We start from the raw sequence: 72,089 nt of genomic DNA, 5'->3' as shown, positions 1-72,089 counted from the left end.
TCCATATTAAATGCAAATCTAGGTCCAATGTTTGGGTAGTTCTAATTTAAATATAAATCTAATTTAAATTTGCATACAACCCCATCGTCTATTAATTTGAAGGGCCCATAAAATCTAGGTGCTAACTTAACAACGGGGCATTTCTCAACACTTTGCAATCTTCTCTTTTCAATGCGTAACCAAACATAATCACCAACATTGAAACTCGTGGCTTTATTAGCTTTTTTAGTGTATGATTGCTAGGCTTTCACAATCATATCTTTAACTTTAGAAAAAATAGTAGCATGCATATTGGCAATATCATTAGTAGCTTTAACTTTGTTCAATAATGATGTAATAGGTGTAGGCAATCTATGTCCATAAATGATTTCAAAACATGCTTATTGTGTAGTTGTGTGTGGTGTGTTGTTGTATACAAATTGAAGTAGATGCAAATGTGTATCCCATATTTGTGGTTTTGAAATTGTGAATGCACATAAGAGATCTAGAATTGTACTATTAGTAGCTTATGTTTGCCCATTGGTTTCATGATGGAATGCATATAAGAAATCAATCTTAATACCCAAATTAGCAAACAAAGTACTCCAAAAATTATTGCAAAATCTAGAATCATGATCAGAAATAATAACTTTTTGCCAAACCATGGTTAGTGAAAACAGTCTTCAAATCAATTGTACAATTGAGATTTAGTTAAAGTTTCCTTACATGGTAGAAAATATGTTTGTTTGCTAAATCGATCTACTATAGTCCAAATCATATCATGATTAGCTTGTGGCTTAGTCAAACCCGTTATAAAATCCATTGAAAAATGTTCCCATGGATTATTAAGAATTTGTAAAGGCATTAACAAACCATATTGCTTACCATGGTGTCTCTTGACTCTTTGAAAAATTAAACACTTAAAAACAAAGTTAAAAATATCAGATTCCATTTGTGGCCAGTAAAAAATATTCAACCCATGTTCTTAAAGTGGAAATAATACCTCCATGGCCTTGATATGGAAGACAATGAATTTCTGCAACACAAATGATCTAAATTGAACACGAACACACAATCTTTTCTCATAAAACATAAATCCATCATAATAATACAAAGAATCAATTGAAACCCAGTTATTAGCAACTAATTTCTTCCAATCAACTTGAAAACTGGGGTCATGGTCATAGATATCCTTCATAGGAATAAGGGAATCAAAAGATAGAACAGAAATATTATGGATACTTGGTCTTCTACTCAATGCATCGGCAACAACATTCTCTCTTCCGAGTTGATATCGCATAAGTGGATGGAAACTTTAAATGAAAGCAGTCCATTTGATATGACGGTTAGAGATTTGTGGCTGACTAAGAAGATGTTTGATACTTTGTTAGTCAGTTTTGATCATAAATTTGGATCCCATTAGATAGTGTTTCCATTTATGTAAGGCTTGAACTATGACTAACAATTCCTTATCATAGATAGAATACTTCAGTTTTAGAGGGTTTAAGTTTACAAACTAGAATAGGCTATGGGATGTGAATCATGCATCATGATAGCTCCTATTCTTGAGATCTGCTAGTGTCAGTGGACTACTAGAAAGAATGTCGATTAAAATCAAGTAATTGCAAAACAAGTGCATGTGTTAAAGCATGTTTTAGCAAATCAAAAGACTTTTGTTGATTGTCAGACCAATGATATACAACACCTTTCTTTAACAATTTCGTCAAAGACAATGCAAGCAATGAAAATTTTCTCACAAATTTTCTATAAAAGCTAGAAAGATCTAAGAAAGAACATAATTCATGCACATTTTTAGGGATTGGCCAATTCAAAATTGTCTTTATCTTTTTAGGATCAACACGAATACCATCAGAAGAAACAATGTGACCTAAGTATTCAATTTGGGTTTGGAGAAATTCACTCTGTTCAGGGTTAGCATACAATTGATTTTCTTTCAACAATTTGAAAACCAAAGGTAGATGTTCACAATGCTCATTCTCATTCTTACGAAAAACCAATATATCATCAAAGAAAACAATCACACAATTCTGATACTTCAAATATACGATTCATCATACGAGTGAATGTGGCTGGTGCATTGGTCAAATTGAAAGGCATAACAAGAAATTGAAAATGATCAAACTGAGTTCTAAATGCAGTCTTGAAAATGTCAGGTGTATCCAATCATGCTTGATGATATCCAAATTTGAGATCTATTTTGCTAAAACTACTGGCCCTTGTAGTTTATCCATTAGCTCGTCTACCCTAGGGATTGGATATCTATTCGTAACAGTGATTTTGTTTAGGGCACGATAGTCAACACACATCCTATAGGTATTATTTTTCTTCTTAACTAATAGGATAGGTGTACCAAAATGAGAACTACTGGGCCTAATGAGTCCTCATTTCAATAGTTCTTCAACTTGTGCTTGGATTTCTTTTTGCTCAATCTGATTGTGTCTATAAGGTGCTTTACATGGTGGTTGAGAACCTGAGATTAAATCTATTTATGGTCTTTAGGACATGCAAGTGGTAAACCAAGGGGTAAATCAATAGTAGTAGAACAATCTTGAAATTGTCAAAGAAATTGTGCATGCCTAGGATGCATTTGATTTTTCTTACCTTCAATTTCATTCACCCGTACTAAATATGATTTACTACATTTTCTCAATGCACGTTTAGCCTATGTGTGACTAAGTAGGGAAAATTTATCAAAGGTGTGCATTCCATGTAATGTGATTTGTTTTCTGTTAAGATGAATTTTCATGGAATGTATGGAATAATCTGTCGAGATTATATTTGTGATGCCAAGGCATTCCTAAAATAATGTCACTAGCTTGCAAAGGCATAACCAAGAAATTTCTGCGCTCGACATAATCACCAATTTTAATCTCTAAGTCATGAACTTCTTGTGTACCATTGTATCAAGTGCCAAAAAATGTAGCCTTTATGCGATAATGAGTTGAAACGGTAAGTAAATTCAATTCTTTTATCATCATGCAAAAAAATCTTTTCTTTATCATGCAGAAAATATTTCATTGTTAATAACAAATGAGGATTTGGCATATTAGTCGATATCATCATCATTTTCAGTGAAGTTTGGCATATCTTCATGGTCTTCGTCTTCAATCGCTCCCAAGTAATTGATTTGAACAGCTGGCTTCTTGGATTGATAATTCACTGCGAAGTGTCTAAGTTGTTGACACTTGTAGCAAACTATAGACTTTGCTTTGGAAACATTGTTTATAATTGCTGGAAATTTGGGTATGTTGGGATTTAGCTAGAGAGAAGGCTTAGGGTTTGAATTTGTGTTTGATGGTAAAGTAAGAGGTCAAGTCCAGGGTTTATGGAAAGAAGAAGGAACAAAGCGATTTTGATTGAATCTTCAGAAGTTTGAATTGAATTTCTTTGAACCAAAGTTACCATTAATCGAAAATCGTTGCGGTCGCTTTTCTTGTCCACGAATTTTATATTCCGCATCATGTGCTAAAAAAATCGTATCCTCGAAAGTCTTTGGCTTAAATATATTTACTTCTGCATAGAAGTGACCAAGCAAACCACCGGACATATACTTGCACTTGTGGATCGCCTCAGGAACATCTTAAAGCATTTGAAGTTGAAGTAAGGCACTCCAAAAATGCTTAGTGTATTGCGTGATGGATTCATGATCTCTTTGTTATAGGAGATCCCACTGTTTGATAGTTTTTTCATGGAATTGAGGTGGAATGAAATTTTGTAAAAATTTCTTTTGAAAGGCTTCCTAAGTAGTGGGACAATCAACACTCTTGCGGGCAACAGTCCACTATAATGATACTATGTCTGCTAGATGATTAGTGATTCATTTAATTTTATCTTTTTCAGCATATTGCTCTTCATGAAAATAGTCGTCAAACTTCTTGATGAAAGGAAGGATAAATTTTCCGTCATGTTACCCATTAAAAGTACAAAATTTGAAATTTGTTTTACTTAGCTTGGCATATTTCCTGAGAGATTGTGCATCGAGCGTCGCGTCAATTGTATATCGAATAACATTTTCAGGTTACGCTCTGTCTTGATCAATAGTGGATTGTTGAAGTATAGCCAGTTGTGCTTGCAAATTTTAATGTGCTCTTCACTCTTCTTGAAGTTGCATCATGATTAGATCCAATTTTTGCTCCATAGTCGGCTCTTGTAAATCAGCTTTGCCCATAAAATCTTTCATGTCTTGATCAAACATCCTGCAAAAATCTCAAACAACCTCACACTCCAAATCTCATTAGAAGGATGAGTGTAGCTCAGATTTGGATTTACAAGGCTTTTTTTTTTTTAATGGCTTTTGCTTTTACAATCTTGCTTTTCTCAAGTATGAAAATTGATAACGATCTTCTTCCAAGTGAAAAAGTCTTCCACATAGACTGCATGTGACAACTTGCTTGTTGTGAATCAACTCTACCAAGTTGCAAGTGGGAACTGAGGCTTGCTGGGCCTTGAAGACCGATTCGAGAATATCATGGTGTGAACACCCACTATGGAGGAGTTTGAAGATTAAATTTGAAGCCTTAATAAAGCTTAAGAACTTTAAGCTTTAAAGAAAAATCTTAACCAATTCGTTTTCTTAGCGACAGGACGACGGCATATTCTGGCCAAAATCGATGGGCGATCAATACGTCCTCCCGCTGCAAATCGTTGAATTTGGGAGTCTTAGCTTCTTTTAATCTTATTAAGCTTATTAATTATAAACTTCATAATCTTCCTTATCTGCTTCTCTGTTACAAAATGACTTACAAAGGATCTTGAGAAGTGGTCCTCTGCCTCTTGGGACAGGTCCTTTGCAATCTGAGAGTGCAATATGGGATTCTTCACCGCTAGGAACACGCCTATATTGACGATTTGTAGCGAGTCTATAGATCCTGTTCACTCCAGGAGCTTCGTCTTTGCGTGAGATGGTAAGCTATTGGAAGCCCTTGATCTCGGCTTTGCTCTGATACCACTGGTGCACAGATTGGGTGATGTATGCACACATAATGAACGGCGCAAGGTCCCCAAGAACAAAGAACTCCACAAAAGCTTCATAAAAGCAAGAAGAAGTTTGCACGACATGAGATAAAAATACCAATTGGGTGCAATCTCTCCCCATGCCTTCTGTGAGCGCTTCACTAGGTATGTTTTTATAAAATTTATTTATCTCCAAGCTCAAAAATAGCCCACTTTACAATTAGCATGCTTTTGGCTTTTGTGTTTGCTTTTGCCCAAATGAAGAGTAAACTGTTTGGGCATCGTCGGGCTGTGCCCAAATACAATGTCAAGTAGTGAAATATTAAACCAAGCATCTATGCACATACAGAATAATAAATGTTTTATCAAGTGCTTTAATAAATAAGCGTACCTAAATAAATATTGACGTCACATCTTTAGTGATAAGATGCATATCCATCAAAAATAATAATTCTTCTAGGTATTTTGAATTCACTCCATCATGCAATGCTTTCCAACGCCTCATTGCCTACTCTACACATCAACTAAAGCATTCACAATTGTTAGAAAATAATAAGATAAAACCCACAAAAGTGAATACCTAGCAGTCTTCAGCCACAAAATAGTTAAATAGTTTGAAACTCTGTCCTAACCTTAATTTAATTCGAGTGCGCACTCTAAACTCATAAACATCCATTAACTTGATATGTATTTTGCGAAATCACCCATCGTGGAATCACCCACGTGCACATTAAATTAATTTGATGCCCGAAAAGGACAAGCGTTCCCATCAACTTTCCGCATAAGGAACCCACCTTATACTGTACGAGCCCCAAAAAATAAATATAGTTTAATGGAATTCACTAAAAAACCTCACAAAATCCAGCATGAAATAAAAACCTCACAGAATCCACCGTGAAATATGGCTCCTAAAATCAAAATGACTCCATTATTCTTGCTAGAATGAGGTATAATATACCAAAATGTATTTTTACTACTCACTATATTTTTCTAGCAATAGACTTTCATGCTGATACTTACTATCTTCATTCCTTTGCTAGGTGTGTAATGTATGAGCTCCCCTTTGATATACAACAAAAAATTGAGGTTCTTGATCTATCTATCTCATACTATTTGAGAAGTAAGCTTGATGCAAGTGCATTTGATCATTGGTTCAATTCAATTGACTTTGAAACTTTGGAGATTCTTCTAATTTCATACATTGAAAAGTAAACAATTTGATATTTTGTTAGATTTTATGAGATCTTGTTTTGCTAGATTATTGAAATATGATTGTTTTCAGTTCTCATTGGAGCCTAATTAGAATAGATTATATGGAGAGACAATGTTTCCTCATCAATTCTATGAAAGAAAGCCATGGAAATGCCAAGTTATAAGTTATATAATCTAGGGTCTCCTTGATATTTTGATCTTTTTTTTGCAAGTTCTCTAAATATTTTGATCTTTTTTTGTAATTACTCGAAATTTTATTACCTTTTTTATATAGAGTTGTAAAAAGATTGATTGAAGTGCTAGAGAAAAAGCCTCCCATGCCTTCTAACGTACTTACAACAATGCAAATAGACAATTTACAGTAAGGTCTTAATTAGTATGGTTGGAACATAATAAGAAAATTTATTCTATAAACTACCATAAACAAGTTTCATAGTTTTACTTTATATTATTGATTACAGTGTCCTCATCAGGATGATATTCACTCTTGTGGCTAGAGAGTAATTGTAAATGCTAGAAGATTGGTTAAGTTTATTTATCTCAATGATGAAAAACTTATAAAGGTAATGTGAAAGATACTAAACTTTAAGATAGAGGTTTATTGCAAAATAGTCCATTGATAATAATAATATAGTCCATTGTAAAAAATAACAATGAACTAAAAATATTTTCTTACAAATGTATGATAGTTTAAAATGGATTGCTATACAAGTGAGTGCATTTGGTATATAAGCCCAAAGGTCATAAAGTACATAATGGTTAGTTGTATACCAACAAGAATGGACAATAGTGGCGGCTTGGACATTGAAGGAGAGGAGGTGCATGTAACTACAACAGGTGAAGGTATTCCTTCAATACCCAAGGTAACCAAAGCATCAAAGATAAGGCAAAAGGACTCCTAGAAAGGATGTCCCTTCTCCTAAGAAAAGTTCTCAAGAAAAGAAGCAGCTTTGCCTCATTGCTTGTAAGCCCTTGTTGTGTATAAGTCATGGAGATGGCTGTCAAAAATTTGCCACAAAATTTGTACACGTATTTTATATTGATAGTAAATAGATCTTTTCTTCAATATCCTTGCACTGTATATTATTATCTCTCCTCGTTGATATCTATAAAAATATATATACTACAAATGTTTATTAATCAAGAAGTGAAATCATATATACACTTAAGTGGATATAAAATGATATATAAACTTACTCATTTGTTATTAAGTTGAAACACAAATAAATATGGTAGTTCAATATATTCAATCTGTAGATCCATCCTCACTTGATGTAGCATACATAATGATCTAATATTTAGGATTGCAATAATGTCCTCATTGTACCAAACATCAAGATCCACTATAGGATCTTGCTAAAATTATAAAGATTTTGGTCTAAAGCAACCAGACTACCACCAACATAATGCCATCTACTAGAATAAAAGCTAAGAATGAAATTTTGAGTAGAAATCATATATTTACAAGGTATAGAGTTTTGATCTATCTTATATATAATTTTTCCTTCTGTCCTAGTGTTCCATCCCTCATCAACAAATTGTATAACATAATCATATGTTAGTCTCTTCATTGAAATCATGGCCTTTGATCTTCTTATCTCAGCATTAGAAAATAACTCAATAAATATAATAATAGGCATGAACAAAGTAACTTTTGCTTAGCCTACTTGAGATACTAGGTTTTAATGCTCTCTCTATCTCAAAAAATATTTTACATCTATAGCCCTCACTAGTAGCTGGACTTGGCAAAGGCTACTCAAAGCTTGAAAATTTGGACAAAGGAAGGGGGGATATTAATCCCCATTGGCTACTCCGCATGGGGACAAAATATAGGAATGGTCACAGAAGAATATTTCATTCTCTACAAGCTCTGTCTTCTTTCTACCTTTGTACAACTCTTCTCCAATCAAGCCATGAATCACATCAATAACATCAACAATAGACTTGACCAATTGTCATTTCTCAACATTAGAGGGATAACCATTTACAAGACAAATGAAAAAATGTTATAATGAAAAACCTTAAAGCAAGTTCAAGAAAAGAAAGACTTTAAGAATCAAATCCTTACAATTTGGTTTATGCATCGGAAGATTTGAAGTTCCAGTTTCCAAATATGGCTCTCTATGTATAAACACATGTTGCACCAATACCTCTTTTATGCTATTCTTATTTACTCCGATCTTGAAATCTTGGATTCTACCCTTCCAAGCAGAGATGAATGAGCTCTCATATCTTCGCATTTTCCCACGTTTTGGCTATTGCATGGTGATCCAACTATCTTTGCTAATGATTGTAGGAATCCTTCGTCCATCTTTTTGGAATGCGTTAAATACTAATATGGATGTGATTTGGGAGCTTGGACGCCTTGTTGAAGGTCGAATTTTTGTATCCGTGAGAGAGAGAGAGAGAGAGAGAGAGAGAGAGAGAGAGAGAGAGAGAGAGAGAGAGAGAGAGAGAGAGAGAGAGAGAGAGAGAGAGAGAGAGAGAGAGAGAGGACTAAGCGACTACAAAGAAGGGAAAAAACGAGAGGGATAAAAGAAAGGAGGAAAGAAAATAAGTGCCAAGCCCTTTATTAATTTGAATTTAGATTAAACATGTCATTATCATTAATCTAGACATATCACTAAATAAAATTAGTCGGGTTTGTATTCATTAATAAAAGAATGTCATAATCATGAATATAAGAGACTAAAAATAGATATTGATAACACAAAGTCGTAATATTATTATATATATGTCTTTTTGTAAAATGATTTTTTGTGTTTTTTTAAATAGAACTTCCATTGCGGAGGCTCTACTCCTATTGGTCTAGAGCACTCTCTCTCTCTATCTCCTAAATGTCATTTTCGAGACCTTAAAACTGGCCTAATGCTACTGTATGAAAAAATATTTTTGTAATTTCTCAGCTAAGAGTAAAAATTAACACTAACACAAAGCTTTGGCTTGGAATCAGGTGTCTCAGGCCCACCAAATCAAGGGATTGAGTGGTATCCCAACAATGGAACCATGAAACCAACCTTCATCCTCCGATAGGGTGGTAAATAACCTGATTAAGCACTATTTATAGCAATTAAAAATTTCAAAAAATTAAAATGTACACTTTACCATATAATCTTGGACATTGGACACCTCGTTGGCCCTAAAACTAGTGCCCCTTTCAATATTTACTTAACTTAATTGAAGAAGAAATTGATGTATAATGGGATTGTCCCAATCCCCTTCAGTATTCCAACTTCCCTTGCTATCCAAAATGACTAGCAAGTCTTCAATCTGATTTGCCCCTTGATTTGAGTAGTCAATTTGCATTCACCCACTTTGATGGAGATGGAAAATCCCCAAATTCATTTATTTTCTGGTCTCTCCACTTGAATTTGACTAAAAATAACTTCAGTCCTGTTGAATCCATCTTGGAGCTTCCAATCGTTGGCACGCTTCTTGAGGTTGCTGTTAAACGTTAATTTCTACTTGCAAATTAGGGTCTATAGTAGAGAATCTGAAATTTCTTAGCCTCTGGTAATCTCAATGCTATAATCTTTGGAGCAAGGATGTAGAAAGGCTGGGAGATGAGAGACAATGCTAAGGAGATAGAAAATTCAAACTTTCTTCGCAAAGAACTGAAAAAAATCTATCATGTACTGCTGTTATACTATCTCAACAGCTTGCAGATACAAAGAACTAAAGAAAATCAATCATTTACCACTAGTGCCCTGTCTCAACACAGCTTATAGATGTTGTCATGTGCTATTGATTTGTCTTCTCTTGCCCCTAACTGCTTCAAAAGGTCCTCCAATGGCTATAAATCAAACCAACAGCATCTCCTTCCTCTCTCTTGCAAAAGTTGAATGCACTCAAATACCTCTCTTCAACCTCTAAAGACGTTTTTCAATCTTGCATGGGCATTTTTGACAAGTGATAACCTTCCTAGATCATTTTTTCAACATTATCCATAATTAAATATTAATTTTAAGTCTTTAAATATTGAAAATTAATCTCATAAATATGTTAGTGCCCTGAAAAATAACCTAACTTTCTCTTAATTAAATTTGCTAGGTGACTTCCATTCTTGAGTGTCTTTGTGCCATATCTTTGACCATCAAATTGGCATTAGGTACCATTAAACACCACTTCTCTAGTGTCACCAAACAACTGACACTTATGGCCAAATGAATGACCTAGGCCAACAAATTGGCACCAAATACCACCAAGTACCTATGCGGCATAACTTGTAGCAACTTTTACCTTTGATATCCCATGAATTCCTTAGGTCCTAGGCTAGTAAATTTACTCTTACCCTAGTTACACCTCACATGTGCAACATTTACTTAACCATGTGGTTAAAAATTAATCTACATGTTAAGTGAGATTTCAGAAATACATGTCCTCATGATAGAACCTCCTACTTGGTAATAAGTCCTAATCCCTCTAGGTTCGAAGATATATGTACAACTCTCTGAACTCATCACCATACCATACATTCTTGGGCATAGTCCCATGTCATGCAAAGCCACTAGTGCATGTGGAGTGTGCAAAGAATATAGAATGAAGATAAGATTAAAGGTAAGTGTACCTAAAGTGGCATTATGCTTGAGATTATGAAAGCTTGGTACATACATGGTGGTTATAGATATTGGATAGCTCATACATGAAGTAGAAAGTAGTAGAATGGATAGAGGTAGTGGTGGCTAGAGCTTGTGTAAGTGGGGAGGAGAATAGTATGAGGGGCAAGTAGGTTTTGTTGAGCTAAAAATGCATTCCTTGACCTAAACAGTCCCAAAACACGCTTAATTAATGAAGAAATATTCCTATTTTAAAAAGAAATGCAATCCTAGAGGGTTACTATGTTCCACATGCAAAACCCTAATTTGGATGTCCCAAACATTCTATAAATAGACATGTAGCCCACCACTCTCTTAATCTCATTTTTGCAAGTTTCAAGTGTTGTACCTTTGCTGCCCATACCCTGTTTGCAAAGGACATCACGATCAGAGTCTTCCATCGTTGTTTGCTACCATATAGCACCTAATTCCAACCCCCATCACCCACATCCAACTGCCACCTATTGCTCCATCACTATGAAACTTGCTTTTGCTGCCAAGCATCCATTCTCAACTGCTACTGAGGTCATCATCCGGGCTACATTTACAATCATAAGGGATCTATAAACCTATCGCCATCATCCAAGTGTTGTTGCCTTGCACTAACTGCTTGCATTTGATCTTCTCTCTCCTCCACAAGGTTATCTATACTGTCACCCACCTCTACACTATTGTGTTTTCCATCTCTAGCTATCACCCAATTTTCTCTCACCTCTGATACCTGTGTTTTTTGTCTTTCTCTCTCCTGCACTACTATAGTCTGCATCAAATCCAACCTTCCTTCCCTGCATTTTCTAGTGGTCGACACAGGAAGGCTGATTTGATGCGTTTCAAGATCCGTTCGGAGTATGACATACTCTCTAACTCATAACCTCTATCTTGATCCCAAAGGTACGAGAGTTCGAGGTTCAATATTCACTACATACTACATGTGTTTGCCACATGAGCATCATATATTCATTATTCATTGTGTTCATTGTCTTTGAGTTAACCTAACACCCTAACCCTAACTAGGTTCTCTGTTTTTCAATCTATGCTTTGCCGTAGGATTGGTTTTGTGTTTTCTACGTTTAGAGCATTTCTTCATGTCATGGTATCAAAGCTAAGTACTCTCTAAGAAACCTTGGCCTTTGATCAAAAAGCTCATCCAAAAAATTAGAAACAACAAAAGGGTCAGATGACTTCAAACATATTCACAACACCACTCTAGTCTCCATAGAATATGGATAGAAACAATCAGGAATGGACCTCCCAACTTACTTCTACCGATCTAACATGGATGAAGAACTATCAGATTACCATGGAATCTATAGACCATATCAGATTTCTGATGTTGAGTATGATCTCATCCTTATGCATAGGGCCTAACAAGCGGTAAAATATAAACTTGAGTTTTCTCCTTTAGATTCAGTGCACAAAACTAATGATCTTGCAGGACCTTCAGAATCTCCACTACAAATTGGCCATCCGCAACTGGAACCTGTCTCGGATTACACATCACTTCTGTACTATATCTTTTCTCCAGTGCCAAGTACAAGCCCTAATATTTCAAATTCTATGCCAACTAATTTTGTATTTTCTATTGGATCTCAAGAAGAGACTCTTCAAAGCAACCTTTGCTCTTGACCAATGTAATCTCACTATATGAGAGTATACAAATAAATTTATGAATTTGACCACGTATGTGGAGAGCATTAGTGATGATGTCGAATTGCATAAGTACATCTATGGGTTAAAACCAAGCCTATTAGTGGATGTCCTAGTCCAAAAGCCTACCACACTATTTGATGCAATTGAACTGACTAAAAGATATACAAGAAAGTACCATAAGAATGAGAGAGTTTTCAACAAGGTTGTAGAGACCCCCCCACCCTATTGAGGTCAACTCCATATGCGGGTGGTTTTAGAGGCAAACCCATGCCTAATAGCCATCCCAAAATACCCACTTACCCCCCCCCCCCCCCAAATCCATGCTGAAAGAAAACAAGGAACTTTTGGGACATTACTTGGCTCTAATGCTAAGAGTAAATATGTTGAAAATAGACACTTCACTGCATCACCCTCCAATGGGTCAAGTGGCCAAAGGTTCATTTTTTCAGATATTGTGAAGGAACGGAAGGAAAAAGGCCTATGTTTTAAATGTGGGAATAAGTATACTCCCGACCATGCCTCCAAGTGCCCTTACAAGATAGCTAAGATTAAGGTTCATAACATGTATATAATGGACGATTGACATAATGATGAGGATGACCTACTTATTGACAATAAGAAGCATGCTACGGATGTGGAACACGAGCAGTTCTATGGCCTAGAGGATGGGCTCCCCTTTGACCCAAGTGGTTGTCCATCCCATGCACTTGATTTGACATTCCACTTGACTACCACCTCCCTTTGCTCCATCTCCTTGGATGCTTCGATGGGTTCTAGGAGCCCCAACACCTTATGCATTCAAGGCAGTATTCATGGGAAGCATATATTTATCATTGTGGATAGTAGTAGTACTCAAAGTTTTGTCAATAGATCAGCCATTGATTGGTTGAAATGCATCCCTACAGAATTACAGCACCCCCCTTGAAAGTTCAAGTAGCAAATGGCAAGGAAGAAATCACCACATATGTATGTCATACAATCCCCCTATGCTTGGTTGAAAATTTTGTGGCATTGATTGACCTAATTGCATTAGACATGGGACCCATTGATGCTATATTTGGTTATGATTGGTTAAAACTGTTGGGAAAAATTGTTGTGGACTTCTCTCAGCTCTACTTGGAGTGTATGATGCATGGACAACTCATCCATTTAGAGGAAGTTCATGATAATGCTAATTTTCAGCTCATTACAGCAAAGCAACTCAAACGAGAGTTCAAGAAGTGCTCACAGATCTTTATCTTGCACTTGAATAAGGAAAATTCAAATAATCCTTTCAAAGTATTTAAGGATTCAGCCCTGCAAGCCTTACTAGAGGAGTATAGTGATTTATTTTAGATGCCTACAGTCCTTCCCCCTAAGAAGCAAGTGGACCATCCACTTAATTTAGAGCCCCATTCCAAGCCACTGAACAAGCCACCTTATAGACTCTCCAAGTGTGAACATGAAGAGATTATGAAAAAAAGTCAAGGAGTTGCTTGAGATAGGTTTCATTGAGCCAAGTTCCTCCCCTTATGCATCCCATGTCCTATTAGTCAAGAAGAAAGATGGCTCTTTTTACATGTGTATCGACTACAAAGACTTGACTAAAATCACAATGAAGAACTGCTATCAAATCCCATGGATTGATGACTTGTTGGATGAGTTGAAAGGGGCATGTTTTTTCACTAAGATTGATCTACACTCTAGCTACCATATCAAATCTGTATGAGGGAGGGTGATGAGATCAAAACAGCTTTCAGGACTGATCATGGGCTTTATCATTTTCTAGTGATGCCTTTTGGATTGACTAATATCCCCGCTACACTTTAAAGCCTCACTACTAAAATTCTTCACTCATTCATGTTCAAGTTTGTGCTCATTTTCTTTGATAACATCCTCATTTCTAGCAAGTCACAAGAGGAGCACTTGGCACATTTCAAAAGGGTGTTTCATATCTTATGAGAGCATTGACTTTTTGCTAAGGAGAGTAAGTGTATCTTTATACGGACATCTGTGGACTACTTGGGATACACTGTTAGCATAAATGGAATATAGGCTGACCCAAGAAGGTGCAATGTGTTAATAAGGACTAGACTACTCATCCCCCACTACTTCCTTTACATGGTTTCCTTGGTCTCTCTTCATTCTATAGTTGCTTCACTAAGCATTATGCCACCATCGCAATACCTTAGACTGATTGATTAAAAAATAAATCATTCTTTTGGGATGCCACTACTGATCATAGCTTTAAACAATTGAAGAATTACTTCTATGCCCATCCTCATATTCTTGATGAAAAGGAGATGCCAATGAATTTGTATGACCAAGAGATGTTGGTTATACTCCATGCTATTAAGAAATATCACCACTATTTGCATGGCAACTAAAGAGTGACCATAGAGTCCTCCAATACTTCCTGACTTAGTCTACTTTGACTCCTAAGCAAAGGTGATGGGTGGTGACATTGCGAAACTATGATTTTGACCTTTCTCACACTTAGAGCAAAGATAATATCGGTTGATTCACTCTCTTGGATGTTGGTATGCAGAGTATTCTCCATTTCAGAGTTACATACTGATTGGATTGTGGATCTTCAAGAAGCGTATTTTTTAGATAATGACTTTAACTACATATTTGAGAAATTACAGCATGGGGTAATGGCTAAAAACTCCTAATATCAGCTCAAGCATGGCCTTATTTAGTCCCATGGAAAGATTGTCATCCCCACACTTCTCATTTCACATAGAAGATTGTGGAAGAGATGCAATCTTGCCCCACTGCTGATCACTTGGATATTTTCAAAACATATGATAGAATTGCCAAGAGCTTTCAATGGAAAGTCTTATGAAGGGATGCCAAGGAATTTGTGACCAAATATGCTCCATGCCAATAGAACAAGGATAGCAAGCTTAGGCCGACTGTCCACTTGTAGCCCCTTTCTATTCTTGAAGGGAAATGGACACATATCAAACATGGATTTCATCACAGGCCTCCCCATTACAAAGAAATGATGGAATAGTATATACGTGGTAGTTGATCACCTCACCAAAGCTACCCACTTTATCCCTACTAAGACACAATACACTACCTCTTAGGTGGCCACTCAATTTATAGAGTATGCCTTTAAGTTGCATGGATTACCACAAGTCATAGTGCACGATCAGGATGCCAAGTTTATGAGCAACTTTTGCCATGCAGTTTTCATAGCTATGGGCACCAAGATTGCTCCATCCACTGCATACCACCTCAAGATAGATATCCAGACTGAAAGAGTAAATAAATGGCTTGAGACGTACTTATTGTACTTTTACCAATGATGTACAACACAATTGGGATATGTGGCTCCACTTGGTTGAATTTTCATATAACAATTCCACCCAGTCTAACATTGGGGTTTCCCTTTTTGAGGCATTATACATGTATAAGGTTTCCCTTCCTATGATCTTATTCAATGATAAGATCAACCCTCACAGCAAAGCCGAGTTGGATCGCATATGGGCTCTCCTTTAGCAATGAAAGGTGAACATTCAAAGGGTACAAACTCACATGAAACTCTATCTTGATGAGAAAAAAAGACATTTGGAATTCCAAGAGAAGGAGCTAGTCCTCTTGAAAGTGTCCAAGTCATGTTACTTCACTCTCAAAGAGGACATCAGTAAGAAGTTGGCCCACCATTTCTATGGCCCCTACTAGATTCTTAAGAGAATTGGTGATTTGGCCTACCAATTAGAGCTTCCCTCCACCACACCAAGATTCACAATGTGTTTCGTGGCACATTGAAGTCTGTCATTGGCACCTTAGTGGACTATGTGGAAGAACTTCCCCCCATCGACAAACAAGGTATCATTCAATATATCCCTCAAGCAATCATTGAGCAATGAGATAGACACTTAAGATATCAATCCATCAAGGAGTACCTCATGAAATGGCAAGCCCTACCCTTGGAAGAAGCCTCCTCGTTTCTAGCCACTATTGTCAACGAATTTCCTCACCTCAAGATGCCCAATGGGCTAAAGACTAGCAAGTTATGTCCCCTTTTGACTACATCCTGCTTGCAGACTACACACTATTTTAGAATAGTTTTGTACTTGCCCAAATCTCAGCTATGTGCTTCCTACATGGGCTAAACATACACATCACAAGCTCCGTTTCAACGTGGCATGCACCATTTGAAGAAACCTATCAAAAGTTATGGCAATGTTACCTCAAAACGGATATAATGGATAGCATGTTGTCCTTAGTCTTTACTCACCCATTTTCATTGTAATGTGGCTCAAACTAGTACACTTTCAAGGTGGGGATGGATTGTAAAGAGTGGGATACATGGGAACTAGGGGTAAGACACCCAGCCACACTAACTGGGGTATATAAGGTAAAAAAGTGCAATTTAGGACATTTAGTTATTATCAAGAATATAATCTTGACCTTCATCTTCAACTTCCATGGCTTCCTCCTCCTTTCTCCCCTCTTTTTTTATCTTTCTCTCTCCTCTTCTGGTCTTTCTTTCTCTTCTTCATTCTCTCTTTTCTCTCTCTTTAGCTCCCTCTTTCTCCTCTCAGCTTCATTCATTATACTAGGAGAGATCATGTAAGAGCTCGATGTGAATGGAATACTATGGTGCAAGGTTCTATATAAATTGATCAATGAGCACGTTCTACAAAGATATGGGGGGATGAGACTTTGTGATAATGTTCCACTTCCAAGTTCTTAATCATTGCAACACATGAGAGAGAGAGAGAGAGAGAGAGAGAGAGAGAGAGAGAGAGAGAGAGAGAGAGAGAGAGAGAGAGAGAGAGAGAGAGAGAGAGAGAGAGAGCCTCCTTATTAGTTTTCATAATTTATTTGCAAGGGGATGGGGACACTGAGATACATTTGATATTTGTCATTGCAAAACTTGGTGTCTATTGTTTGTGTATTTGTGCATGCGCATATGTGTATACCATCCATGCATATGTGTGTATGAGGAAAGAAGAAGAAGAAGAAGAAGAGAGAGCATTGCCTTTCATTGAGAATGGAAGGTATTTTCTAAGAAAAGCTTTTTTTCTCAGTAAAATCAAGGGTCCCCTTTTTCTATTTGAAGGTAGCATGTATCTAAGCAAGAAATCCACAACTCTTTTTATTTCACTTTCCTAAAAGTGGGCCACTTAACTCAAGTTAACTCAGGATAACTTTTAGAGAGATGTAGAACCTTCTCACCACACCCTTATAATAGCATATATCCTAATGGGCAATGCTAACAAATATTCTATACTAAGAGCTAGTCCATAACAAATATATAATTAATTTTAATGCCCATAATAATCAACTCACTGAGGAAATAACCTTCTCGCACGCTTAACAAATGTAGTATCCATGATCAATACATGCACATTTACACACATCATTGATGTGTGCACAAGCATGATGTGAACACCACATTGTGCATCACTAAAAATGCCAAGTCCACAAAGTACACACTTGGATAAATGCAAGAATGGAGTTTAGAGTCAATGGTCACCAAAGGATTGTTGGCATGCGTTCAATGTTATAAGGGAGTAGGGATGATAACCTACAACCCACATATTGTTAGCACCTCTATCAAGTATTGCATTTGATTATGGCCTCAAATTTTAGCCTTGAGTAGCTCAACCACCAAAGCACAATCCTAACTAGCCAAATCCAACATTTTTGTGGTGGATTCCATCTCATTCTAGCTTTGCCATATCCTTTCAATCTCCTATTATAGTATCACACTACTAGGGTTATTGTTGAGATTATTTCCGTATCCCTTTTTGCTCCTATTGTAGTATTACTAGGGCTATTGTTGAGTTTTGGCAATATCCTTTTCTACTTCTCTTATTGTAGTAACACACACACACACACACACACACACACACACACACACACACACACACACACACACACACACACACACACACACACACACACACACACACACACACACACACACACACAGAGGGGGGGAGGGAGGGAGGGAAAAAAATCAAAATCTACTCAACATGTAAAGTTGTTGGGCTACATGGAAAAAGGAAGGGTGGCCAAATTATTATTTGGTAAAATACTCTCATCAATTAGAGAAAACGCATACATATATATTTTTCTTTGTTTGATTTGATGATTTCTTTAACTTCCATTGTTGTGATAGATTTGTTAATTTCTTGCATTCTTAGAGCAAAAATTATCATTGTAGATTATACCTATATGTCCTTCTTTTAACAACTTATTCTCACCTCCATCAAGTTGAGTGATAAAAGTAGATATATGGGAGGATTGTGTAAGTTCCTCGTTGATTTATCTTCTATACTATATTTACAGTATTATTTTTGTTGTGGCTTTGGTAATAACCACTAGAACTTCTCCCGAACCTTCCATCTTGGCTATTTCAATTTTGAATTTACAGTCACTCCATTTATCACAATTAATGATAAAGGCCTACTCTCTCTCTCTCTCTCTCTCTCTCTCTCTCTCTCTCTCTCTCTCTCTCTCTCTCTCTCTCAACATCAAAGTAACTCTAGTAAAAGGGCATGCCTCACAAGTATAGGCCACTAGAGCAATGGTGTAGGAGGCCAATTCCTCTCTCTCTCTCTCTCTCTCAACACCAAAGTAGCCCTAGCAAAAGGGCATGCCTCACTAGTATAGGCCAGTAGAATAGTGGTGTAGGAGGCCAATTCCCTCTCTCTGTCTCTCTCTAACACACACCCACACTCTCTCATTAATGTCCGATCTTTTCTTTTTTTTCTCCCTCTCTCTCTCTCTCTCTCCATTGATAGCCTTTGATTTTGTCACCAAAAAGGCTAAAATATTGGGTCTCTTCACCAATAAATCATTTAATTTATCCAAACTCTTTGTGCTATGTATACATTCATTGTAATTCATTGATATATGTTTTGGTGTATTTGTAAATGCTTGGCTTGGAGCTATAAAAGCCATTGCATATGTCTTTATTTTTACAACCTTGGGGAACTTGCCTTAAATGCATGCAATACCTAAAAGGCTCATACCTTAGTTTTGACTCAAGAAAAGATACAAAGAGGTGTGAAGGGAGTCTCAAGAAAACGTGGTTCAAGAGGTTGAAACACGGTTGATGCTTGTGGCTCTTTATCTTCCTTCTTTCTCAAACTCTCTTTCTTCATTTTCTCTTAAATTCTCTAATATTTGTGCAACAATTATGGTTTCTTGGCATGTGAATCTAAAGGTGGAGCTGCCCTATCTTGTCTCTTGGTTGTGCAAATATCTTGATTCTTTTGTGTGTGTGTATTTTTTTGCAAGAGAGGTGTACGTGTAGGTTTCATGGTGAGGAGTAAAGCTCCATGCATATACTTTGTTGCTCCATACCTTGGTTTTGTGCTTCTTTGTGTGTTATTTGAGAGCCAATCATTTTTGGTTCCATTGTTAGGACTAGGCTAGCCATGGATTCTACAACCTAAAGAGGAGGAGATAACCAAGCTTCTTGTGGATCACTTTCATGAGGCAAATGGTTCACTAGTAAAAACAAAGGAAGAAGAAGGACATTGCAAGAGAAGGAGAGAACGAGAATGCACTGAAAAGAGATTCTATTGAAACTCCATATCCAAGAGCCAAACTTAAGTTTTGCCATCCTCCTTGACTTCTTCTTTTATGCTTGATCCTCATCTCTCCAAACCCTCGCATAGCATTTCAATGGTGCATAGGCTAAGTTTAAGAGATCTGTAAAAAGAAAGTATATCCATCTATGATAATCTTGTGGAATGATATCAAGAAGTAGAGACAGGGATCAAGAGAGGGGCATTACAGTTTGTGAGATGATCCCAAATGCAATAGAAGCCAAGTGTGAAGAGAACATGAAGTGACCAAAAAGATGATGGTGTACCAGTCTAGATGTAAGGGACGAGAAGCGAAAGGATGTGGCATTGGTGTACAATGTTAGCAATCAATCAATAAAAGAAAGAAGTTATGAAGGCATTCTCTTGTGCATCAAGATCCGGTCGTGCCACATCTTTCTTCAAATCTCCTACACAACGTCCCTTTTCATTAGGTGCATCAATATTAACATTCCTCCTCCCTAGCTTGCAACTTGCCCAACTGAGAGATTTAAAAAAGAGAGAGAGAAGATAAGGCAAGGACTATGTTATGGCTTTTGGTTGGAAGAAGAGGAAGAACAATGAGGAGTTGCTGCCATGCCTTCATCATTCTCACCAGTCATCGACCTACAGTGCCTATTGCAACAATTGGCCAATGCCTTCCATGGCACCAACATCACCAACCTTCACTCACAACAAATCTCTTTACATTGTTCTTCCTCCTCATGCTTTCTTTCATGGCAACTTGCATGATGAGAAGAGAAAGAAGCAAAAGATAGCCTCTTTTAGAGAAAGCAACATAAGTTAAGGTTTTAAAAAAACAAAAATGAAAAGATCCCTAAGGTTCACTTATCCTTTTCAATATGCCATTCTATATGCAATGTTTTGCAAAGCTTTCATACTATTAATTCTTTTGTCTAAGTACTCCAAGTATTTAAATCACACATATGGGAACACTCCAACAAATAAATCTCACAAGCAGGAGTGCCAATCGAAAGATCATTTGAGGGTTTTTATACCTTTTTGGTGTTGAAGTTGTGGGATTTTACTATTTCTACCTCATGATGATGGTGTGTTTTGGGAACAAAGTGGCATGGTATTTCTTCCCTATTATTCATTATTTATTGAAGTAAATTGTGTATAGTGAAAGAAAGAAGCGAAAAACAAGAGATAGTGGGTGAGGAAGTGGACAGATGATGCATGGAAGTGTGCAAGGATGGAAGCTAAACAAGAGTAGAAGAGTTTTGTGAAGCTCACAATGGAAGTTCATCATGGTTCTTTGGTTCATGGGGGCTCACCATTCAGTCATGATGCGAATGATGTACTTATGCGTGTTAATTGTTACCGCGAGGGGGTTCCTAACTTTTGCATGGTTGCATACTTTCTAGTCTAAACTGGCTAACTAGAAATTCACTAGAGTATACCTCCCATGGACTTGTTTCATTTCTACTAGGATTTACTAGGCAACAAGGCATCTCTCCATGAAATTTTAACTAGTTTGTTTGTGGTCGAGTACTTCTATTGAGTCTTGTGAGATTAGCTTGGATGTTAGCTAATTGACTAGTATAGCTCTTCTGATCAACTTTCTTAAGGAGGATTGCTAAGCTAAAATGTTTGTGGGTTTAATGCTGACTAGTGACCGTATAAGTATTGTATGTATTTTATAAAAAAAACATAAATGCACACAAAATCAACATACAAGCTATCCTCAAATAACTCAAGACCTGAAAAGAGAAAACCACAAGCCATGAAAAGAAAGATTTTTTTTAAAAAAAAGACTCTCAAAAGAAGATATCCATTATCTTTCATGTCTTGGTAGGTTGAAGGGATTTCCTTAGTTGGTGCCCTGTGTTTGATACCTTGCATTTCTTTGGGATGGGACTTTTTTTCATTATATATCATAATCAATTAGTAGCTAGACACATTGTTCCTTGTTTCATGGAGGATTAATAGTTCTGACCTAAAGACTCTATCTTGTGGTGCATCCTAGCTTGGTTTTGTTGAGATCTAGTGCTAGTCTTGCAAGCATAAGTAAAGTTCTTGTCATGGATGTCTGAAAGAAGAGTAGCATAACATTTCTTTTCTTTGAGAGGTATTTTTTTACCTAGTAACTCTTATGGTTTTCTTTTTGGTTGGACTCTTACTTAGGATTTGCAATGCATGCACATTAGTGGACACAGTGGTTCATGACCTAGTTTAATTGCCACATTAAGTTAGTTTTCACAATAAAAAGAAAAGACTGTTATTTGTTAGGATATATTAGTATTCTTTGTGTTCCTTACGGGCTGGATGCAGATGTTGCTATACTGGCAAGGAGGCTCATGGCTTTGGAGGGGGAGAATATTTATTTTTTCACATTTCACAGTTATTGGCTCTGAATCCTTCATGATGTTGCAAGCATTGAAGCAATTCTTGTAGCCAGGAGTAGTTCCCTATTTGCTAGTTTGCAGGAGCTCACTAGAGCTAGTGAGAAAGGAATGATAATCCCTTATTTTGAGCCATTTTTAAGCTATTTTTCATGCAATATGGATGGTTGTCTTTGTATTATGCAATATTTTTATGAAATGTAAATAAAAAATTAGATCATAAAGCAGTATTTGATAATACTAAGATGAAGTTAGAAGTAGAGATTCTCGAGTTGGGATATTTTAGACAAAACATTTTAGGGTGCAAAAAAGTTGTAAGTAGTAGTAGGAGCATATAGAGAGAGATTTCAAGTGGAAGTGGTAAACATTTTGGCCATGAAATAAAATGAATGTATAATTTAGCACGTATGCATTGAATTTGGTCAAGAAGCCATGGGTGAGATTAGAAATACGCTAAAGATGTAGAAGGATGAAAATAAAAACTAGTTTAAGTGTGAAACTTATAAAATTTAAAAGAGAGATAATCAAGAAGTTGAGTAAGAATGTCTTATGAATGCGGAGGTTGAGAGAGAGAGAGAGAGAGAGAGAGAGAGAGAGAGAGAGCACAAAAAATGGGTGTCATCATTGTTTGAGTATGTTGATGAGTTGATGTAGTAAATGATAGAGATTTTCTCATCTATAAGCAACAAATAAGCACTTCTTCTCTTCTCTTTCATCTCATCCTGTTCTTGAAGACTTTCATAGTGTATAGAGAGAGAAAGAGAGAGAGTGTGTGTGATTTTCTGCAAGATTAAGAGTAAATTAGAATATATTAGTGAAGAAAAACAGAGATTAAGGAGTTTTGAGATCGTTGAGTCTAAAGGAAAAGAAAAAGCAAGCACTAGCAAACATTGTCAAATATAGCCAACGGTATTTTTTTCTTCTATCAATAGTGTACTTTGATTTCTAATAAAAAATGAAATGAACAGTTTGAATGAAATTGGTATTAAAAGCATTATTTTTTTATCTTTGAGTTTTAAATTAATTAGGTAGAGTTCATTTAATATCTCATATGAATCAAAATGATGAAAAAATGATAGAAAATAGATCAAAGACTGTATTTTTAAGCTCTAATTAGTGGATATCAAGAATTTTTTAAAAAATTATATAAAAAATATTAGTGTTTTAGTAGTTAAAATGGTAAATTTTTAACATAGTAATAATTAAGAAAATTAGAAAGAGATTAATGATGAACTATTAAAATAAAATTGAAACATGATTAGGGGGGCTTTCTTAAAAATTCTTAAACAATATGGATCTTAAGGGTTGAAATGGCATTGACACTTTTTTAGTGTTTTTACCTAAGAAAGTTAGTCGTAAATATATGTATCACGTGGATTCAATATAAAAGATTTTTAAAATACCATTTTTATATATTTTTTACACGCAAAAAGATCCCATATAAATACTAAAGGAGGGGGTTTAATTGAGAAATGGAGGTTTGGAGAAGGGGGTAGGTTCAAAAGGCCCTCTAAAAATTCGAGGCTTTTCGATCCTACAACCAAAATAATATAATAGTTAAAATGAAAGTTTAGAGAAGAGGATAGATTCCAAAGGGCAAAAAAAGGAAGTTTAAAAAAAGGGACAGGTTCGAAAGACCCTGTGAATTCGAGACTTTCCAAACCTACAACCAAAATAAAATAATAATAAAATTGAGATAGGGAAAAGGAGGGGGTTTTAATTGAAAAATAAAAGTTTGAAAAAAAAAACCCTCTCAAAGTTCGAGGCTTTTGAAATCTACAACCAAAATAATATAATAATAAGATGATTGTAACTCTAATCTTAACGTGGTTAGACACAACCTCGGACTGCTGGGGCTGTGTGCAATTTGTCCAGCTATCTGCTTACTCGCTAACCTGCGTGCGCACATATCTTTCAACAAAAGAGGCTTGGCCTACCAGTACGGCGATATCGTTCTGCCGCCCGCCACCCCTGCTTTCCTCCAGTTTGCCGCCCCTTTGCTTCCTGTCTCCTGCTACTTGCCACTTGTCTCCCGCCTCTCGCCAACCTTTTAGATCCTGCTGTCTTCCGCTTGTCCTTCCGCCACCTTTTCTGTTGCCTAGCGCCCCTCGCAATGTAGTATTTGTTATAGCCCTAATGACATGTTCGCCTACCGCATAGCCAGCCCACCACCATGCCACTGTTGCTCCCTGCTGTCAATTTGCTTGAGCACACAGAGAGAGAGAGGGAGAGAGAAGAAGAGGAAGAAGAAGAAGCAGCAACTGTCACCTACCCCTCCACTTCCCTACCCACCGTTGCTCCATGCTATCCATTAGCTTGAGCAGAGAGAGAGAGAGAGAGAGTGAGAAAGAAGAAGCAGCAGCAACAGCAGCAGCAGCAGTAACTGTCACCTACCCCTCCGCTTCCCTACCGCCTTGCCATTAGCACGGTTCGCCTCCATCGGTTCGCCTCCATCAGTTCCCCCGCCGGCCCACCGCCATGCCATTCGCTGCCCCATGCTATCCACTGGCTTGGGCAGGAAGAGAGAGAGAGAGAGACCCTTCGTCCAATCACTCGCCCTCAGGTCGCTCCATTCTCAGCTTCCCGCTACTCTATTCCCACCTCGGGTTACCACTTTCTACTTGACTTGCTGTCTGCACCAATTGTTTCTACCATCCCACTGTCTACACAGGTGATAGCTTGTTCCCTCTTGCCGGCTGGTTTGCCCAACCATTTATGCATGGGGTGTGTGTGTGTGTGTGAGAGAGAGAGAGAGAGAGAGAGAGAGAGAGAGAGAGAGAGAGAGAGAGAAGGAAGAAGTTGAGAGACATGGGAAATATAAGAGGGGGAGAGATGGAGTGGGAGTTGAGAGGAACAAACATAAGAGAGAGAGAGAACTCAAGCACACGAGTGCCACCAGCAAACTGGCGAAAATGGAGATGCCTCTCAACCTCCGCCAACAGAAAATCAGTGCTGTGAGCCCATGCCTATGCCTCTTAAAGATCAATACGATGTCATTATAATAATGAGATATTCCCCATTGAAGCTGATGTGTTGACTGATGATTTGCTACGGCACAAAATTGGAGCGCCGATAGGCAGAAACCAGCTTGGATTTGACGGCAGCAGGAATCACCGCATGGCAGACTGCAACACCTCCATTTCAGCACACGCTCCTGTGCTCGTGCCGCTGCAGCAACCACCAGCCCTCATGTGCTTGAGCTAAGAGAAGCCTAAGATTGGAAACTCTAATGCATGTGGAATGGATGTTGCTTCCTGGCAGAAACTGTAGACCTAATGTCCTTCGCACCAAGGAGCGCTGGTCTTCGTTATCCCAATATAATCAATATTGAGTATATACTACTATAAACTTTAAAGCTTCAAATTATAAGATTCATTCCATTATTATCTTGCTTTCGAACTATTCATTGCCAATATTTTGATCACCTAGTAGTACAAATTGTTTTCTTATGCCTACTTCAGTTTCAAATTTCTTAAGGCAGGCCCCTGTGATTACATTATCTCTTTTTTGGGTTTCTTTTTGAAGTAAAATATTGAGAGAGCGCCCTTGCTTTTTGAAATTATTAGTGAAACAGAGGGCAATGCTCTAATGCACACCAGTGCGTACTTCTTTTACTTTCTCACTCAAGCACTGCAGCGAGCTCTTTGTTGCTCATGGTTTCTTGTGAGTAAGAAGATTCCATTGGCTTATATATATGCCCACCCTCAAATGGAAAAAACTGAACATCGTATGGGAATTTAACCCCCTACATAGAATAGCTAGCAAAAGACATACAGAAAATGTTGAGACAGAAGAAAGAAGATTAATGAGCGCTAGGAGGGATACTCCTATGATAGGTGTGTTTTTTCCATTCAAGCAAGATGAGAAGAAAGGGGAGGATTAAAATTTTGCCTCTTGTGGCTCACAGGAGCTCCAGCATACTGTTTCAGAAGTTTCATAGCGTACAGCAGAACCTGCAAAAAAATGAGTCAATGTGTAAACTTCTGAAGCTTACAAGAGTCTTTCCAATGAGCTTTAAAGAACAGCACAGACATACCAATCAGCAGTCTTGCTTCTCCCAAGCTTAGAAATACATCTGGTGGGTTTTCCTAGGATCTCACATAATGGATTCTTGGATGCTACCATTGGTTTAGTTTTTTTATCAGTTTAACATCAGCCTTTGTCGAACTGCCAATATGGCACACTCGATGCTTTGCTTACTCTATAACTGTAACATCCGTGACATTGTTTGACCTCGTTGTGTACTCTGACACAAGCTTGGCAAACAAAGATGTTTTATCCTCAAGAAGTCGTGATGGCATGTCATACTCTGCAACTCTTCCTGCAGATCATGACACAGTATTCCAAAGTTAATCTTACTTTCATCCATTTGTTTAGCAGTAAAAGCAGGAGTTTACTATGACTTTATGGGGAGATTCAGGGTCTCCATAACAGCAGACCGTCTTCTATTACGAAGCCCTAGGAAACATAAAGAAATACGGGGAGGAACATTTACTGCAGTGCAGTTGTACCTTCACTCAGAAGTAAAACCTGATCACTATCAATGATTGTCGGAATACGGTGAGCAATTGTGATAACAGTACATTGAGAAAATTCAGCCCGAATTGTGCTCTGAATCACCCTATCAGTTACAGTATCAACTGAGGCAGTGGCTTCATCGAGCACCAAAATTCTTGTTTGCTTTAGCAATGCCCGTCCAAGACACACAAGCTGGCGTTGCCCCATGCTCCAATTCTCTCCATTTTCACTAACTGCACAAATATCATCCAGTGAATAATCAAATCTCATGCCTTCTAGCAGACAGTACACATTCCATGTCTGGGGAAATCTTCTTCAGAGATCTTTTGCGTGGAAACTTTTGGCCTTAGTTGTACCATTGCTCCTTAAACAGCAGCAGTCGAAGTAAGGCAGGGTTGAAAACAAATATAACTTTTAGCCCAATTCCTATAGCAGTAGTACATTGTACGATTACCTCTTCATGCAGTTTTAGAGCAGAGTTCAAGGGGTGAGTGAGGAAAAGAAGAGACCTGAAGTTTCAAGCTTTCCATCTTTGGCTTGAATGACATCACCTAGCTGACTCTTATCAAGAGCCTGTGTGACATGATAAATGCATCAAAAGGCACTCCCCTAGTTCTCTATGTTCAAGATGAGCACATCCTTTGTAAAGCACATTACCTCCCAGATTTCAGCATCTGTATGTTCCTCTAACGGATCCAGGTTGTTGCGCATGGTCCCTTCAAACATTGTTGGATCCTGGGGGATGATGCTCAACTTAGAACGCAGGTCATGCAATCCGATCTTCGAAATATTGATGCCATCTATCACAATCTGTCCGGATGCTGGCTCCACAATCCTAAACAGAGCTTGAAGGAGAGTCGACTTCCCACTCCCAGTTCGTCCCACCACGCCTATCTTTTTTCCCCCTATGAAGGTACATGTTATCCCTCGAAGAACCATTGGCAGATACGGGGCATACCTTACCTGCAGCAATTCCACATGCATAGCCATGAAAAATGCTCAGCATCCTTTTTTACCCCAAAACTTGTGCTTGTTAACTGAAATTATAACTTAAAATACCTGCAAACTCTCAAGAACAATAGTTCCCTTGGACGGCCAATCCAAAGGGGGTCCAGAATTTTCTATGACTAGAGGAGCTTCACTAGCAATTTTGGAGTACTGCTGAATACGTTCCACTGATATTATCTTATTCTCAAGGTCACATAGATTCCATACAAACATGTACTGTAGAAAATTCAGGTTTAACCCATAAGTTACTGCCAGTCCAGCAATACCTGTGAGACATCAGAAACAGAACACAATCATAATCCAGTTTGAATAAAAACTAGAAATGTATTTGCTTTTAAATGCTCAAACAATAGAAATGAACCTTTTATGTCTCAAGATATGTTGGACTAGAAAGGTGACCAAATGTTTAGATTCCCTACTAATTCACTTATCATGAGTTTTCTCCACAAGCATATAAGTGCTTAATCAGACACAAGAATCACTCAAACATAGATGTAAGTAAAAATTCCCAACATACTGGCATCAATTGTAGCCTCAGGTAAGCTCACAACCAGCAGCAATGCAAATGCAAAAATAATGTTTGCCGGAACATCCAACCGTAAGCAAAGCCACTCCATTGCTGCAAAAGTGTTGAAGAGAGGTCTAGCGTAACAATCAATAAGCTCCAAGTTTCTAACTACAAATCGAGATTCTTGATCGAATCCTCTAATTGTTGCAGCTCCTGAAATGGTCTCCCCAAAATGTTGAAGAATAGGTGACTTGTGGATGCCCACCAACCTTGAGAGCTCTCTTGCGGACTCTATATAATACCTCTGTAAATAAATCATAGCATTAAACAAACAGCTGTCAATATCAAGATCTAGGGTCTACATTCTGCAAGCCCTAATAAAACAAAGTATATTCCAGCTGAAACAACAGTCTGTACCTTACATCAAATACTACGCTCGAAATTTTTGATAGTCATAAAATTGAGTGCATATCAAGAATTATTGCATTACCTGAAGCCAGATAGACATGCCCATCACAGGAAAAAACATGGCAAACACTGGCCATGCAACCTGAGACATGACAGCAATGATACCCAAAAGCTGGATGGTGTTGAATGCTAGGCCAGCAAATCGATTATATATTTCCAAATCTAGAGCATTTTGATCCGTGGATGCCTGAACATACAAATAAAGTGAATCATTCTTTGTAGCCTCAGCATGCTTGGCAGTTTATTTACAAACCTGATTTCCTTTCTACAATTGCTAGCGATCATGCACACGCTTCCACAAGATGTTTATCTATCATTTAAGATAGGATTGTCAAGTTATGACCAGTTGGATTTTTTTTCTTGTGCTAGAATATGTGGCTAATTGTATTACTCAAAATAATTTTACAATGAGGCACATGTTCTCAACAATCTAGCTGGGTCTATCTCAGAATCACAAAACAATCATATGTACAAGCTTCTCAAGGCAGTTTGGGGGCTATCAGGAAGGAAACCGAGGAGTGTGCCGCCACCTAGGCTGCCTGCTTGCATCATGAAAAACAGGCCAATGGCCACCGCAAGTGAGTAAGAACTATTGTCGGAGCTCCTAAGGGACCCAGGTCTTTCCCTACAGTTGGTCCAAACAGCCATGGAGTGAGTTGATAATGGATGTTTAGAGCTCTGCCAAGGTCGCATATATTGAGAGGCTTTTGCCATCAAAAATCGTTCGGTAACATGCCTTCTAGTGTGCCAACCTATAAGGCTCCAAATGATCTCTAAGACCTTTGAGCATGACCCCATGAGCTTTAGTACCTAGTGGCCGGGCAATGCATCTAGGCCGACCATAGTGCAAGAGCCTGTCTCAATGACAAAGATCGTACCAAGCATCTCAGTGTTGTTGAGTCAATGCTCAGCTGCCTCTGCTGACACATACATTCACAATGAACATTGAACAGCAAGAGTTTAGAGAGAGGAGAAGATTGCTAGAAGGTCGCATCCACTAATGTGAGAATGATAAGAGTATAAGAACAATATCTAAGGTACTATAGTATCACATCCAAAGTGGATGTTTACAGAAGGAAAAAATCCTACTCCAACTAGAAGGTAAGAAGCGTGTGTGAATAAGGAAGCATTCACACCAAAACACACATAGGAACACAATGAGTGTAACAAACCCCTTGGAAGTGAATGATGTGAACATATGCAAGGAATCTCTTGAAAGAGCCTTAGTAAATACATCTGCCAAATTGTCGTATATAGGGACAGAAACTGAATCGATATCCCTTGCATGGAGCCTCTCTTCGACATAATAATAGCGCACCTCAATGTGCTCAAATTTTCTTCTTCCAACACTAAACACTGTAAAGAAAAATACCCTAACATAGAAACGTAAATAGAAACCATACAACAAGCACAGACTGATAAAAAGAACACAGTTAGGGTTAAGGTTAGAGTAACTTAGAGACAATGAACACAGTGAATAAATGAAATGATATGACTACTAATAATATGATGCTCATGCAACAAACACTCTATGCAATGAATGAATACTGAACCTCGAACTCCTGTATCTCTAGGATCAGGGCAGGGGTAATGAGCTGGAGAGTGTCGTACTTCAAACGGATCCCGAATCGCAGCAAGGCAACCTCCGGATGTCGAACACCAACAAACGCAGCAATGAGAAGCTGGATCTGATGTAAACAGCAGTGAGGAGAGAGAGAGACTAAAAACGGAGCCTGCAGGAGAGAGAAAGACTAAAAACGCAGGCAGGATAGCTTACAGGAGAGAGAATGCCTAAAAACTGAGCCTGCAAGAGAGAGAGAGACTGAAAACGTAGGCAGGACAGCCTGCAGAAGAGAGAAAGACTAAAAACGGAGCTTGCAGGAGAGAGAAAGACTGAAAACGCAGGCAGGACAGCCTACAAGAGAAAGACTAAAAGAGACTGCATGCAGGTGAGAGAAAGACTGCAGCGATTGCAACATGAGAGAGAGAAAACTGTCAGGGCGGCAGCTAGAGCCTGCAAACACAACAGTTTGCTGGCGTGGCAGGCTGTACGACAGCAATGCAGATGAATAGCAGTTAGTCGCGACGCAAAAACAACAGCCATCAGCGTGTGGAGGGTTGGAAACAGGCGCCAGACTGTAGGGAATAGTGATGGACAGCAAGGGCTGAGATGTCCTCTGTGACCGGGGTGTGGGCAGCCAACTGATAACACCTAAAACCTGCAAAAACGAGATTGTAAAAGAGTGGGGGGCTAGCTGCCAATTTATAGAAAATCAAGGTTCTAAATTCTCTCCCACTTAACTTTCTCGATCCGCTTCCCGTTTTAGGGTTTTGGCTAAAATAAGACTAAAATAAGCATGTTTTGGGGCTATTTAAGTAGCTAAGTGCATTTCTTAGCACAACACCCCCTCTCAGGCCCAAAATAGGGCGAGAAAAGTAGGCCAGTCTAAATTTTGATTTACCCCAAGGCATCCCACCCCAAAGCAGCTAGGGCATCAGACAAAAGGTGCACATTGGTTGGCCAGTGGCCTACCAAGACTACAGAGGCAATGGATATCTTACCAAGGGAGCCCAAGTGATCACCCCAGAGAGGTCAAGGCATCGGACCAAGGGTGTTTGTTGGCTGCCCAAGGACCTATCAAGGCCTACAAAGACGAATAGAATCAACAATTGACTTTTTTTTAAAAAGTATTTTGAAAATACATAAGTAATATAGGGGCAACGGCCGATTAAGTGACAGATAGGAAAATATAAAGAGAGTTTTAAACCCAAGTTATTCACAAAACTAGCAATCCAATCCCTCGCATTGACGATGATAAGTGCCTAAGGATGATAAATGTGAGTGTATGTGCCAATCATGTGTTGAATATATGAGAGGTAAAAAAAACGGTGGGCTTAGCAAGACAAGCAAAGCAAGCAAGGGTAGGAAAACTGTCTTTAGGAGAACTGCCATGTGTTATGCTACGAATATGGTGGATCCTAGAGTCGACCACTCCAAAAGACCGAAAAGGGATGAATACACACAGATGCATATTGACATGAACAGAATGCCAATGCATAGGGTAATGCAAAGGGAGATGCAAGATATCATGCTCATGCAATATGCTATGCAACGGTGCCACTAGGATAGTGCCCTCACAGGAAAAGTGTTCACTTGTCCAAGTGTCCTTTTACAATCAGGTCATCCTAATAGTGCAAAATCCAGATGAAGTTACAAATACCCATAATACAATACAAAAGAATAAGTGAATGTAATGTCGAAAAAACTGTAAGCATCATCACGTTCACGATCAAGAGTAGGAGCCGCCCCCTCTCAAACTAGAAGGGAAAGCAAGAGGGAAGCACCCTCTTCCCGTCAAGCTGAAGAAATAGGGGAGGGTGTACCCAAGCCGATCCTGGGTAGCATGTACTGAAGAACCGGCCGGTTGACCGCTTTGGTCAAGATATCTGCAAAATTATTTGATAAAGGCACAAACTCTAGGCGAATAGTGTCTAGCTTAACCTGCTCTCTGAAAAAGTGAAAGTGGACTCCCACATGCCGTGTCTATGGTGTGATGATCGGATTGCCCGCAAGGGCAATGGCACTTTGGTTGTTGTAGTAAACAACTGTGGGAGAGTCACATGGAAAATGAAGCACCGCTAGTAAACTCCTTAGATAGATGGCCTCGGTGGTGCTATCAAAGAGAGCCCGGTACTCAGCCTCAGCCGTGGAAGCCGCCACTGTCTCTTGCTTACGACTGGACCAAGAAATGGGAGCCATGCCCAAGGTAAAGAGGTAGCCGCCATGGGAACGTCGGGTATCAGGATCTCCTCCTAAATCAGAATCAGTGTACCCCTGCAAACATAAACCAGAACCATATGTCAAGCCATAAGAAAAAGTACACCGCAAATAACGCAACACACGAAGATATGCAATCCAATGTGACATTCTAGGTGCTGTGAAATACTGACTGAGTATGCTAACTGAGTAAGCTAAATCTAGCCTAGTGTCAATTAACCAAAGAAGTTTTCCTACAACAAAACGATAGGTGTGTGCATCGAAGGGCTGTCCTAGGGTATCCTTCGACAAGTGGACAATAGGATCAATAGGCGTGGCCACTGGCCGTGTCTGATCCGAAGTGTATTGTTCCACAAGCTGAAGTGCGTACTTCTGCTATGACACAAAAAATACATCCTCCAAAACGAACTACCTCCATCCCCAAAAAATAAGACAACAAACCAAGGTCTGTCATTTCAAATGTAGCTTTAAGCTTAGCCTTAATTTTCGCTATGGCAGCAAAATCTGAACCTGTGATGAGTAAGTCATCAACATATAGCAGGATATAGCTAACCCCCTCTGGAGTGAATAGAACATATAAGTTCAGGTCATAAGGGGTAGAATGATATCCATGAGTCTGTAAGAACTCATCCATTCTATGGAACCAAGACCGCGGCGCTTGCTTCAGCTCATAAAGAGCTTTCTGCAAGCGGAATACCATATCCCTAGGGTTCCCTGAGGGAAAATCCGGTGGCTGCTCCACATAGACTTTCTCCTCCAAGTATCCGTTAGGAAGGCACTTTTGACATCCATCTGATGTATCGGCCAGCCGTGGTGAGGGGTGAGCGCGAGTAGCAACCGAAAGGAATTCAACTGTGTAGTAGGGGCAAAGGTCTCTTCATAATCAATGTCGTGCTTCTGTCGAAACCCTTGTACTACAAGGCGAGCCTTGTACTTGTCTAAAGTCCCATCAGCTTTTAGCTTTGTCCTAAAAATCCACTTTGTCCCAATGACTTTCTTGTGGCTTGGATGATCCACTGATGTCCAAGTCTCATTTCGGTCAATACTCTCTAGCTCCCTTTCCATGGCCTCTCGCCATTGAGGGTGCTGAAGAACCTCCTACCAGGTATTCGGCTCAGAATGCGCTATGTAATCAGCTGTAAACAGCGATGCAAATGATGCCTGAGAAGCAAGCCGGGAGATCTTCTAAGTCCCTCCGGAGTGGAATCCGGTGGTAGGATCCCTGAATCCGGCATGGTCTGCTGGTACCAGCGAGGTAACGGGTCTCGCGAAGGGGGCCTAGGAGGTGAAGAAACTGCGAGAATGTCAAGAGCGGAAAGTAGACTAGGCTCAGTAGGCACGATCTCTGATGATGTGGAAGAAGAAAGCGGATCGGAATCTGGTGCAAAAGACTGCACAATATCCCTCTTGTCAAAGGCGACATCCCGCCTAACGATTCCCTTGTTTGTCCGAGGATCGAACAAACGATAGGTTTTCGCTTCAAAGGAATATCCCACAAAAATAAGGAGATCAGCTCGGGGAGTAAGCTTTCCTATCTTGTCATCAGGCGTGTGTGTGTACGCATGACACCCGAAGACTCTGAAATGGGAAATAACAGGCTGAGAGCCAAAAAATGCCTCATACGGGGTCTTCTAAGAAAGAGCCACAGTCGAGCATCGGTTGAGGATGTACATCAAAGTGTTAACAGTCTCGACCCAAAGGCGCTCAGGAAGTTTTACTGCGAACAGCATAGACCATGTCATTTCCATGACTGTGTGGTTCCTACGCTCTACGACTCCATTCTGAGAGGGGGAGTTGGTAGAGGTGAGCTGGCGAGAAATGCCATTCTTCTGTAGAAACTCGAAAAACTCGTGGGAGATAAACTCACCACTGCTATCACTCCTCATGCATCCAACATGACCAGTCTAGTTATGAACCAGCACCACCTAAGCAGAAAAATATGTGAAAGCATCAGACTTATGCTTAAGAAATTGTATCCACATGTATCAAGAATGATCATCCGCTATCAAAAAGAAGTACAGTGCACCGTTCAAAGCAGCAGTGGATGTCGGCCCACAAAGATCAACGTGAATCAATCTAAGAGGATCCTCAGCCCTATGTGTAGACTGCTGAGAAAATGGGGTACGATGCTGCTTCCTGAGCGGACAGGCTTTACAGACATCTCGAGCTAGCTTCAGGCGTGGAAGGCCCTCAACCAGCTCACGGTGTGACAACTCATAAAGTGAGTTATAACCAAGATGCCCTAAGCGAAAATGCCAAAGACGCTCATTGTGCGTAGGCTCCCAAGATGTGGCTAAGGCCTGAAAGCTATGAAACACGGAGCCTTCGGCTGTCGGCTCGGTCAGAAAGTGTGTCATGTGGTATAGGCCATTACGCTGTGCCTCACCATGATCAATTACTAAACTAGTCAGAGAGTCAAGGACCTCGACTGTGGTCGTTGTAAAGAAAACTACTCGTCCCAACCGGCAAAGCTACTGAACAGATAACAAGTTCACCCCAAGCTGAGGGACATGATATGCATTGTCCAGCGAAGCCAGATCCGGACCCTTGTCAGTGGCAAAACTGACGCAACCTTGAGCCTGAATCTTAACCGAGGAGTTGTTTCCTACACGGACCCGCCCGACTGCAGGGGCTCGGGTACAGAAAATATCCTCTATAGAAGTCATGTGATGTGTAGCTCTACTGTCCACAATCCAAACTGGAGCTGAATTGCTTGGCTATGACGAGTGGCCCTCTACAGTAACCTCGTCGGGAAGCAACTCACAGATGTGGACGAGACTCGCATCTGATGTCTCTATGGAGACGATATGGGCCTCTGCAGACCAGTCAGACAAGCCCTCTGGAGTTAAGAACGTTGTCGACTAAGATGACTGAGTTTGACCTTTAAACTACCCCTTGCCATCATCTTGTCTCCCTTGCTGGGGATTGCCCGCCGACTGAGGGGCGGGGGTCTGAGACTTAGGTTTTGGTACTGTGCCTCGTGCCTTTGATCGACACTCGTCGTCAAAATGGCCAGTCTTTTGACAATGTTGACAATACCTATTCTTTTTAGGTACATTCTATCACCCAGGTTTGAGTTGTGACTAGGAGTTTCCTTGAGAATCCCCAGATTGATTTAGCTTTTGAGTTTGATTTTGATTTTGAGTGGAGGTTTGGTTTGGTTTGCCCTTCCATTGTTACCCTTTCTGAGAATGAGCAAGAAGAGCCCCCTCTGAAGAGGAATTCATATGAAACTGATCGAACAACCATGCGTAACGCAACACCTGACACTCAAATTCATAGAATGTAGACATGGTAGGCTTTGAAACTATTCCTTCCACAAAATTAAAGTATTTCTTGGGGAGTTTATTTAGGAACAATGTGCCCTGATTGTCAAAGGACTTGGGAGTCCCCGTAGTGGAGAATTCAGCGAGGAGACGCCGATACTCAGCTAACTTGACTTTCAAGTCATCTCGGTCAGTGATTTTGAAAAGTTAAAGCTCATGGTCAAGATTAATACGACGGATCCTATCTCGAGCTACATAGCGGTCATTCAAGTGTGCCCATCGCTCTGACGCTAAGTCAAAATGCTGAAGCTGAGAATGAAACTTAGGCCATAAGCCCTACATCAGCTCGACAATAGCGGATGCATTCCTAGCCTTCCATGAGTGGACGATCTCATATTGAACAAATGCGGGATCGGGTTGGGGTTCCAACCCCTGCAGTAGATCCCATAGGTTCTGTGAATCAAGGACATGTCTCATCAAATTCGACCAAGTAGTAAAGTTTGACCCGTTAAAACAAGTCTTGTCATTAAATGCATTCTTAGCAGAAGATGAGCTAGAACCATGAGGTGTCGCGTGGGTGGAATAAGATGAAGGTAGGAAAGATGGTGGAGGTGAGAGTGTTTGATAAGAGTAAGAAGAAGGGGGAAGAGGTGGGTAGGCAGAAGTAGGCTATGAGTGTCCAATGAGTGCCGATTGATGCGAACATGAATGTTTCCATAAGGTGCCGGTGTAGGTGGAGGCACTCAGACACAATAGCCTTGTCCAAAGTGAGGTTGGGACACAACATTATGACCAGAAGGTCTGTCAAAAGATGACGTACCAATGAGACAGTAGGGTTGGCGGAGAGGAACACGGAGTGAACTCGGCAAACGCGGAGAAGAGAAGAGAAGAGAGAAGAAACTCTGATGAATGGAATGATGAAGACCTAAATCATGGAGTGAATGTGATACAAGGGACCAAGGGTGCCATAGCACAAGGAAGATGATGAAGACAGCCATGAACCATGAACTGCAATGTTCTCTTGAAGGGGTGTGAGGGTAGTGGAGAGGCTAGAGAGAAGAGGTGACAGACTGAATGAATCAGCCGTGAGGAATGAATGAGAGAGTGGCCTATAAATAGGTATAGTCAGTCTAGGATGGCATCCCTTTTTTGGGTTGCAAACCCTAAACACAAAACGCAGAAACGCAAAAACACAAACTGCGGGTGAAGGGTAAAGGGTTTCTCAACACCCCCTCTCAGGCCCAAAAAAGGGAACAAGAGAAGAGTGAGGTGGAGATGCAATGCTACATATTGAAGAATGCTCATGCAGCAGGTGCCACTTGGACAGTGTTCCTTGTGGGAAAATTGTTCACTTGCACAAGCACCCTAGTACAAAGATTATGAAATCATGCAATGCAGAAATGTAGGACTTTGTGTGGTGTCGAGAACCATAAGGATATGTCCGTACTCGATTGTGGGAGTTGGCTCCATGATGACCAAGTGAGAAAGACAAGAAGAGAAGAGGAGGAAGAAGATGTAGAGGATCCCTACAATCCAAGATTTCCACAGGAAAGGGAACCTGCAGTAAAAAACAGTAGACAGAGTGAACTAGAGAACCCGAAACTCAACCTCGGGAGAGAAGCCACTGGCTCCGTGCATCCATGCTAGAAGGAATACGAAGGCCTCGTCACCAAGTCACGGCTGGACCTCTGAGGTCTCAATCTAGGTGGTACCTGAAAATCTTGGGTGTCAGTAGAAGAGATGACTGGTTGAAGACAACCGCCCCAAGAAAGTAGAGAATGGGTGAAGAACTTCATGTGGAGTAGGTTTCCCCTTTGAGGTGGGAGATGGAGGGGCCCCCGCTGAAGTCGAAGAAGAAGTAGATGCCCCCTCTGAGGGCAAAGAAATAACATCCCCCTCATAATCCCCCTTTGAAGTAAATAGGGAATCCAAAAACTCATGGATCACAGACTCCAAAATGTTTGATGACGAAGGAAGTACCGCCGGTTGTGCCGAAGAAGGTATCTAGGGTGTCGAAGAGCTCCCAGAGGTAGCCTCTGGAACCTGAGTAGTCAAGGGCGGAGAAGGGTGGGGCTTAGAATGAGCAAGAGGTGGGCAATAGTCGTTGTCTCTCAGTGGAGCGGACAAGGTAGCCGAAGAAGAGGAAGGAGTCAAGTAGCCACTGTCTCTCGAAGGAGTGGACTGACGAGGAGACAGTATAAAACAATCACTCTCTCTCGATGGAGCGGACTGCAAATCCGTAGGTTGTGGAAGCCACAGTACCCGAAAATAGGTAGGAGAAGACTGTCGTTGGCATTGCAACAATCTCCAGGAGGTTGTAGCGCCAATTGATCCTCCATGTGCTCGAAAGGATGTAGTGCGCATCAGATGCGTCTTATGGCCTTGAGCATAGTACTTTGATAGCCGATGCACAACGATCTTTGTGGCCCAGAAAGGAGAGGTGGCACAAGGAGTGCCTGGTGGAAGACACATATACTCCGGGGGGTGGGGAGCAAAGGTTGAAGTCGGCAAGCATTGGTGGCATGTCTAGTGATGCCACAGTAGGAGCACCCAATAGTCTGGTCATCTGTTGGTAAAAAAGCCATGGATACTAGTGTGCCTTGCTGAAGAAGGAAGAGGTCAGCCCACCATGAACCACGAACCACAATGTCCGCCTCAAGGGGTGTGAGGGCAGTGTGAAGCATGAACCGCAATGTCCGCCTCAAGGGGTGGGAGGGTAGTGGAAGGGCTGGAAGTGAGCTGCCAGTGGGAGGAGGATGTGACCAATGGTAAGAGGTTGCAACCAGTAGAAAAACGCAAGTGGGAAGAGAGAAAGACTAAAAACGGAGCCTGTAGGAGAGAGAAAGACTGAAAACGCAGGTAGAACAGCCTGCAGGAGAGAGAAAGACTAAAAACGCAGGCAGGGCAGCCTACAGGAGAGAGAAATACTAAAAACGCAGGCAACAGGAGAGATAAAGACTAAAAACGCAAGTAGGACAGCCCGCAGGAAAGAGAAAGACTAAAAACGCATGAAAAAACAGCAGCAATAGTCAATAAACTGAAATCAGCTTCAGACAGTGTGCGATAGGCTGGAAACAGGCGCCAGACTGTTCTAGATAGCAATGGCCAGCTTGGACCGCGATGTTCTCTACGTGCGGGGTGTGGCCAGCAAGCTCAAATACCTGAAATCTGCAAAAAACGAGAATTTGATGCAGTGGGAAAAGAAGAGAAGTGGATGCCAAACCTGCCACCAATCTTTGCCTTCACTGGAGTGGAGGATATTCGCTTCTAGGTAAGCGGATCCAGCTCTGATACCATGTCAAAAGATGATGTACTAGCGAGACAGTAGGGTTGGTGGGAAGGAACATGGAGTGAACTCGGCAAACATGGAGAAAAGAGAGAAAAAACTCTGATGAATGGAATGATGAAGACCTGAATCATGGAATGAATGTGATACAAGGGACCAAGGGTGCCGTAGCACAAGAAAGATGATGAAGACAGCCACGAACCATGAACCGCAATGTCCTCTTGAAGGGGTGAGGCTAGTGGAGAGGCTAGAGAGAAGAGGTGATGGACTGAATGAATCAACCGTGAGGAATGAATGAGGCTGGAGAGATGAGGTGACGGACTGAATGAATCAGCCGTAAGGAATGAATGAGAGAGTGGCCTTTAAATAGGCATAGTCAGTCTAGGATAGCGCCTCTTTTTGTGGTTGCAAACCCTAAACGTAAACCCCAAACGCAAAACGCAGAAAAGCAAAAACGCAAACTGCGAGAGAAGGGTGAAGGGTTTCTCAACAAGGTCCACTAGGCAATGCCATGGAGGCAAACTGTGGAGGCAACTGATCCACACTCGAGAGAGACTAAGTGGGATACCCAAGCTGCAATGATCCCGAAATTGTGTATAAGATAGGTGGAACACCACCCGGCTAAGGGAAGGATAAGGTCCTAAAGGATGCGCCTATGTTTCCATAACCTCCTAGTGTGATATGCGGTGCGACATGAGGTGTCTGAAATGAAAATGTAAATGGTATAAATAGAAGTGGTGAAGCAGCGGAAGAATATGGTGGGATGGGTGGGTTTTGAAAGTGAGGTGTATGAGGTGCAGATTCTTTTTGTTCATTTTTATCATTTAAACACTGAAAATAAAACTGTGAAGATGATGATACACCATGTAATGGCGTGAAAGGAACACCAAATTCATTCTGATTATGTGAAGTAGACGGAAAAGAAGGAAGGACAGAAAAAGAGTTACCTGGCTTTTTCTTATAATCCCCGCGACGTGTGTTAACATACAAGAATTGGTCCTCTAGAGGACCTTTTCTGTAGTGAACAAACTGAACTCTTTCTTCCACATGATCTCTACTAGTATATTGCAAAACAGAAGAGGTAAAAGTAGAAGGCACAAAGGACGAATCAAAAGTACCTTGTACCGGAGAGGACGGAAGAGTCTAAAAAAATAGAACATACTCCAGATCTTGCTCTCCAAGAGAGGGCCCATCCCTGATGGAGATCTCGACGGTCCTGCAACATCATTAGACTTACGCGCAACATCTGAAGAGTGAAATCCATGCATACCTTCATTTAGAAGCTTTTCTTGAATGGCAATCCTTCGGTCGAGCTTCTTAATCTTCTTTTATCAATAGGCTATGATCAATTTATATTCCTCAGAGGTCAGCTTGCCTATCTTTTCTTCCATGTACTCAGATGTTTCTCCCACCATATCAGAACTTTGTGGAGCAAGCTGATCGGCCCACTCTCGCTCAGTTCTCGGCATAGGCTGATTTGGAGACTAAATTGGTGTTGATGTGTTCGAAGTCATTTGAACCTACTGTTGTTCTTGCTTCTTGCAAAGAGCTTTCAGATCAAAGGCCTAGGTTTCTCAGAGAGTACCAAGCTCTGATACCTTGTAAAGAAAAATACCCTAACAAAGAAACATAAACAGAAACTGTACGACAAGCACAGACTGATAAAAAGAACACAGTTAGGGTTAGGGTTAGAGTAACTCAGAGACAATGAGCATAGTGAATAAATGAAATGATATGACTACTAATAATACGATGCTCATGCAGCAAACACACTATGCAGTGAATGAATACTGAACCTCAAACTCCTGTATCTCTAGAATCAGGACAAGGGTAATGAGTTGGAGAGTGTGTCGTACTCCGAACGAATCCGAATCACAGCAAGGCTGCCTCCGGATGTCGAACACCAATAAACGCAACAATGAGAAGCTGGATTTAATGCAGACAGCAGTGACGAGAGAGAAAGACTAAAAACGGAGTCTGCAAGAGAGAGAAAGACTAAAAACGTAGACAGGACAACCTACAGGAGAGAGAAAGACTAAAAATGGAGCTTGCAACAAAGAGAAATACTGAAAACGCAGGCAGGACACCCTGCAGGAGAAAGACTAAAAACGGAGCCTTCAGGAGAGAGAGACTGAAAACGCATGCACGACAGCCTGCAGGAGAGAGAAAGACTAAAAACGACTGCAGACAGGTGAGAGAAAGACTGCAGCAACTACAGCAGGAGAGAGAAAACTGTTAGGGCGGCAGCTAGAGCCTGCAAACGAAGCAGTTTGCTAGCGTGGTAGACTGTACGACAGCAGTGTAGATGAATAACAATCAGCCACCAGATAGAAACAATAGCAATCAGCGTGTGGAGGGCTAGAAACAAGCGCCAGACTGTAGGGAACAGTGATGGACAGCAAGGGCTAAGATGTCCTCTGTGACCACGGTGTGGGCAGCAAGCTGGTAACACATGGAAACCTGCAAAAACGAGATTGTAAAAGAGTTGAGGGCTGGCTGCCAATTTATAGAAAATTAGGGTTTTAGATTCTCTCCCACTTAACTTTCTCGATCTGCTCCTCGTTTTAGGGTTTTGGCTAAAATAAGCCTAAAATAAGCATGTTTTGGGACTGTTTAAGTGGCTAAGTGCATTTCTTAGCACAACACTAGGTCTTTCATTTGCGGAAAGCTCTTTATGGGCTGAAGTAAGCACCGCATTCTTGGTTTCATAGGATGCACAAGTTCCTTTGGACTCATGGATTTCATTCTACCCCTTACAACCTAAACTTATATTCAAAAACCACTTCAAAGGGAATCAGCTACATTCTTTTGTATATGGATAATTTACTTATTATAAGCTCATATTCGACTACCATCGCAGATATTCAGGCCCAACTTTGCTCCATATTCGGGATGACTAAACTCGGTTAGTTATCTTATTTCATGGGATGGAGGTAGTTCAATCTGGGGATAGTATTGTTGTGTCATAGCAAAAGAATGCCCTTCAGTTATATTGGAACAATATTGTACTAATCAAACACATCTTGTGGCCATGCCACTTAATCCCACTGCCCACTTATCTAAGGATTCCCTAGGTCAACCCTTCAATGAGCACACCTATAGATCTATTGTAGGAGAACTTCTTAGGTTGATTCATACTAGGCATGATCTTGCATATATGTGTCTTCACTTAATATTCTCATAAATAAGTTGTATAGGTCCCAATACTATATCTCCTCATAGGCCCCTCTATAATAGTGAGTCAAACTCCTCATTTTCTTGCAAGCCTCCCACTCGGTAATCAGTCCTAATCCTCTCTAAGTCCAGAGATGTCTGTACAACTCCCTACATTGATGACCATACCATCAGTTTTGGGGCATAGTCCCATGTCATGCAGGGCCATTGGTGCATGTGGAGTGTAGGAAGCTCTAAAGGAAAATTGAATGTAAAATGGAGGTGAGCTCAAAGGTGAGTATTCCTAAAGGGGTGTTATGCTCAAGCTATGAAAGCCCATGGTGGTTGTAGATGTCCAATTGCTCATGTGTGAGGTAGAAAGTAGTAGGATGAATAGAAGTAGTGGCTAGAGCGAATGTAAGTGGGCAGGAGGATAGTGTGAGAGACATGTAGATGTGCTTTGCTCCAATCGGACAAGGGAGGATGGTGAATGATTTGACTATAACTACGTTGTCTCAGTAGAGCCGAGAACATAGTCCACTATGTTCATAGTCCACTATGTTGCTAGACTGGGTGGGATGGAAGCAAGTGAGGGTTCCAAAACTGGGCCACTTGTTCATCCTATTATAGATAACAAGATAATGTCGTGTCACTGTGAAGAAAATTGCTAGGGTTTGCACTAAGGACACATAGAGTGTACAACCACGTTAGAAACACAAAGAGACAAACGTAGACACAGAGAGCAAAACTCAAACCCTAAACACAAAACTCAAAACTCAAACACAAACAGAAGAAGGGAGAAAGAGAATACAACTCTGAAGTGAATGAATGTTGTAAATGAATATAAGAGTGTACAGTGTGCTCAAGGGCAGAGCAATGTCGGAGTGTAACGTCCACCAGAGGCAGATCCCAAGTGCTGTGACCACCAGTCAGAGTAACGAAGTGAGAGAAACACCAAACGCTGATCACCAGAGTGTGAGAAAATTGAGACGATTGCAGAGGATGATGCCTGATGATGTGGGCGAAGCAACAAAACATAGCAGTAGAATGCTGCGGTAAAATGTCGCAATAAAACGCAGCAACAGAATGCTGCAGTAGAATGCAACAGTAGAACGCCGCAGTAAAACGCAACAGTAAAACGAGGTGATGGCAACAGTTGCGAAGGCTGGACCGCCACGTGGTGGGAGACTGATGGGGCTAAGATTTGCACACAAGGGTGAGAAACCTACACGGGAGGGATGAGGTTGAATGGGGGCAACCTGTCTATTTATAGATGTGGAAGGGTGCCCCAAAAATTAGGGTTTCCATTGAACTCTCTTGAACCGCTCCCCGCTTTAGGGTTTTACTCTAAAATAGTATTTTTTAGTGTGTCTTGGGGTTATTTAAGAGGCTAATCAGTAAGTAATGCATATTTTAGCTCAACACCCTCTCTCAAGCCCAAAACTGAGCTGAAAGGTTAGGCCAACCATTGTGATATTTAGTAACCTCAAGGCATTCCACCCCAAAGCCGCCAGGGCATTGAATAAAGGATGCACATCGACTGCCCAGTGGCCTACCAAGACTACAGAGGCGATGGTTATCTTACTAAGGGAATCCAAGTAGTCACCCTAGAGATGACAGGGTATCGGACAAAGGGTGCACATTGGCTACCCAGTGGCCTACCAAGCCCTACAAAGGCAAATGGAACTACATGGAACTTTTTCTTTTTTCTCTTTAATAAGTGAGGAAAATTTTATGGGAGGCGGCCGATTGAGTAATAGTAACCTAGAAGACGGGAGTAGGGAGGATACACCCAACACATCACAAAACAGTACAAGCTAACCCATCCACTCAGGGTGTCGATGATAAGGAAGAATAGGTGATGAGGTATCCATGTGATGGAGGATGGTGGTGTGGTAACAACAGCCGCTAGTGGAAACAACTTAGGCTCAAGTGGTGCTTTGCACAATGAGATGCAAAGTATGCTACATGTTGAAGAATGCTCAAGTGCCACTTAGACAATGTTGCTTATGGGAAAACTGTTCACTTGCTCAAGCGCCCTAATACAAGGATGATGAAATCATGCAATGCAAAAGGTAAGGTATAACAGGAGGTAGAAGCCGATGTCGAAGACAAGGTACGGAAGTCTGTAGAATAGCAAGAAGGGTAGGAATCTCCTCTCAACTTGAATGTAGATGCCGAAGAAGGAAGAGGAGCCTGATGTCGGTCTTCTTATGGTGCCGAGAACCATAAGGAATGAAAGAAGATGAAGTGGATGAAGCACCGCACTAGAAGAACAAGGTAGAAGTCACCGCTATCTTAGCATTGAGAGAGATACTGCACAATCTGCCTCGGGAGGGAAAACCACCATGCTAGAAGAAGAGCAAGCACTCCTAGGATGATAAAACCATGAAAGGAATGGTGCGCATCCCCACTTCTCTAGCCCAGGTAGAACCAAAGCAATCTGCAAGTTAGCCCTACACTGAAAGACAAAACCCCGCAAAAGAGATGAGAATCTGCAAACACAAAGGTTAGTGGTGAGATGCTCCAAAGCAAAATATAACAAAAAGAAAATCTAACTCCAAATAAATGCAATGAATGTGTATATGTGTGAGTAAATGCAGCAGAAGACAAAAGAATGGAAAAGCTAAGGATAATGAATCCTATGGGCCCGCAACTCTAAGAGTGCGAAAAATGAATGCTAGACTGACCTAGGGTATCCGAAAGGACCTAGAGACATGGTAGTCTAAGAAGGTGGCCACCATCGCGTACGTCTAGTGGCAGGACTCTGCCAAGGGAACGCCTGACGAGGTGGAGAGGAAGATGAGATAGATGCATAAAGTACAATGGGATCAGAACCTACAAACCAATCAATCAATCCCTCAGGGGAAGTGAAGGAGATGGGCTGCTGAGGTTGTACTCGAGCCACATGTTCAGCAGCAACAGCGAGTACTGAAGAAGAAGATGAAGCAGGAACAAAAGGCGTAGCCTCACGGGACTAGGCAGTCGCAGTGGTTTGGAGAGGCTTTTTAGGCGGAAGACCTTGGGCCTGGGAGCAACACTCCTCATCCATATGGCCTGGTCTTTGGCAGTGTGTGCAAAACTGGTTTTTCTTAGGGAGTTGCTGCCAGATAGGTCTAGATTCTTTGGTTCCATCTGAGAAAGAGTAGTCACCCTTTGATTGGCTTGCCTTCGTATCTTCCGACTTCTTGCCACTGGTGGTTTTTCCTCCCGAAGAAGAGGCAACCAACCTCCTTTGCTCTGAATAAGGCTATGATGAAGAAGAGGGTGGGATGGGAGGGAAGTGAGAAGTATGTATGATATGCTCAAATGAAACAAAAGCTATAGATGTACCTGAATTTCGTCTACTTCGTGAGTCCCCCTCTATTGAAGTTCACATATGCAAAGCCATCTGGATTCTGTACCTCAAAAGAAGAAACAGGCGAGGGTTTTGATTCATGCAAAACAAAAGGATTGTACAAACCTGACATTGGACCTGGTTGAGATGATGAAGATGGATTGCCAGACATTCGGAATGCCGTATGTCCTCCATGATCGGAGAGGTGGCCAGCCTCACCAACTGGTCCGGTTGTGGTAGTAGAACTGGTAGGAGGGATGTAAACATCACCATACTTGTTGCGATAGTACTCCTCAAAGTCCTCCTCTGTCATGTTAGTGAAATCTGGTGAAGGTGAAGTGTCATCCTTCTCACCGAGTCCATAATGCCATCTCAAGGCCTCCAATGATGGAGAAGCCTGATAAGACATCATAGGAACTGGAGAAGAAGGTGTTTAGGACATTGTGATTCGGTTACGAGTCATATTGTGTACCTCACACAAAGACTAGCTCTCCACAATATCCGCAGGATACTCTTTACAAGAGCATTGGCTCTGATACCATGTGAAGAAAACTGCTAGGGTTTGCACTGAGGACACACAAAGTGTACGACCACGTTAGAAACACAAAGAGATAGACGTAGACACAGAGAGCAAAACTCAAACCCTAAACGCAAAACTAAAAACTCAAACATAGAAACTCAAACACAAACAGAAGAAGGGAGAGAGAGAACACAACTCTGAAGTGAATGAATGCTATAAATGAATGTAAGAGTGTATAGTGTGCTCAAGGGCAGAGCAATGTCGAAGTGTGACGTCCACCAGAGACGAATCCCAAGTGTTGTGACCACCAGTCGGAGTAACGAAGTGAGAGAAACACCAAACGCTGATCACCAGAGTGAGGAGACTGCAAAGGATGATGCTTGATGATGTGGGCGAAGCAACAAAACGTAGCAGTAGAATGCCGCAATAAAATGTCGCAGTAAAACGCCGCAATAGAATGCCGCACTAGAATGCAGCAGTAAAACGAGATGATGGCAACAATCACGAAGGCTGGACCGCCACGTGGTGGGAGACTGATGGGGCTGAGATCTACACACAAGGGTGAGAAACCTGCACGGGAGGGATGAGGCTAAATGGGGGCAGCCTGTCTATTTATAGATATGGAAGGATGGCCCAAAAATTAGGGTTTCCATTGAACTCTCTCAAACCGCTCCTCGTTTTAGGGTTTTACTCTAAAAGAGCATTTTTTAGTGTGTTTTGGGGTTGTTTAAGAGGCTAATCAGCAAATAATGCATGTTTTAGCTCAACAGTCCCTAGCTCTAGTAGGTATTGGCTGTAGGTGTTGTCTCCTCTAGTGTCAACTGATAATCTAGCTATGCCTGCCTCCTTTGCATCCAACACCTACACTCGTCCTAGATCCTCGAAGTCATATATATCGCACTACCCACCCTATGCCTTGGCATTAAAATCCCCCACTAAGAGGATCTCAACTAGTCTACAGTAGTGTAGAATCTCATCTAATAGATCTATAAAGGGGAACTCCCCATTTGCTCCTCCATCCCCCTCTCTCCCCTCATGTAGTGACTCCTTGGTGGCATATCTCAGTCTTCTTGGGGAGAACTAATAGAGCCCAATATATAGCATCCAATCCTATGATACTTCCACTATGACCCACTTGTATCGTGCCTTTGGATCTCTCACCATGATGCTGATCTTGTCATGTACCTCCTATCCAATCAATATTGCTACTCCTTGTTATCCTTGGGCAATACCCTCATGTCTCATGCAACTCCTATGTATGGACTCCCAAACATACCCTTATAGTCTAGGTAGCCCTCTCTTGGGGCTCTAGTGTGCCTCTGTAATCATAATCAGGTCGTGATCTATCATCACCTCCTTCATCCTCCCTAGATGTGTCCAAAGTGACCCATTACAGTTCCACACTGTCATCTGTATCTTTGAGGCTTCTGCCCAATAGGCTATGTGTCCCTATTCAAGGACCTTGCCACTATCAACGGTGACACGGCCATCTTTGTATACTGCATTTTTGCCTTCTTTTCTCACTTGAAGCATACATGCATGTCTATGTTCTACCTCCATTTTGGTCAAGTCATCATCTAACTAGATGGGATTCCCCAAGAGTCCACATAATACGGCCTTTTTCATCATAAATGCCCTCTTTGTTGTCTCGTATGGGAGCTTCACTATGAATGTGCATTTTTGTGGCTCTTTCCCAATTCTCCATGCTTTGGTTAAAGGGAAGTGGATCCTCCTCTTTGTACCCCAAGTGTATGCATAGATCCTTACCATCATCTTCGGGTGTTTAGCCCTCCTTTTCAAGGGTACCATTCACTCTCACATTAGTCTTCTTGCTTGCCTCATTTTCCCTTCTTCAAGGCTAGTATCAATAACATGCACCTCTTCTTTATGATGCTTCTCCTCCACTTCCTTCTCTTGATGTTCTTCTTCACAACCTCAACCCATCCTTCTTGTGTGGCTTCAAGCTTGAGGTCCATTGCTTTGTGGATTTCCTCTTTAATTGCAATGATGGTATCCTCTTGGATTTCCCCTTCCTCCAAAACCATTACTTCTTAATGCAGCAATCCCTTCTTTAACTTGCTGGATTTCCATCAACATGGCTGCCTTTTCACTTCTCCATCCTTCCACTTGACCTTCAAGCTTGGCCATTTTATCTAATAGGTTGTGCTGTAATTGATTTATACTCTTGTCCAATGTCTTCTTTGTGTTGGAAACCAGAATCTTCAGCAACTTCCCGAGATTGTCCAGCTTGGCATCCACACTAGCCATTTTTCCAGCCGAGGCAATGCCCTGTTTCTTGCTCTGTTCTGACCAGTTTTCTAGGGTGGTGAGGCAGTCTCAAGAAATAGTGTTCAGTGGAGATGATGGAAGTTTGAGAGGCGATGGCATGAGCAGGCAGGCCATTCCATTCAGTGATGAGTAGAAGCAAACAAGTCAACTGGCATCAAAGGATCTCCTGCATCCTCTACAATTTTGTGGCCTGTCTGAACTGGAGTGGATATAGGCTTACAGTATTGCATTTCAAAACACTCCAAGAGCTGCCCTATGTATTTAGACTGTTTCAAAATGATTCCCCCCTCCACTACAATGAATTGTATGCCAAGATATTAATGCAAATGGTCTTCAAAGGCTGCAATATGTCTCCTGATGCCCAATCAATAGCACATTGTCCACTCACAGACAAAGAAACAAGAAATCATTACCATTGTTGCAAAGATAGAACATGCTCTCAAAGCGTGAGTTACTAAAACCAGGAGCAATCAAATGAGCATGTATCTTTCATACCATGCCCGAGGTGCCTGTTTTAAACCATGCAAAGCCTTATGCAGCTGGCATACCTTGCCCTTTGAGCCTTTTTGAACAAAGCCAAGAGGTTGTGTGACAACCCCACTCTCCCACATAGGACTTGTCTAGCTGCTCTAGGAGAATACCACCCAACCGCATGTATCCCAAGAGAAATCTAGAAATCCGTCATGCCTATAGAATGCTAGATCCCTCTAGAGTCCAAGCATCATAGGCTCCTACTACAAAGATAAAGGCCCAAGCCTTGAGCTCCTCATGTGCTATAACTTGGAAGTCCATGCCTCAAACTTGCTGATCCTCTGAGGTCTCCACATGGTTTAAGTTGCTTACAACAATCTAGGAGTCCACCTATGGCAATCCAACTACAATCTCCAGTGAGAAACCCCTATATGCAAGTACCTCCGTGGGTGCATAGACATTGAGGATCCCAATTTACAAATCCCTAATGGCTAGCCTAGCCCATAGGATTGCCCTTGCCATAATTATCTTATGGTCCCGCACATGAGGTAGAAGGGTCGAGCCAATCAAAGTACATAATCGATATTAAAGTATGCAAGCTCACACCATCTCTTTACTAAGGTGTGAACAATGCTTTTGGGATAGCAAAGGTCAAGGATGATACTACAATGGTAATATGATGTAAAAGCATGTGCCTAAGGTCATACAATTAACCTATGAAAGTACTTTTTAGTAGTACCAACATGTGGATATGAGCAGTAAAAAAGTCTTTTCAATCAAGGAGAAAGTTCTGGTTACCACCTTTGTAGGAAGCAATTTCATACGGCTGATCTCACTTAGTCCATCCAATGACCTTTAGAGTCATAAAAAGATGAAATGTTCATCTTGTTAAGTACTACAACATGACCAAAGGAATCTTCGTGATCTGATTTCCACATCATTTTATATAGCCATGAATATGATTGGTCACCTAATTGCTGAAATTCAGGACTGCACCTACTTACCTATGTAGGGAGCTCAATATTTGGAGCTACAACCATGATCTCATGTTAGAGTATGAAGAAGAGTTGTTTCCCACTTTATGAAGTATCCACCTACCAAAGGGCAGGTTGAAATTAACTCAGAAAAAAGTTAAATATGCTGTACTGAGCAGCTAGACTGCAATCTCAACCACAAACAGTGCAATTATAGCACAATCCCAGAACAATCTAGCTTTATGTAGACAATGGGCACCATAAAGTGTACTATTGAGTAGAGATAAGTGTATCCCACACTCTACATTGTGCCTTCCTCCTCTCTGTACTAGTTGTGGGTTTAAGGATTAGCCCATCACTTGTGGTTGGCAGCCATCGTTGCCATTCTGTTATAAATAGAGTTCAAGAGTTCAATGCTATTATCAATCTTGTGTTCTCTATCCATTTAGATTTTGATTAAGGCTTGTATCAATATCTTACTCTCATCTCAATACAATTCACTATCATTCTTTACTAAACAATTGACTATGTCAAAAGTGCCTTTGTCTATGGGAAAATCACTTTTATCTATAGAAAAAAACACTTTTATCTTAGGGAAAAAGCATTGTCTCTATGAAAAAGCACTTTTGTTAGTGCAAAAAGTACTTTTTCACAGTATTATTATCATTGTTTTGCTAATTTATTAAGACTCGTTTCTTCTACTTCTCATCCCCTTTTTCACATGGTAACAAAGTAGATTCCTTCAGAACCTTATCTATTGTGAGCCTTTGTTTATGTGAAAATCCCCATTCACTTCATTACTTTCTTGAAGCTAAAAATGGCACCTACTCTACACAATCTACATTTGGAGAGATCTAAAAAGCTCAATGGCACCAACTATGCCACTTGGAAAATGAAGACGAAGTCACTCCTCTTCTTCCAAGTTTGCTAGGAGCTGGTCTCAATGGATAGACCAAAAGAAGATAAGATTACTAAAGAAGAATCGGCCAAATTGGACAAAAATACCATATTTGTTGCCCACATGATGAAGCTAAGTGTCAAGGAAGCCATTCTCAACCATCTAATGGATATGACAACTCCTAAGAACCTGGGAGACCTTGGAGAACATATATAAATCAAACATCAAGATAAATAGCACTGAAGTCGAGCTTACCAACACAGAGAAATGAAGGAGAGACTGCCACAAAGTTCATCAAAAGAGTCGAGGATTTGCATTAGCAATAGATTGCTGTGGGAGATAAAATGACAAATAATGAGCTATCTACAATCATCATTCATGGTTTGAAGGAAGGATATGAAGGACTTATCCAAGGCCGTATCATTTTAAGGAAAAAAACCTCACCTAATGAGATGGAGTAGATTCTCAAATACGAATATCAAAGGCAAGAACCCATGAAGAACATTGATAATGGCAGCTCTATGAGTAGCAAGAGGAAGACAAAGATTCAATACCCAAAGAGGAAGAGGAAATAACCAAATAAACCAGCCCAACCACAACAATAATTAGCTATATTAAGAAAGTAATCAGTTTTCATATGGAAGAGGATGTCATTTCTTTAGAGATAAAGAAAGAGGTAGAGACAAAGAGATTATCATGACTCAATTCAATGTCATTATTGTTCAAAATATTGACATTTTGAGAAGGATTGCAAAAAAAAGCAAGTCGATTGGAAGGGAAATTAGCTAGCTTTGTTGATGGAGAAGGTAGCTCTCAATACTTCTCTCAAGACAATTCTCTACTCTCTATTGAGGAGACTACACAAGCTAATAGATTTTAGAATCAAAGAAGAACCATGGTCAATTGATAGTGAGGCAAGCTTCCACATGACTTCTCATGCTAAATACTTCTCTAAATTGGATTCTACTCATAATGGTAATATCTATATTACAAATAGTACTCCTAATGCTATTGTCGGTAAAGGAGACGTACCTGTCTAACTCAATACAAGGCTGAAAAAGACACTTGGAGATGCTCTCTTGGTACCCTCATTGACCAAGAATCTGCTTTTAGTTGGAGCCATGACTGAAAAAGGCTTCAAAGTGGAGTTTGAAGGCCAGCAATGCTTCATTAAAGACACAAAGAATCACTACAAAGTAGTGGCTAAAGGAAAGAATCATGCGAAACTCTTCAAACCTGATGGATCACCTTCAACATTTGCAGCCATACAATATGAAAGAACAGTCCCTCTTTCTCCTACTGAATTATGGCAAAAAAGTTATGGATACTTGAACTTTAGAAGCACGGGTATGTTGATGTCTCAAGGTATGGTTTTGGGCATCCCATCACTACAAAGGATTAGCAAAGTTTGTAAAGCATATTGCATTGGCAATCAAGAACTAGATTCTCAAGAAGTACAAATAGATCAAAAGGAGTCAGTCCTTGACCTCATTCATACACATGTATGTGAATCAGCCCATACACCTTCAATAGGTAGACATACATACTATGTCAACTTTACTTATGATTTTTCCAAGTATACTTAGGTATTCTTCATTAAATCCAAGGCTGAAATATTTGACATCTTTGAGCACTTTCATATTACGGTTGAGACTTATGATAGGAAGAAGAATCAGACTATTTGGATTAAGCAATGGAGGAGAATTCTTATCCAAAGAACTCAACTAGTATCCCCTAAAGCATAGGATAAGAAGGTAGCTTACTTGCAGTTATACATCTCAGCAGAATAGTAATATAGAGAGGGAAAATAGGACCCTGTTTGAGGCAACTAGATGCATATTGAAAGACAAACAACTTGCAAACTACTATTAGGCTAAAGCAATCAATACGGCATGCTACTTGGTGAATAGGTTATCTACTAGTACTAAGAGGTATTACACTATATGACACCTTCTATAGGTCCAAACCTTAGGTATCTCATCTAAAAGAATTGGATGCTTAGCTCTTACTCAAATTCCTAATGAGAAAAGGAAGAAACTTGATGTGGCAAGTCTAGAAAGTGTGTGTTTGTTGGATATAGTGATGCAAGTAAATCTTACACGCTTTATGATCCAATGGAAAAGGAATATTTTGTATCAAGGGATGTAATATTTGATGAGAATGCAAATTGAAAATCAGCTCTTATGCACCTATAGCCAAGATGAGCTCCATAAGGTTATTTCTCGCTTTGGTTACTCTTGACAAGTGGAAGCTACAATAGATGGATGTAAACAATATCTTTCTCAAGGGACAACTTGAGAAAGAGGTCTACATGAAACTGTAAACAACCAAAAGGCTATGTTCCAGCAGTTGCAGTAGGTAAAGAGCATTTGTTATGCAAGCTAAAAAATAGCTTATATGGATTCAAGCAAGCTCCAAGAGCTTAGTATGGAAGAATAGATGACTATCTCAAATATGAAGAATTTTTATAAATATAATATTAACCATAATTTTTATTACAAGATTAAAGGGAATGATATTGTACTTGCTTTGCTTTATGTAGATGATCTAATTTTGACAGCAAGTAATGATGCTTTGGTGGAGGATGTAAAGTCCAAACTCTCCCGTTAGTTTGAAATAAAAGGCCTTGGATACTTGCATTATATTCTTGGTATTGAAATTTTCAAGATGAAGTTAGGAGATATCTTCATTTGTTAGCAGAAATATATTCAATCTATTCTTGAAAGATTTGGTATGGCTACCTCTGAAACTACCTCTATACCTATAAAATCAACGCTCAAGCTAACTAGGATGAAAATAGTGCTTATTGTGATGCTACTGCATATAGGCAACTCATTGGTTCCCTCATCTATTTGACTATTACAAGGCTTGATATTTGTTATGCAATCAATACAATTGCTTAGCTTATGCAAAGTCCAAGGATGTCTCATTGGATAGCAACTAAAAGAAGGAAGATAAAGAAAAAGAGCGAAGACATGCAAGTGGCCCCTAAAGATGGACCGGGGCAAAAAGAGCAACCATAAAAGAAAAGGCGTCTCAAAAACTCGAAAAATCTTTGTAAAAGAGCGCCAAGCTCCCTCCTGTGCCCATTGTAAAATATTAGACGGGTGTAGGCTAAAGGCACGGGGCTAAAAGAGGAAAATGGAAAAAAGACCTTGCCACAATGGCCGGTCATGTAAAAAAGGAGTGGGTGTCCATGGGATTTTAGGGTTTGTATATATAAAGTTCAAAAAGTGAATAAGAGATCATTCTTTGGTGTGTGGCAAAAGGAGTCTTCTTCCTCTTCTCTCCTTCTCACCTTCTTACTTGTGTGTACTCTTGAGAGAGGGAGTGTGAGAGTGTGAGGGAGTGAGTGTGTGTGAGAGTGAGGGATCAAGAGGGTGAAGCTCTTTACCATCTCCTCTTCTTCTTCTTCTCTTTCCTTCTCTCTTCGTGCGCGTGTGGCTATGGAGGATGGAGCTTGGAGGTGGAGGAAGCTTGAGGATGCTTGAGCTAGCATCTAGGATCGTGAAGCTACCGGTGTGTAGAAGAGAGGAGGCAACTCGTATCGGCACTAAGGTAAGCTCACGTGAGAGATAGCCATTAGAGCTCGCTTGGAACGCTTGAAACAATAAGCGGTCCGTGGGTCTTGGCGGTTGAGCGAAAGCTCCCACAGAACTATGTTAGAGGGTGGCATTGCCTGTAATGAAGCCCCATAGTGCGGAGTGGCTTGTGGGAAAGGATAGGTGACAATATTAAGAGGTGGGATGCCCACTAATGAGGCACCATGATGTGAAGTGGTAGGGAAGGGTGAATATGGAATAGAGAATGAGAATATGCTAAGAGTGGAGATAGAAGGTCCAACTCCCAGTGTGGTAGAGGCGGATGTGGAATGTAAGCCGAGGTTTTGCAATAAGAGTGATATGGCTTCAAGAGAAGAGGATGGGATGGGAGGGAGAGAAGAAGAGTAATAGACTTTCTCAAATGAAATAGAAGATGCAGGTATACCTAATGATGAATGTCTGCTTCTTGAGCCCCCTCTATTAAGATTTACATACATGTGACCATCTGGATCCTACACACCAAAAGGAAAAACAAGAGAGGGTTTTGATTCGAATGACTTAAAAGGGTTGTACAAACCTGATACTGTGCCTGACCCAGATGATGAAAATGGATAACCAATCGTCCCAAATGTCATATTGCCTCCATGATTAGAAAGGTGGCCAGCCTCACCAATTAGTCCGGAAGGAGTAGCAAAACTGGAAAAAGAGATGTCTTCTGGTCCAAACTTGTTGCGTAAGTGCTTCTCAAACTCCTCCTCTGTGAGGTTAATGAAATTCAAAATATCAAGCATGAGTGTAAGCATAGAGAGTGATGGTGAGGGTGAATGTGGAGTGTCATCTTCCTCGCTAAGTCCATAAGCCTCCTCAAGGCCTCCAGTGATGGAGAAGCCTGATAAGATATCATAGGGTCACGAGAACGTGTCTGTGACATGATAATTCTGTTACAAGTTGTATTGTGTGCCTCATGCAAAGACTAGCACTCCATAATTTCTGCAAGATACTCTTTATAAAAACACCGGCTCTGATACCATGTGAAAAAGACTGTGGAGTCACTGCTAGGGCTTGCATTGAGGAAACGCAATGTATGACCACGATTGAAGCACAAGGAGACAAACACAGACACACAAAGCAAAACTCAAACACAAACAGAAGAAGGGAGAGAAAGAATACAACTTTGAAGTGAATGAATGCTATAAATGAATGTAAGCGTGTATAGTATGCCCAAGGACAGTGCAGTGTATCAGAAAGTGATCTCCATCGGAGATAGATCCCAAGTCTATGACCACCAATCAAAGTGTAGAAAGAAGAGGATACTATAAACGCAAGTGTCAGCTGATGCTAAATACCTAAGCACAAGCAGAGGGACTGTGAAAGAGGGATGGTGACAGTCAAAGGCTGTAAATGCATCCAATGAGGAGCCACATAATGAAGAGAAGCTGCCCCCCCATGAAGAGAGCTTGTCGCAAGCTATGGAAGGCCGATGCAAAGCGGTGTATGCACTCGATAAGATGTAGCAGCTCCAAATGCAAGCAGAAGAGGGTCAAAAACTGTCGCCAATGCTGGTGGAGGAGCGCTAGATGTAGAGGAAGGTATGGCAATAGTTGGTGGGGCTAAACAACCACATGTGGGAGGGTTAATGGCTGAAATCTGCACACAAGGGTGAGAAACCTGCACAAAAAGGAATAAGAATGAATGGGGGCAGCCTATCTATTTATAGATGAGACTGGACCCTCCCAAATTAGGGTTTCCTTGAACTCTCTCCAATCGTGCCCCGTTTCAGGGTTTTCATTAAACTAAGCTTGTTTTGGGACCGTTTAAGTGGCTAATCAGCATGGAATACATTGCTTAGCTCAACAGGAGGTAGAACTTCCACTCTGCTAGTTGTAGACAACTCTCATATATAGCAGATCTCGGATGTATTCAGCATGCATCCAAGGTAATGTGCTAACAATATATCTACCATGTCATTACTCATATACTAGTCACTATGAGATATATACAGATGAGTATGAGTTTCAATGGGGCATTGAAACTATACTTTTGCATCAGCTTATGATCAGTTCAGCATGAATTTTGCCTCAATTTTGAGACAAAAATTTTGATGAGTTTCAGTTCAGTTTTTGAGCAATTGAGAACTGTTTATGGTCACTTTTGGATCAGTTTTGTATCATTTTTTGCATTGATTGCTAGTCAATTTTTGCAATGAGTTTGTGATCAATTTGGGGTCACATTTGCAGTAGTTTGTGATCAGTTCTCAGATCAACAACAAGTGATCAGTTTATGATTAGATTATACTAAGTTTTCAATGGTTTATAGCTGGTTCCATGTACAACAGCATGTTAGTAAATGCCATTGATAGTTTCAGCCCTGGTCAAAGGCTTTTCTAAGTCATAACAGTTGAGAAACATCAGTTATGGATGCATCCAATGGGTTTCTAGCAAGAGTTCTCAACTCATTTTCAGTTTTGTCTTATGTATATGCTAGTTAGAAGTTTTCTACAAGTTTGGGGCATGTAGCATGGTTGGACAACAATAGCCAATGTTGTGACTATGATGCCTCATGGAAATTCAATGCAGTATGCTTTTCCTTTGGCACAATGAAATATATTTGAGAATGATTGCAAGGATTTCAAGGGGGAGGTCTATCATGGGGACATGAAATTTTATGATGTTTTAATCTTGCTGATAATATTTGATTAAGTTATTAATCAAATGTGCAAGGTTGTTTTAGCACATGTGATGCACATGGCAGATATTCCATAATAGCATGCCAAGGACCCTAAGGATGTCGTGGGTGTCAAAGGCAAAAGTTATGATAAGTTATGCCGACTGGGTTTTGTTCATTAGTTGGAATCAGATTTGACCCTAGAACAGTTGTTTGGCTAATAAGTGTCAATGGTGACACTAGGAACTAGCATTAATTAATTATTTAATACCAGTCTAAGGGTCAACAAAGGTTGAGAACCACTCCAAGTTGCAAATGTCCTAGCCAATTTAATTATGGATGGACACAATTAATTTTGGGCAAGGTCCGAAGGGCTGAATTTAATTTTTAGAATTATTTAATTTTGAAACTTAACTAAATAGCTAGATAATGCTGGGAAACGGGTTTAGAAGCCTGCCACTTGGCAAAAATGCCCATGCAAGACTGAAAAATGTGTTCTAAGGCTGGAGAGAGAACTTTAGTTCATTCAGACTGAGGAAAAGATAGAGAAAAAGCTGTTGGTCTGATTTTCTTGTAGTGGAGGACCTTTTGAAGGCTAGAGCAGCAAGAACGAAGCCATCTCATACAAGCAACAGTAATTTTGGAATCTTCAAGAGCTAGCGACAGCTGATTGGGGCATGCGATAGCCGTTTGAGGCTTCTAGGCAAATGGAGATAACATTTAATGTTGTCTGGTACAAGAAGTAATAAAATTTCAAACCTTTCTCGCGTGAAAATCAGAAATCTCTCTCTTCTCTAGCATTCTCTCACCTTCTTCAACTCGTGCTCGGTCATTCTCAGGCTTCAGCATTTCTTAGCCTTTTGGATCAGATTTCAATCAAATTTGGTGGAGAATAGAGAGATCTCTGCTGTAACCCTAAATTTTTTAAGAAATAAGGGTAAAAAACCACCTCGGGACCCATGCCAATTGGTGAAGGCATCATACAACATTGAATTCAACACCTAGAACTTATGTAATTGTTAGGGAGTTCAGATGCTGACCCATTCATTATAAATTGGAGCAGCATTTGGCCAGTTAGCAATTCTATTTGTACAACTTATGGGTGAAAAATCAAGGGGCAATTGGCCCGAATTGATTGCTGATTGTTGCTACAACAAGGGGTTTTTGGAATAGCAAAGGAGATTATGAATCTAAGCTTGTACTCATTCCATTAGCAATCAAATTAAAGAAATACCGAAAGGGGTGCCAATTTTGGGACCAACAAGGTGTCCAATGTCCAAGATTATTAAGGTAATTTGTACATTTCAAGTTATGTTCATTTGTTGATTGCTATAATTAAATGCTTAATCAGGAAATTACCACCTTTTCCAAGAAGGAAAGCTGGTTTCAAGAACCTTTGATCTTATAAAGGAATTTATGAGCAAGACCCCCAAGCTCAAAGAGGCAAACTTTACCAAACCCTTTGAAATCTCAATTGATGTGTCAAACTATGGCATTTCACAAAGGTAGAAACCCATGCTCAAAGTGGCAAACTTTACTCGACCCTTTGAAATCTTAATCCTTTGAAGCTCTCACAGAGGCAGAAACCCATTGAAGCACTCACGCAAAAGAGATGCTAATTGTAATACACAACCTTAAGAAATGGAGGCATTATATTCAAGACAAATACACTATAGTTTTGACAGAAACATCTTACTAAAAAACTTCTGGTCCCAACCCAAGTTATCTGCAAACTAGGTGAGGTGGTTAGACTTTCTTGCAAAATTTGACATTGAAATTAGGCATAAACCAGGATCTACCCACAAGATAGTAAATGCCCTTAGTCGCAAAGTAGGTAACTTCCAAGAGTTGGTAAGAGAGGCACCAGAGATTACCAAGGAGATGCAAGAATTCATAATAGAAGTGAAAGCTGGAAAAATACCTCGTGGAATGTAGAAGGTAGAAGATGGCATCCTCTTTGTAGGCAAGAGACTATACATTTCAAACAATGTGGATCTAAAGAAGATTATCTTATATGAAGTGCATGACAAAAAGCTGGGTGGACACAAAGGGGAAAATAAAAATCTTAGAGGCCTTGATGAAATAGTTCTTTTGGCCAAACATGGAGGAGGAAGTCATTGATTACGTAAAAACTTGTCCAATTTGCCAACTAGTGAAGACCCCTCATTCTAAGCCCATAAGATTACTTCAATCAATGCCTATACCAAATCACCCATGGAATGTCATCAACATGGACTTCATTGTCGAACTCTTTGTATCCCATGGGTACACTATCATCTTCGTAGCGGTGGGCTACTTCTCAACCAAGCCACCACTCATTGCCAAGCAAGTAGCCCACCTTTTCTTTACCCATGAATTCAAGTTACATGGGCTACCCTTAGACATCATGTCAAATCGGGTTGGTAGATTCATGAGTGACATGTGGAAGGAACTCTTCAAGCCCTAACAAACCAATGGACGAATAGAAAGGGTGAATCGAGGAATAGAAGACTATCTAAGAAGCTACGCCCAAGTGGATCAAAAGGATTGGGCATTGTATCTTGATGTGCTTGAATTCCACTACAACAACTCAGTCTACAAAGCAGCAAGTTAAACCCCTTTCAAGTTAGCCATGGGGAAGAAGTCATCACTCCCTTGGCTCTTGCCTCAGGAACCATGCAAGATGCAGAAAATTTCCAAAGAAAATGGAAAGAAATAAATGCCACAACAAAGCATAGTCTAGAGAAGAGCAAAATCAGCATAATAGAACAAGCCAACAAAGAAGCAAAAGGAAATCCTCTTCACCAAAGGAGATATGGTCATTGTAAGCTCAAAGTACATATCATTATCCAAGAATATGAGCCCTAAGTTCAACCACCGTTACTATGGACCATATAGAATCACCAAAGTTGTCAATTAAGTCACCTACAAACTGGAACTGCTGGACAATATCTGTGTCCATAATGCATTTCATGCATACCTTCTACGCAAGTTTCACCCACATACCCAATGGGGGTGGCACATCCCACTACTTCATTTGAACAGCCCCTTCAAACTGGAGGCAATTCTTCAATGCCATGAACACAAGGGTTACCTCAAACACCTCAACAAGTAGAAAGAGCGCTCTCTCAAGGAAGCCAACTTCCACTTGGATCGCAAAAGTGGAGGCTTGCAGTGCAGCAACAAAGCCTTAGCCTCTTGGCTCAAGGAGAATCCTATTGATACTTCCAATGTATCTTGAGCCACTAGTTAGATTGTAATAGGACTGTAAAGTGTTGTATCTTCCATTACACTAGCTTGTGATAGGTTAGCAAAACGTTGTAATAAGTGCCTCAATGCGCAATAGCTTGAAAGGAGCTTCAAGCTCTTTTAGCAGGGGGTGAGTGTGAGGTCCCATCTCCCCCTTCCCCACTTTCGGGGCTTTGTGGCTATTCCTTGGCGTTGGAGCCAAATGCACCTGTATATAGACTAGTGGCATGTCTATGTTGTACATTTCTTTCTTTTGAAAAATTCAAGAGCACTTGTTCTCACATTTTGTGTATTCTTTTCTATGGTATGTTGAGTGGGTAAGGGAGAGTGAGTAAGCAAGTTGAGGGCAGGTGCATTAAACCATAAACCAGTAGGAGTTATAATTACCCGATTAAGAATACGGCCAGTCGGTGTTGCATCGAAAAAGGACATGGGTGCATGGAAGATAGAGTGTAGCATCTTCACGAAGAACGTTTGTGCTGTTTTGAGGGCAAGAGTTGAGAGGAGAAAAGCTCTTGTGCACACACAAAGACCACTGGCAGCTGCTAGCCCACCATAAACTAGCAAAACAAATCTACTGCTGAGCTTGGGATGCTCATTAAAGGACAGCGGGATAGCGCATGCCATCCAATAATTACTGAGAATCTGCAGTGCCTGGAAGAAGACCTGAGCCAGTAAGAGAAAAGGAACAAGGGCTCCTCTGTGCACTGCCATCACCAAGGACCAGTATACTGCCAGACCAACTCTTCCGGTTTCTCTTTCTTCTTCCTGTACTAACTGTCTAATTGATTTTGAAACCATGGTTTCACCATCTTTGTCCTGCATCAGACTGTTACCTTGCAGAGAGTTCTGTTCATGTTTCACAACTGTATCCATCCTTACACTGCTCTTATCATGCAGAGCAGAGCTACCAGTTACATCAATGGACTCCAAAGCTTTACTGTGAGCCCCAATCAATCTGTTAAAACTAGTGCCAGCCTGCAATAAATCATCGAATCTCCCCTGTTGGGCAAGCTTCCCATCTTCAAGCACCTGATAACAACAGATGACACCCAATTAAAGTTGTACCAGATAATCAGTCAAATGTGCACAATTTTAGTTCTAGTTCATCATGAAACTTGGAAAGGGTAAGCATGAGTACCAATATAAGATCAGCCATGGGCAAAAACTCCACTTGATGTGTCACATAAAGCACAGTCTTGGAGCCAAGAATCCCCAATATGCATTCCTAGAGGTCAAATCAAAATAGTTTAAAACATCACATAGACAGTATCTACCTTGTGATGTATTTCTGGAAGCAATGCAATTGTCCTCATACTTGGGTGTACAATATACTTGAAAAGTGGCATTACCTTGAATAAGTGTGAACCAGTATGGGCATCAACAGCACTAAAAGGATCATCAAGTAGATAAATATCGGCATCTTGATACAAAGCGCGAGCTAGCTGAATCCGTTGTTTCTGACCACCGCTCAAATTGATACCCCTCTCACCAATCTCTGTTTGGTCCCCATGTGGGAAAAGCTCAAGATCCTTCTCTAATGTACAGGCCTTCAACACTTGGTCGTACTTACCTCTATCCATGGGCTGTCCAAACAAGATGTTGTCCTGGATCGTCCCACTTTGGATCCATGCTGATTGAGCAACAAATGCTCTACTTCCAGACACCTTGACTGTGCCCAAGAGCTTCGGAATCTCCCCAAGTATACAGGATATAAAGCTTGATTTTCCAGATCCAACCAATCCACAAATTGCAACCCTCAAGCCCTTTTTGATTTCCAGCTGTGCTATAGTAATAGTGGGCTTTTCAGGAGAACCATCCCAACTGAACAATGCATTATGCATTTCAACAGCTAAATTCCCTTCATTCACCTGTAGCCACTCAACAGCATGCATATCCAGTTCTTGCTCTTGAAGAAAACTTTCTAATCTACGAAGAGAAACCCGCGTCTCTGTCAGCATTGCTACAAGATAAGGAGTCCCAAAGATCGGGTCCTGCAGAATTCTGAAAGTAGCCAATGCTGATAAAACCCTCCCTGATGTAAGAGGTACCCCAATCAGGACACATGTGCTAAATGTAATGACTGCAACTATCGCTGGTGTACACCAAAATATTGAAATGACAGCCGCATCTGTGTAGAAAAACCTACGAAGCCACCCACATTCCACTGCCCTCAAGTCCTCAAGCTTTTTCAAATACCTCAACTCCCATGCCTGCAGCTTAAGAATCCTCATGCTTCTCAAGACTTCTGAAGTGGCCCGCATCCTTGTATCCTTTGATTTCATAAGATTGTTTTGATACTTCTCTAGAATTGTAGTGAGGGGCACGCTTGCAAGCATGATCAGAATTGTAGCCACAAAAGCTGCAAAGGCTGCAATGCCTAGATTCTTGTAAAGTATAGTGAAAGCCAATGAAAACTGCAAAGGAAGCAACCACAGTTGATTAAGGAACCATGAGAAGCCACTTACACGCTGAACATCAACGCTTACATAGTTGATAATCTCGCCGATTGTATGATTAGAACGTGATTGGTTTGACAATTTTAATCCCTTCCTGTAAATCAAGGCGGATAGTGCCTCAGTTACATGCAATCCCAACTTCTGAGCATCAAAACGCCAATGTCTCTGAGCAAAAGTCTCCACAAACTTTGCCACACAAAACAAACTGGCCAAGACGTAGCCCTCATTGGCAAACCGCCTCCTCCCTCCTATGTACTCCACAAAATCATCAATAAGAAAAGGACCCGCATATGAGGCACATGTGCACAACCCAGCAAAGCATGCATTTGGTAATGCAGCTTTCCATAAAGATAGGAAAATGCACTTCACCAAACTCTTTGGTTCAATCCTGTCCCAGTTCATTTTGAAACGTTCAAGCACAAAAGAAGCTTGATCCATCTGTGCAAGCTGAGGTATGTCATCAAGTTCAAGGGGCTTCCTATATCCAACTGCCATCAAAGAGTCCAGCCAAGAGAATGTGAACTGGCTGAAAAATCCTGCATTAGCATAAGAAGTTTTCTTGTTCCCTGTCTTTGGAGATGCTGCATCATCACAGCAAACATTTAAGAGTGGCTCCTGCAAGCTATGTAGTGCAATCACATGGAGGCCTGTCCGACCAGAAATAGCAACAATGCACAAAAATGTGTAGAGAGGTAGAGCCACCATCTCAACCCGAGTATCAAGTTCCATCATCCCATGTCCTTCTGCTTCTGTGTATTTTGAGAAGAGACATAGAACAGATAGCAAGAATGATATAACCCACCATAAACGCAAGAGAGTGGAAAATTTGGCTCTTCTTTCTGCCTTTGCCTTCATGACAGCAGTGAGCATGATGAGCCATGCAATGGCTTGAACAAAACCAGCTGAAAGAAATGAAGCAACACGGTTCCATCCTTTCTCCAATCCAGAGTGTATACCCCAGATAACAACAACAGAGTGTGCCAAGCAAAGAAGAGCGCAGGCACCACAACTAAGTGTGTAGAGAGGTGCAACAGAAACACTACCACCAGTATGCTCGGTGGCTGACGTCCATCCTAATCTGGAGCCTTTTGAAATCCTGACTTGTTTCTTCCAAACTGTAATTAGGAATATTAGAAACAGGAAAATGAGGTGAATTGCTAACACCACAACATACTGGACACGGAGGACAAGTTGCCAGAAGTTGTGGAGAGACAGGATGCCTTTGTAGCAACTGTAGTCTGTACAACTTGTAGAAGGGTGGTAAGCAGCCGAAGCTTGTGGCACTGCAAACAACAAAACAGAACTCAGTCCCGTTTCCAGGAAAATTTTGATGTAGCATGGACAATGTGATGTATCCAAGAAAAAAGAACCCCCGTCCTTCCACCACACGAACACATGATTCAGTACCGTTCAAATAGCTAACATCAGCAATGAAAAATCTAAAAGCAAAAAGACAGGCTTTTGTGAGCTGCTGCCTTACATGCTTATATTCAGTTAGCTGCGGAAGCAACTTATACTCTAGGAAGTCTATCAGATGGGGCAACTTGAACTTGATACTGCATTTGAATAGTGGCTTTGCAAGTAATTCTTAGAATATAGTGGTATCTGTAACACACCCTTAAGTGCTTGACAAAGCATTTGACTCTCAGGATTCCAAAGAAAGTACAGGGAGACAAACTACTCACTTGCGTATTGACTGCTCCGGCAATGCAGCAATTGCTTCAAAGGTCAGAACAAGAAAATATGCAGGCCCGTCCGGCTCACAATATCAAAACAAATGCACTTTGCCAATGCTATGGAAGAATTGGAGAGGAGGCAGCACAGTCTAGAACTGCAGGAAAATATTCGCCCAAAAAACTTGGGCAAAAGATAGCAACCTATACGCAATCCAAGATTGTGCAACGATACAAGGATGTCCAGGTAGTGGGATGCAGATGGGATTGCTTCTGTGTTTTAGTTGGATATAGCCCAGCTGTGCTCCTCTCTCAGGTAGTGCGGTGTTGTCTGATTGGACTGAAATTGGCCTTACTTTTCTGCAATGGGTCTGTTAGTAGTTTGAATTCCTTTAAGTCGATGGTGTTTGTTGGTTGATCTCTGTCTAAACTTACAAATGTTTCGCACAAGCGGTTGCGTGCTGCGCAAGTCTTCTCTCCCGAGACCAAAAGAAGAAAAGTTGAACTGACCGAGACTCGAAGCATTGCAAGAAGAACAATTCGTAGGCCTGATTTCGCATATTGCTAGCGGGAGAATAGAGACATCGCTGATCCCGATTGTGTGTATTCTTTGGAAAGCCCTCCCCTCTCTCTGTACACTTGTCCAAAGCCAGGCTTGCGAGTCACGTAATCTTCCTTGGGAGTTGCTCCCATGAGGTCAGTTCACACGAGCGATATGGATCATGCCCAATTAGTTGCCTGTGTCCCAATTAGTTAGAAAACCAATTTCAAATTGGGTGGACACATCCTATGCACTTGGGAGGGTGTATTCACTTGGATGGTGGGACCATCATGCTGCTTGAAACAAACTACGCACTTGACAAAGTGTCTGACCAAATTCATACTCTGATCGAAGACTTTTATTTCCGAAATAGATGACGACCGAATTTGGCAAGTATGGCACCTGAACGCATTCTTGGGAATAGCTCACAAGAACAGTCTATGGTTTCAAAACAAACAGTTGTCATCCTCATGAGAAATGCCCCCTAGCATATGTTTTCACTGGGATTCCAAGTTTTCCAACCTAATCACACACACACATAGGCCGGCCGGGGGGAGGAGGAGGAGAAGAAGAAGACACATCAAAGGAGTATATGACATATATCCATGTACATACGTACATGTTATTAGCTACATAGGATACACACACATCCTAACTAGTAATGTATTGATATATTTATGTAATCAGTAATATTAATATGATTAATTTGTTAATATTAAGATTGACTATTAATATAGCTATTCATATCAATGCATTGATATTAATCACAACAATATATTGACAACTGTAAATATATGCTAAAAACCAAGTAAATTAATAAATTACTAATATCACCAACTATATTATTGCATGGTCTTTTGTGATTGCTTTTTTCCACATTAGTCTCTCTCTCTCTCTATATATGGATCTTAAAATCACAAAATAATGATTTTCATGTGATCAACACAATTTATTATCTTTCCATGGTTATTGTTAGAGAGATTTCACCCTCTCTTCTAGGCTATCTTAATTTTCTCATTTGTTTTACATTTTCTATGTGCATTGTGGTGACTCTGTATATGTTATGCTAATGTGACAATGCTTCATTATAGTATCCAACCTTGACATGAGTGAGGGTGATCCTACATTCCAAGTGGTTTCTCTTGGCTCATGGAAATTCAAAGTTACTTAAGGCATAATTCAATAAGCTCTCTCGTTACCCTTTAGTTAGGATAGTCTTCAAGCTCATGTATAGGAGCATTGTAGGTTAGTGAACACAAAGACCAAGAATTGTGGATTTTGGAAGAGACTTTAGAGGATGGCCATTTTGTTTGGGTAGATGTTAAATTTGATAGAGCATCTGCTACCACAATTTGTGTAGGGCTCTCCTCTTGGTGCTTGATTTCAGCAGAGCTTCCATGGCACTTGCACCTTCTCTTCTCCTCTTGGAACTTGATTTCAGCAAAGCTTCCGCAGCACTTGCACATTCTCTTCTCCTCTTGGATGCATGCAAAGTGATGCTTCCTTCACCTCTCCCACAGCCAAGGAGAGCCTCCTCTTTTATAGGCTTTAAAGAGCTTCTTTTCTTGGAGAGAGACTTGAGTTGATCTTCATGTAAGATGTGGTTGTTTCAGGACCTACTCTGCAACACCAATTTTCAGATATCTCTTTGTGTGTTGCTTAGATGAAAAAATGTCTAACACAAAAGTTTTAGAGATCATCTTTCTATCGTGAGATATTTTAAAAATGGATTCACCATGTCTTTTTTAAAAAGAACAGCTTCTCAAACTGTACTCTTAACTTATGGTCCATCCAACCACCTTAAGGAGAGTTCATTAAATTGCCTTGGGCCTCAACCTTAAGATTGACTTCCACACAAAAGCTTGTGTCTTTTTAGACCTTAGAAAGAGAAAATCACTTCTCTCCTCACTTCCAGAGGATCACGTCTATTGTCTTTCTTAGTGAGAGAATTATCTCTCTTGTCTTTCTTAATGAAAGAAAAGACCTTAAACCTTGACTTGTAAGGGAGAGGATGACCCCAAATGAATGCAATACTCATTATACACAAGTGCACGTTCCCAGGCGTCCCCAGATGCACACATAAATACATATACACAATGCCAATGCACTTCCTCTTCTTAGAACTTAATCCATCTTCATTTATGTGTAACTCCTTAGTTCTTGTTCACACTCTTACACTTGGCAGACGCTTCTTTCCCCCTTCATAACTTGTACTGCCTATACCAGATATCCCCATCATAGTGCTCTGATCACCCCATTAAGTGATGCACTAGGAATACTGGTCTCTAAATAGTCTCACGGCCATGCTAGATCATCATCAACACTTAAAGAAAAGTGATTCATTAATTTTTGACATAAATTTTTAAAAAAATAGAGAATGTGTAATAAGCAATCAATTTAGTGACACTTATAGCATGCCATAGTGGTAGTACTTTGTCTACCTCAAACCTACCTTTCCGTAATTGGATGCTCACTAATCTACATTGTTTTGCCATCTAGTATTATTGGCATGTGTTGTTGCATTCTATAATTTGATTAATTTCTCTTTTATTTGAGGGATCTGCTTCACATCCACTTATGCCACTAATTTACTCATTTCTAATGATCTAATATACCTAGCAACCGTCACTTTTTATAAAAAAATTAATGATCTAATATACCTAGCAACCGTCACTTTTTAAAAAAAATTAATGATAATTTATAGGTTGTGCATGATAATTGTTTGAGTGTGATTTTAGTGAGACATATCTATCGTAGCTAAAGCTAGAGGAGTTAATGTTTATTAGTTTCTTAGACACCTCTCTATGAGTAGCACCCTCTAGACCCAATTCGGATGCATAGAATTATGTGGTTGAGTAGTCATTTTGTATGTCTCGCAACCAAAAATCAAGGCCTCAACCCCAAGGATCAAGGTAAGGGCTTTCTAAATTATGAAGATCTCCTAGACCGTAGTCTACTACCCACCTACGAAGGGTCACCTTTGTAACCAATCAAAGTTGAAAGTGGGCTAAAGCTGCACTTGGTTCAAAGAGAGTGGAGGTGTCTTCTAAACTTCCATGGCTATTAGGACCTATATTCAACGACACTTCAATCTCCCAAAATGATGCTAAGCTAGTTCCATCCTACTGAATTGGGAAGTCATGTTCTAACATATCTACTTGATTGATCGAGTCCACCCAATTATAAACTTTTGATTGATAGGGCCAAGGCCGCCCACTTTCCTTGACAAGTTTGTTTTGGTTATCTAATTAGCAAAAAATGCTATCAAACTATGAGAACATGTAAGAGCAACTTTCTTTTATTATCCCATTACACAAGGTTCATTACACATAATTTAGGCACAATACATCAATAATCAATAATCAGATCATTTCCTTTTAATTAGGGTTAAATTTCTTTATTATGATCCCCACAAGGATCCATGTTTCATAAAGTCATCTCAATTCTTGCCAAGTAATCTCGGTCCCTCAAGGTCATTCCACCTCTTGACTACTATTTAAGGTCATCCATCCCTTACCCAATGATGGGGATCATGAAGCTCTATATGCCTATTATAGTCCACTAAGGAATTTACTAACTCAAAACTCCTCTAAGATTCTCCACCTAAGATGATGTAGCAATAGCATGCTTGGTCTTTTTCACCCATTAGCTCTCAACCCTAGATACTAAGTAGTTCCCTTCCGATTTTATCTCAATCAATTCGACATTCACATTGGACCTTAGGGAGACCTTAGTGCAAGTCCAATCACAGACGCCTTCATTGGTCCCACATATTCTGTTTCTATTGATCCCATGGATCCAATAGCCACCCAATAGCTTCGCCTACACTCACAAAGTGATACCTCCTCTAAGAGAGCAATGTGTATCTATGTAATAATCTCCTTGGGTTTTCTTTTGGCATTTTCATCTTACATCATCGATGATGACAAGGGGAGGCAATACTTTTTCTCTAAATACAAATGCATAAATGCAAAAGCAAGGTAATCTAAGTGTGTTTTGAAAGATTTTCCATAAATTTGAAATTATTTATGTTTTAACAAATTTAAGAATCCAAGAAAAGCCAAAATAAAGTCCTTCACACTCCCTGCACCTTATCGGTCATATTTTTTGACGCAAAACTCAGAATTCAATTTCATTTGAATCATTGTAATCATGGTGATGAGCTCTACTATTCCGTTGCCTTACATTTTTGAGAACTTTTTAAAAAGTCAAAAATTAATATCTGTGTTTTCATATCAGAATTCCTACTAATATCTCCAAAAATTCAATAAAAGCAAGGTCTTTCATATCCTTAGATATTAGTAATCTTGAAGCTCACTTATGTGCAATAAAATAGGTAACATCATCAATTACTTTTAGCACTAGTTATTACATAATAACTAAGGTGCTGAGGAGGATACATTACATCCCCTCAAAGTAGTTCATTATACATGCATCTTTATCGTTAGGGTAATTACAAAGATAATATCCCAATATCCATTATTGTGGATATAACTATAGTTCAAAATTTGTACACTACTTTTTCTTTAAGGGTCTAGTTCTCCAATGATGGCATATTTTGGTTGCATAGCGTGTGGCACATTTATCAATTGAGTTTTCCCTTGTGAAAGTATCATAGAAACCTTCCAAATAGTAGTCTCCTCATGTAACTTGGGATATTGAAACATAAAGTGATCAAGCTCACTACAGTTCTAGTATATTCTTTTTGGGCATTTTACCTTAAAATGGCCTATTTCATCACAAATATAGTGTAACATGCCTACCTGACAAATCCTAATGCCACTTATTTTTTGTAGTCCATCAAGAGATTATCAAGATAACTACCATTTGGAACTACTTAGAATAATGGAACACCTATAACCTACTTGAGTCTATCTTGTAGGGAAAGCTCCACTTTAACCACACAAGGATCGACATGAAACGAGACTTAACATATACTATAGTCTCCTATCAACAATTTTCTAATGTTTGTTTTGGAGGTGGCTACATTGCTATCATCCCTCAAACTAAAGGGATCCAGTGTTGCACTTGGTTCAAAAAGAGTGAGAAACAAGGGGGAGCAATGCATGTCAACCCCCTTACCTATAAGGTATAGTCTTGAATCTAGCCCCCTAAAACAACACTAATTAGATTCTAGGACAACACACTAGGACAATCAAAATTTGGCCTTTCCTAGCTTATCCTAATCTAGTATTTGAGTTTTATGGAAGCCTCTCAACTAACTGTGACCAGCCTACCATAGGAAAGATCCATCCGAGGATCCATCAAGGATGTAATCACATGATTTTCTTGAGGCATATTCTTAGTTTTATAATCATCCATATAATTTAGTTTGACATATAAATGCAACTTCTTTTATTAACCTATAAAATAGTATTTTGTCACATAAGTTATGCATAGATATGAAAACGAGGGAAAAAAATCATTGTGAAGAACAAAATATTTATTCAAATGTATTATCTTTATTCTTCTTCCAATAATTATCCCATTCCATATCAGGACTTCGCTTGAAGGCCAAAATAAATCCACCAATTTCCCTCTTAGCTCTAGCATCAAGGCCTTCTAGGAGATCGAGCTGAGGTCATAGGGGATAACTAGTCCTAGAATACTCAAGAAATTAAAAGTAGGGCCCCTTGGCTCCTTGGCACCTCCTAGCATATAACAAGTCCACATAGAGAGATTTCTCGCAACATAATTAACCTTAGGGGAGTTCTAGTGCAGACATCCAATAATTAACCTATTTTGGATAAATTATTATTTTTAGAATTCACAAACATTTCTTTCAATGCAATAAGTAGTATGATAAAATATAATTGTGCATGAGTGCTCATCTAAGACATGAGCTTACAAGCATAGGTTCACTTGATTTAAGTTTCGATCCTTCTTCTTGGTTCTTGAGTTTTATCAATGAGATACCTTTCATTAGTTATCTCATTCCCAATCTAGGTGTAACAAGATGATTCTTCTATTTTAAGCATTGAAGGCTTCCTTTTTACAAAGATCAAGGATTTAAGTATAGTAAATTATCTTTTTATTCTCAATTCCATTGAGGTATCTTGGTAGACAATTTTCTAGCAAAAGGGTTATATTTTCCTAACCCTTTCTAGTTTGAGAGATTAATCTCTCCTTATTAGCTGATTTTATAAGATAATTAGGATGATTCTAACCAATATTCCTAGTTATCTTAATTTTGTTTGAGTTTTTATCTTTGTCAAGTAAGAGTCTCTTTTCAATGGTAGAAGTTATCCTTGATTTATGACAAACTTTCTTAATAAGTCATTTCATAATATAGAATACCCAATTGATGAAGAACTTTTAAGCGTGCAATAGGTACCATCATGAGAGGGTTATTCCTAAGGAAATTTCCTCCTAAGCACCTTTTATTACTCGTCCATCTACTTGGCATCTCAAGTATCCACAAGGATCTTGAAATATGTAGTAGTTATGATTTAGATTATTGACATTATTCATCCAATTTTCTTTTGTTATTTCATCAAGATTACTTTGAAATATGAAGGAAACACCTGGACTTGAGTTTGCATAACGAGAATATTTCTCATACGTGCTACCTCTCTCATCTAGAGTTTGTATTCCTTCACTTTGGGGTCATCTTCCTAGCACATTCCTCACCTTTCTTTTCCTTTGGTCTTTATTTGACTTGTGCTTCCTTGTGTCAATGCTCATTGGATTAGAAGGACAAGCCGGAAGGAAATATACGGTTGGATTGAGTAGAGAGAAGTTTTTGGCTTGTAAGAGTAGTATTAGTGGTAAGGTGAGAGGGAATATATGAGATCTTTATGGAGAAGTGGGTATAAGTGTTGAGTTGACCTTGAAGTAGGTGGATTGAGGCTAGGAAACTTGCAATGATGAAGACATGGTGAAGGTCTTTGAACCATGAACACGACCCCTCCCCTCTCTCTCTCTCTCTCTCTCTCTCCCCCTTCTCTTTACCTTCTCAATCTCTCTTATATCTCTCTCCCTATTTTTGTTCTCTCTCTCACTCTCTCACTCTATATCTATTACTCTCTTTCTATATATCTCACACTCTCCCTCTCTATCTCTCTCTCTCTCTTATATATATCTCTCTCACACACTTTCTTTATATATACCTCTCTTTACCTCACTCTTCCTCTTCTCTATTCTCTCTCACTCTCTCTCTATAGTTGACTGATAAATTACTTAATTAGAATATCA

General features: G+C 40.1%; 1 protein-coding gene across 2 annotated transcripts; it reads right to left on the bottom strand.

Moving 5' to 3' along the window:
- Window positions 1-25,775: 25,775 nt before the first annotated feature.
- LOC148013042 (putative ABC transporter C family member 15) lies at window positions 25,776-64,931 on the bottom strand. 2 transcript variants are annotated; one of them, XM_087667630.1, is made up of 12 exons: window positions 64,367-64,930; window positions 61,575-63,964; window positions 61,364-61,450; window positions 60,610-61,254; window positions 28,839-29,003; window positions 28,358-28,652; window positions 27,892-28,106; window positions 27,490-27,795; window positions 27,342-27,405; window positions 26,826-27,065; window positions 26,351-26,635; window positions 25,777-26,267 (listed from the first exon to the last, which is right to left on the bottom strand). In XM_087667630.1, coding segments are annotated over exons 1-11 (4,533 nt in total). In that variant the 5' UTR covers window positions 64,368-64,930; the 3' UTR covers window positions 25,777-26,267; window positions 26,351-26,510. The 2 variants fall into 2 exon arrangements, with proteins under 2 accessions (XP_087523757.1, XP_087523756.1); XM_087667631.1 differs by lacking the exon at window positions 28,839-29,003 and having other exon boundaries at window positions 25,776-26,267; window positions 64,367-64,931.
- Window positions 64,932-72,089: the final 7,158 nt, after the last annotated feature.

Source organism: Lygodium microphyllum, chromosome 26 (genome assembly GCF_053477565.2).
Source record: "Lygodium microphyllum isolate KBCC chromosome 26, Lygodium_microphyllum_v1.1.10, whole genome shotgun sequence".
Taxonomy (NCBI): domain Eukaryota; kingdom Viridiplantae; phylum Streptophyta; class Polypodiopsida; order Schizaeales; family Lygodiaceae; genus Lygodium; species Lygodium microphyllum.
This window is presented reverse-complemented; position numbering and strand designations above follow the sequence as displayed.

Bases quoted from the DNA above. Each gene is read 5' to 3' on its own strand.
- LOC148013042 (XM_087667630.1), bottom strand. The intron at 28,653-28,838 runs GTAATGCAATAA...ATTTATTTACAG, and splicing joins GCATGTCTATCTGGCTTCAG to AGGTATTATATAGAGTCCGC. The intron at 27,066-27,341 runs GTCTCTTCTTTT...ATATTTGTGCAG, and splicing joins TGGAAAGCTTGAAACTTCAG to TTAGTGAAAATGGAGAGAAT.